Consider the following 72,089-nt stretch of genomic DNA (forward strand, 5'->3'; position numbering starts at 1 on the left):
TAGAGCCACCTGTTACAAACGAACTTACTATTACGCATTTACTTTCTGTGAACTCGCTCAACTAGTTTGTTGATCATTCTGTTACATGCCTTGCAGATCGTTAGGTACTTGGAGCTTGCACTGGTGAAGCGGGTCGTTGTGGACAAGGATCGTGACTTTTCCGTTAAACTATTATGACACTTAAAACTGTTAACTACTACTGGTTTATTTACTATGCTTCCGCTACATTTTGAAACGATGATTTGTTTGATCACCTTTTGTATTGAATGGATGGTTTTCATTAATATTAAATGCATGTTCAATATGATTGGTGGCTTGATCCTGGTCAGTCACGCTCTCAAGCGGTGATACTCCGCAGGTGGATTTTGGGGGTGTGACAATTATCGGCACAAAATGGATGTGAATGAGTTGTTGGATTATCTAAGTGAAAATAATGAATGTTACGAGGTTCAAAGCATTGAAAAATTATGGCGGATATTGTTCAAAATCCGGTTGATGATTCAGTGCATTTGGAACCAGTCACTCGGAAAGAAGCATTGCAAGCGGCAACAACTCTTCCCAACTTTTTATTGCAATATGAGAATATAGTGTCTCAACTCTTAAGTGCAATGGGGAGATTTAAAGATGAATTCAATATAGATTTGAAGCTTACAAAAAACAAGTGACTATAGATTCATTTTTACTATACAATCCTAGAATTTTGGAATATTTTAGTAATTATTATTTTATTATTTTCCCAAAAGAGTTCCACAAATCATCTTGTATAAAGATATGTCGTGGGTGGATTGGTGTAAATTTGTGTAACTCCGTGTAGTTGGTTTGGTCGCCCATCGGTCTTTTTTCCTCGTCGGGTTGGCCGTGTTTTAATGAAGTTATCCTTAAAGAAAAAGATTTTTCGATTAGGATAGCACTAACAGCCACGTGTCAGGATTTGATTGGCCTGAAGTTAGGCACATTAAGCTTGACCATTCATTTAACCACTAGCCCACTACACAAACCAACTACCAATAAAAAATAAATAGATAAATTAAACATAACTAACCGCCTTAACAATTTGACTCTTTCCGCGTTTAGCCTACGCGTCAAACAAGTCCCCACCGGCCACCGACTTACACATGCTTATATATACACCCTTCAATCGCACATTCAACAAATCATTCCGTTCATCATCTTCAACAGGTGGTTGGTTACCTTCTGGTATCTTCTATATTCTATTCTCATCCTTTTGATTTTAAAGCTTCATCGATAGTTTTGATTTCAAATATGTTGCGCCAGATCAGATCTTCTTCCACGTTCTTTCTCAATTATCATCTGCCTTCGTTGATTCGGATTCGAAATCCGTTTGCAACAACGCCATAGAAACGATGCGTTAGATTTTAAATTCTGTTCGCCGGTCATTCATTGATCATTATGGCTGTTAATCTGGTTGTTGGACCAGATCTGTATAATATCCTTATCGGTTATCGGTTTTCAGGTGTCAATCTTCTAGTTTCTTCTATGCGAATATCGTTTTGCAAGCACCTGTTACGGTGGATCCGGTTGCTTGTTATGGTTCACAGGTGCGAAAAGTTATGATTTACTTATTGAGCTCATTATAACCGGCTTTAGTATTAGGTGATAAGTTAAATTTTGACTCCGTGGCTATATTTTATGGCAGATAGATAGGGTTTTTTTCCGGTAGAAGGTGCGAGAAATTAGGTTTAGGCCTCATCTGAGCTGTTCATGACGATAATTCCAGGTGTTGTTGTAGTATATTCTACCTTGCTCATCTGTTGTGCGTTAAGTTGATCGCTCTCTGTTAGACAATTTTGAATGATTTCTCCTTTTGCCTGTTGGATTGGTTCTTGTGTAAGTAGTAGATTTTGTATCACGCTTCTCTTTTCATGAGTTTGTCCTTTTTAACACCCTTACTTTCGTGCTTGAGGTTACTGTTGCAACAAGTACATGCTCTGTGCAATTTATAGATTAGGCAATGCAAGATTGGATCATGTTTTCTGGCTAGTTGGGAACTCTTGGAAATTCATGTCTACTTCAAAAGATATTTGGCTATCGGTTTGTGTTACGATCTATCTGTGCTGTGCTCTGTTAGCTTTATGATAACTGCCTTGCAGCTTTACTGTGTTATTGTCTGGCTGTCGGTTTGTGTTATGTCACTATGGTTACAGGCCGCTGCTAGGTTTGTGGCTTTGCCTGCAGTTGGATGATTAGCACAGCATTCTCTGACAAGTGATCTTTCTTCTTAGATTTTGAAGCTTTTTACTTCGGGTTCTTGATTCAGTTTCATTTATAACCTAATTTACACACTGATATGATCGTGGGCAGTCATAAGTTCTATCCGCTGTTGTATTATTATCGTATCTTTTAACGGTATGTATGGATCACTGAGTCGGTGTTATTATTTTAGTCTGTTTTGGTGGTAGGTTTTGAAGTATGATCAATGATTCCATCTGGTACTATCTGATCTGGTTTGATCTTCTTACCTTAGCTCCTGTTATATTACTTGATGTCTTATTACTTGACTTCAGATGCCATTTGGACATGTTTGGTTTTTGTTATGGGTGGATGGTCATTTGAGGTTAGTTTGGTGGGTGAAGTTTGGGCCAGGGGCCTTTGGGTTGACTATAATGATGTTTATTATTAGCTTAGATTTTATTGACTTTTTAAGAGATAGCAGTCTTGTCATCTTCTTGATAAATGCTAGAATGCTCAAGGGGATAGCTGATGCTGTATAGGGTTATCCTGATTCACCTGGTCACTGGTGACGATTTTAAGCAACTGTTTTTGTTCATATTGTTTACCTTTACGTGGTAATACAATGGTTGTTCATGATTCAGTTTACTCTTAGTGGTGTTGGAGGCATTATAGACCTGATGGAGAGCACAAGCTACCTATTTTCTTGTCTATGCAGGTTCTTTTTTATTATGAATTTATTATGGGGTCAACGCCACTGTATATATTTGTGTTTCTTCTGCTATTATAGTGCCTTTTTAACATCCAAACACTCAATGGCTTTCATCGCTCGTCACTGCCAGCTTCTGTAATATCTTTTAAGATTTGCTTAAAACATATTTTTTTATTAGGAGTTTTTTCCCAAACTAGTGTAGATACAAAAAGTATTTACCTATTTGGGTACTTTGAAAAATATTTACATATTTGGGTACTTTTCTATATCTCTTTAGTTTTTACCTAATTTATACATTTCTTTTTATTTTTCTACCCAAAGTAAAATTAGATTACTCACAGAATTAGAATCAGCAAAAATATGAGTAATTATTTTTTGTAAAAAAATAAAAAAATCTGCAAATATTCAAAAAAAAAAAAATCTGCAAAAATTCAAAAAAAAATCTGTGAAAAATCCACAAAAAATCTGCAAAATATATTAAAAAATTCTACAATAATTCTGCAAAGTTAAAAAAAATCTGCAAAAAATATTATAAAAAAAAACCATATAATCTATAGGGTAATAGTTGGTGGATTTGATGGTTCACATTGTGTAGTTCATTTGAGGTTAATATCTATAAAAAAAAACAAACTACTTATACGTACAGAATATTGGAGAAATAATCACTATTAATAAAATTGAAATAATTAAAATACTTGGGATCTTTTCTCAAAACTCAAATTTCAAGAAATTCGAAATTGATAACTTCATTTTACAAATTGCTTGAGTTTAAATAAACTTGTTTGAAATATCAAACTTTCCACCAGATTACTATTACTTAATCGAAATAACTTAGGGGAGTAAATTTGTGAATTTATTGTTTTATTGTTTTTATGAGCTTAGTTTAAACGGGGCCTAGACAATTTCAGGTTATAAAAAGAAAATAAAACGGAAAAAGAAATCGAGTTTTTTCCCAAACTAGTGTAGATTACATGGTTTTTTTTATAATATTTTTTGCAGATTTTTTTAACTTTGCAGAATTATTGTAGAATTTTTTAATATATTTTTGCAGATTTTTTTGTGGATTTTTTGCAGGTTTTTTTGTAGAATTTTTGCAGATTTTTTTTGAATATTTGCAGAATTATTTATTTTTTTACAAAAAAAAATTACTCATATTTTTGCTGATTCTAATTCTGTGAGTAATCTAATTTTACTTTGGGTAGAAAAACAAAAAGAAATGTATAAATTAGGTAAAAAATTAAAGAGATATAGAAAAGTACCCAAACAGGTAAATATTTTTCAAAGTACCCAAATAAGTAAATAATTTTTGTATCTACACTAGTTTGGGACTTAGCAAGTGTGGATAGGAGTGTAGGACTCATTTCTTTTGTTGCTTGTAAATCCAGATAGAATATTGGACAACAAGGTTATGTTCTACTGATTTGTCTTCAGTCTTCTCTGATTCTCTCTACTGGGTCTTGTTCTCAGTGTACCATATCTGCTACTTTGGTCCATGGTTCTGTAAGTTCAGATTTTCATTGTGTGTATTTCGGCATGCAACAGCCATGCGTTTTTTTGTTGATATGTGGTCATCTTCTCTGTTTCCTTTTTAAAAAACTTGCTTAAGTGGGCTCTGGGCTGTGCTAGTTCTTTCGTCTCACAGATAACTGTTGCACATTGGTTTAAATATTATTCACTTTGTAAACTATGACCTTTTTGTTCCCCTTAAAACTGGGTGTCTTAGTGGGCTTAATAAAAGATGGTGCTATAGGTTCTGGATACAGATTCTGCAGAATAAACACGGATGGCTGGACCCTTGTTTGTTTAGTATCATGCAGTGTTCTTCTAGAACTTCTTTTCTTTGCTTTCAGTTTCTATGATGATCAGCATTGTTTTTAGATTCTTGAAGTAAGACCACCATGTTCAGTTTGCAGGTTGATTTGGTAAACACCGGTTCTGGTGTCTTGTTTACCATCTGCTGGTTTTCCCTCCTTAGCATTATTTGTTTTTTTTCCTGGTTCATCCTTGGTTATTTTTTCTTTATCTTGATCTCTTGTGCATAGATCTTTGGGAGCCTCATTTCTTTGTTGGACCATTAGTTGCATGATTCTTTGCTGCTTTTCTATCTTCTATAATTATAGATTTTTATTCTCTCTTGCTGGGATGACTAAAAGATATACTACCAGTACATGTTTTTTTTTTTTTTTTTTTTTTTTTTTTTTTTTTTTGTAATTGGAGGTGACTGGATCGTCGTGCTTGCTCATGGATTGCCACCACACATCTATTAATTCGTTCCCACTATTCTCTTTTTCCTTCGATTTTCTTTTTACTCTTGTGAATTCGTGTGCATGATGGGATTATATTTTTTGTGGCGCAGAAAGAACAAAGTTGATTGGGCCTAGTTCAGTTTTCATACGTTTTGCGCGTCGGTAATTGTGGACGCCTTTTATATGATTCTTTTAGCTTTTATGTTGCAATCAATTATTGCTTTCCTATCTTTCCAATATCATTAATAACTTACACAAGGAGCGTCGAGTTAGTGTTGCAATGTATTTGTTTTGCAGAAAGCTAAAGCAACATATGATTGGATCTACATTTTTCTATTAGTACAATATCTTGTTCTAGAACCCTCTTTTTCTTTGTTTGTCGCTCCATGATGACGAACTTTCTTTCTAGGTACCTTAAAAGATAATGTAAATTGTTTGTAGGTTCGTTGGGTGTTCGATCAGGCATCATGATGAGATTGCGTTCTTTTCTTTGCATTGCCTGTTCTCATCCTTTTCCATCATCATACAAGTATTTAAATCTTGCTTACTTGCTGAGAAGCATCTAAAACTTGTGTGCAGTTGTGCTTTGTTTGGACCTTTTCTCTCTGGCTTGTTGCCATATTTGGTGTGAATCTTCTTGACATGGGGCTTGCTTATGGAAAGTGAAAAATAAGAGCATCAAATCAGTTTGTGTTATTTTTTTTTTATCATAATAGTTTTACGAATTATTTTCTTTTTTTCGTATCATTGGTTTTTTGTGGGATGTATATTTTTGACAACCAGAGGTTGAAGATGACTAGATTGATGTGCTTGTCCGAGTATCATCAGCTCCCCTCTTTATCAATTTCTTCTCATCGTTTTGTTCTTTCTTTTAATTTAATACCCAATTTCTGTTTATGCTTGCATGACAAGATTATGTTCTGTGTTGTAGGTTAGTGTGGTGCCGAACATTATTGTCCAATCACCACCTATAGGTTCTTCTGTAGTTTATTTTGGGGCTTGCTTATGGGAAGTGAAAAATAAGAGCATTATATAGTTCGTGCTTTTAATTTTTTTTTTAATTGTGGAGCTCTGCTAATTATTTTCTATTTAAATCATCATTGGTCTTTATATTTCATCAACATATGTTATTTTATGGGATGCCTAAAAGGGTAATATTATTGACCACCATAGGTTGAAGATGATTGGATTGTGCTTGAGGATCATCAGCAGCCCTCTGTTTATTCTGACTTACACATGCTTTTATATACACCCTTCAATCATACATTCAACAAATCAATCCGTTCATCATCTTCAACAGGTGGTTACCTTCTGGTATCTTCTATATTCTATTCTCATCCTTTTGATTTTAAAGCTTCATCAATAGTTTTGATTTCAAATATGTTGCGCCAGATCAGATCTTCTTCCACGTTCTTTCTCAATTATCATCTGCCTTCGTTGATTTGGATTCGAAATCCGTTTGTAAAAACGCCATAGAAACGATGCGTTTGATTTTAAATTCTGTTCGCCGTGTCATTCATTGATCATTATGGCTGTTAATCTGGTTGTTGGACCAGATCTGTATAATATCCTTATCGGTTATCGGTTTTCAGGTGCAATCTTCTAGTTTCTTGTATGCGAATATTGTTTTGCAAGCACCTGTTACGGTCGATCCGGTTGCTTGTTATTGTTCTCAGGTGCGGAAAGTTATGATTTACTTATTGAACTCATGATAACCGGCTTTAGTATTAGATGATAAGTTAAATTTTGACTCCGTGGCTATATTTTATGGCAGATAGATAGGGTTTTTTCGGTAGAAGGTGCGAGAAATTAGGTTTAGGCCTCATCTGAGCTGTTCATGACATTAACCGGCTCATCTGTTGTGCGTTAAGTTGATCGCTCTCTGTTAGACAATTTTGAATGATTTCTCCTTTTGCCTGTTGGATTGGTTCTTGTGTAAGTAGTAGATTTTGTATCACGCTTCTCTTTTCATGAGTTTGTCCTTTTTAACACCCTTACTTTCGTGCTTGAGGTTACTTTTGCAACAAGTACATGCTCTGTGCAATTTATAGATTAGGCTATGCAAGATTGGATCATGTTTTCTGGCTAGTTGGGAACTCTTGGAAATTCATGTCTACTTCAAAAGATATTTGCCTATCGGTTTGTGTTACGATCTATCTGTGCCGTGCTCTGTTAGCTTTATGATAACTGCCTTGCAGCTTTACTGTGTTATTGTCTGGCTGTCGGTTTGTGTTATGTCACTATGGTTACAGGCCGCTGCTAGGTTTGTGGTTTTGCTTGCAGTTGGATGCTTGTACGATTAGCACAGACTTCCCCAACGACTAATCTTTCTTCTTGGATTTTGAAGCTTTTTTTACTTCGGGTTCCTGTTTCGGTTTCATTTGTAGCCCAAATTACATACTGATCGACATGATCGTGAGCAGACACAAGTTCTATCCGCTGTTGTAATATTATGGTATCTTTTAACGTTATGTATGAGTCAGTGTTATGTTGTCTGTTTTGGTGGTAGGTGGTGGTAGGTTGTGGAGTATGATCTTTGATTCCATCTGGTACTATCTGATCTGGTTTGATCTTCATACCTTATTAGCTCCTGTTTATTACTTAAGTCTTATAGCTTGACTTCAGATGCCATTTGGACATGTTCGGAATTTGTGTGGGTGGATGGTCTTTTGAGGTTAGTTTGGTGGGTGTAGTTCGGGCCAGGGGCCTTTAAATATAATGATGTTTATGATTAGCTTAGATTTTATTCACGTTTTATTCTGGTTTAAGAGAGAAGGAGAGCCATCCTGGTTCCTTTTTGGTAGATGCTAGAATGCTAAAGGGGCGTGATGATTATCGCTGATGCTGTATACGGTTTTCCTGACTCATCTGGTTACTGGTGACAGTTTTAAGCTCACTTTTTTGTTTCTATTTTTTTACCTTTATGTGGCAATACAATTGTAGTTCGTGATTCAGTGTACTCTTAGTGGTATTGGAGGCATTATAGATCTGAGGGAGTCATGGAGAGCACAACCTACTTTTTTATGATTGTCTATGCAGGTTCGTTTTTAGAGTAAAATGCACGAATAGTCCCTATGGTTTGGTAAAATTTCACCTTGAGTCCTCAACTTTTTAAAATTACACTCTTAGTCCCTGTGGTTTGACAAGTTGTTACTCGAATAGTCCCCAAATCGGATGAAGGTTACTCGGATAGTCCCTGTGGTTTGACAAGTTACTCGGATAGTCCCTGTGGTTTGACAAGTTGTTACTCGGATAGTCCTTGTCATTTCACACCCACTTAACGTGAAAAACTAACCTCCATCCGCTTTGGGGACTATCCGAGTAACAACTTGTCAAACCACAGGGACTAAGAGTGTAATTTTGAAAAGTTGGGGACTAAAGGTGAAATTTCACCAAACCACAGGGACTATCCGTGCATTTTACTCTTCGTTTTTATAATGAATTGGGGTCAACGCCACTGAAAATATTTGTGTTCATTCTGCTATTATAGTGCCCTTTTAACATTAAATACTCAATTGCTTCATCACACGTCACTGCCAGCTTCTGTAATATATTTAAGATTTGCTTTCAACATAATTTCTGATTGGTCCCTTACTTAGCAAGTGTGGGTAGGAGTGTAGGACTCATTTCTTTTGTTGCTTGTAAAACCAAATAGAATATTGGACAACAAGGTTATGTTCTACTGATTTGTGGCTTCAGTCTTCTCTGATTCTCTCTACTGTGTCTTGTTCTCAGTGTACCATATCTGCTACTTTGGTCCATGGTTCTGTAAGTTCAGATTTTCATTGTGTGTATTGCGGCATGTAACAGCCTTGTGTTTTTGTAGATATGTGGTCATCTTCTCTATTTTTATTTTAAAAAACTTGCTTAAGTGGGCTGTTCTAGTTCTTTTGTCTCACACTCAACTGTTGCACTGTTGCACTGTTGCGCATTGGAATCAATGATTATTCACTTTGTACACCCTTTACCTTTTTCCCCTTAAAACTGGGTGTCTGAGTGGGCTCAATAAAAGATGGTGCTGTAGGTTCTGGATACAGATTTTTCAGAAAAACAACAGATGGCTGGACCCTTGTTTGTTTAGTATCATTCAGTGTTCTTGAACTTCTTTTCTTTGCTTTCAGTTTCTATGATTCTTGAAGTAAGACCACCATGTTCTGTTTGCAGGCTGATTCGGTAAACACTGGTTCTGGCGTTTTGTTAACCATCTGCTGCCTGCTGGTTTTTCCCTCCTTTTTTTTCCAGTCCATCATGGTTGTATTTTCTTTATCTTGATCTCTTGTGCATAGATCTATGGGAGCCTCATTCCTTTGTTGGACCATTGAGTTGTATAATTCTTTGCTGCTTTTCTATCTTCTATAATTATAGGTTATTTTTTTCTCTCTTGCTGAGATGACTAAAAGATATACTACTATTACTACTGCATGTTTTTTTGTAATTGGAGGTGACTGGATCGACGTGCTTGCTCATGGATTATCACCATACGTCTATTAATTCGTTCCCACTATTCTCTTTTTCCTCCGATTTTCTTTTTACTCTTGTGAATTCGTGTGCATGATGGGATTATACTTTTTGTGGTGCAGATAGAGCAAAGTTGATTCGGCCTAGTTCAGTTTTTGTATGTTTTGTGCGTCGGTAATTGTGGACTCTTTTATGATTCTTTTATGTTTCAATTATTGCTTTCCTATCTTTCCAATATCATTAATAACTTGCAAAAGGATCGTCGAGTTAGTATCACGATGTATTTGTTTTGCAGAAAGCTAAAGCAACATATGATTGGATCTACTTTGTTTTATTAGTACAATGTCTTGTTCTAGAACCCTCTTTGTTTATCATTCCATGATGATGAACTTTCTTTCCAGGTTCCTTAAAGATAATGTAAACCCTCTTTCTTTGTTTATTGCTCCATGATGACGAACTTTCTTTCTAGGTTCCTTAAAGATGGTGTAAATTGTTTGTAGGTTTGTTGGGTGTTTGTTCGATCAGGCATCATGATGAGATTGCGTTCTTTTCTTTGCATTACTTGTTCTCTTCCTTTTCCATCATCATACAAGTATTTAAATCTTTGCTTACTTGCTGAGAAGCATCTAAACTTGTGCGCAGTTGTGCTTTGTTTGGACCTTTTTCTCTTGCCATTTTGGTGTGAATCTTCTTGACATGGGGCTTTCTAATGGAAAGTGAAAAGTAATGAGTGTATCAAATCAGTCTGTGTTATTTTTCTATCATAATAGTTCACGAATTATTTTCTTTCTGTATCATTGGTTTTTTTCTGGGATGTATATTTTTGACAGCCATAGGTTGAAGATGACAAGATTGCTGTGCTTGTCTGAGGATCATCAGCACCCCTCTTATCAATTCCTTCCCATTGTTCTTTCTTTTAATTTTAATTCCCGATTTCTGTTTATGCTTGCATGACGAGATTATGTTCTGTTTGTAGGTAGTGTGGTGCCGCATGTTGTCCAATCACCACCTGTAGGTTCTTCTGTAGTTTCTGTTGCCTAAAGGGTAACATTATTGACCACCATAGGTTGAAGATGATTTGATCATTGTGCTTGCTTGAGGATCATCAGCAGTCCTCTGTTTCATTCCTTCCCACTGTTCTCTTCTTTCTTAGAGTTTACGGTTTCTCTTGTGTTCATGCTGAGATTATGTTTTGTATGTAGGTTAGCATGGCATCGATCATCGCTGTCCAATCACCACCTACTGGTTTTTCTGTCATTCTTGAGATTTTACTTATGTTACCATTATTGTTTTTTTATCTTCCCATCATTACGAGGAACTTGTAGGAAATGTTACCTTGTATGTGTTTTGCAGAAAGAGCAACGAATGGTTAGAGCAATGAATGGTTAGACCTATTATTCTCTGTCCCATAACGACCAACTTTCTTTCTAGGTTTCCCGAAACAAGAGAACTGATATTATTCTTCGTCCCATCATCACAAGGAACTTGTGGATAGTTGTGCTTGTGGATCATAACACCTATCTATGCTTTACTTCCCACTATTCTCTAATTTCTCTTTTTCTCGTGTGTACGGTGCATGACAAGATTATGTTTTGTGTGTAGGTTAGTGAGGTGCTAAACATTATTGTCCAATAACCAACTCCGGGTTCTTCTCTAATTCCTAATAATAACTTTTTGGTTACCAGTATTATTTTTGTCATGTCATCATGAGGAACTTGCAGAAGGAACTTTATGGTACTGTGTATATGTTCTGTAGAACGAGAATCAGGGAACGCCTTATTTTGATTAGTTTCATCTCATTAGTTACTGTCCTTTTATCTGCCTTTGGAGGCGTTTAATTCATTTGTTATGTTTCCGGGTCTATAACTGCAGTTCTCTATGGGCTTGTTAACATTTATTGTGCCTGGATGATCATTTCAGGTTAGTTTAATGGGTGAAGTTTGTGCCTGTGTCCTTTCAGATGATTATATGATATCTTTTTTCTTTTGGGTAAAACGAGTTTTTGGTGTTGACACAGGAAAAGGTCATCTTGTATTCTTTGTAGAAATTAATAGAATGCTCAAGTTCTTTATGATTGTTGTGATGCTGTGTGTGGGTTCTTCTAATTCGTTTAGTGGCGTTTCAATCACTACTTTATGTTCTTTTCATCTACTGTTAGGTGGCCAACGTGGATTAATGATGCACTACTTTATGTTATTTCAATCACTACTTTATTCATGATTCAGTTAACCAATGTGGTAGTTGGAGGCATTGTATATTTGATGTATTACACAATCTACTTTTGCTTAATTTTTGTGGCTTTTTTTTTTGTTTTGGTAATGGATTTGTCCTTAAAGTAGTCACATGCACCTTTGTTGATTTGAGTTTTAAGTGTCCACTCTGCAATTGGCCTGATAGTCTGATACAAGTGGGTAATTATCTTTACTTCTGGTGAGTTTAAATGACCTTTCCTATTTTCTTCTCATTTGACAATTAAACTCTCGTTGTGAATTACATGTGATTTGTCAATCGTTCTTGTATTATGATCGGTTAATCTCATGATTCATATTCTACCTTTTTCCTGATTGTGGTGCTGTTTTTTCTGATCTAATTATGATTACAAAATGTTTCTTGCCACCATTGTAGTAAAAATTTGTGTTTCTTATGTTGCTTTGGTTCCATTTAACTTTCAATTATGCAATGGCTACATCACTTGTCACTGCTAATTTCTGCATTATTCACATTTTATCGTGCTTTAATGATCATTTAAGGTTAGTTTAACTAATGGGTGAAGTTTGTGCCTGTGTCCGTTCAAGCTGATTATCTAGGATCTCTTTTTTTTTTTTTTGTAGATACTACCGAGTTTTGTGTGAAGGGTCATTTTGTTTTCTTTGTTGATAGACAGAATGCTCAAGTTCTTTATGATTGTCGTGATGCTGTGTGGGGTTCTCCTAATTCATTTAGTGACATGTTAACAACTACTATATGTTCTTTTCAGTTAACCTTTGTGGTATTGGAGGCATTATACGTTTGATGTAGTCCACAATCACTTTTGCTTGGTATTTGCGAGGTTTTTGTTTTGGTAATGGATTTGTCCTCTGTTGATTGAGTTTTAAGTGTCCACTCAGCAATTGTTTAGTGACCTTTCCTGTTTCATATCGTTTGATGATTAAATTTTCTCGTTATGATTTACATGTGGTTTGTCATTTGCTGTTCTTGTAATTTTTTTTTTTTTTTTTTTTTGCAATGATCTGGTAATCTCATGATTCATGTTTTACCTTTTTTCTAATTTTGGTGGTTTTTGGACCTGTTCATGTCTTGACTTGGTCTCATATGACCTTCCCTTCACCGAGTTTTGTTCCCCAGTTTACCATACCTGTTACCTTGATTCCATGGTTCAGTATGTTCATATTATCATTGTATGTATGGTAGTGTCTGTTAGATATGTTCATATTACTTCTTTTCTGCAGATTGATAAAAAACTTGCATGAGTGGGCTGTTTTTGTTCTTCCGTCCCAGTAAAAAATTTATGTTGATGTTTAATCACTATCTTATCTCTGTCTTCAGATTGTATTTCTTTCTGTGCTTAAAAGCTGGGTGCCTGAATAGGCTAACTGATAGATGGCGCCATTGGTTCTACATTTAGATTTTTGCAGAATGAAAAACAAATGACTGGACCTTTGTTTTGATTGATATCGTTCCATGGGCCATGGTGTGTTATTTCCTTTCCTTTTAGATGCTAAAGTGGCCAGCTTCGTTTTAGGTTCCTGAAGAGCATGGTGTTTTCTTTGTAGGTTAGTTGGCTGCTAAACACTACAGTTCTGGCGTCTAGATGACCATCTGCTCTGGTCTTTTACCTCCTTTTTAGCATTATTTGTTTCTGGCCTTCGTGTCCTGATTAAAATTTCTTTAATTTTGCTCTCTTGATCGTAGGTTTACGAAAGCTTTTGCATTTTGATTGGACCATTGAGTATAGAATTGCCCGATACACACTCTTGCTCATAGATTCTTTAAAGCGTGTTCCTTGATTGAACCATTGGGTATTTGAGTTGCCTACATTTAAGATTGAAGACAATATATGTGAGACGAGTTCTAATGATTAAATCAGTATTTTTTTTAGTGTATTTTGCTACTTTTTCTGTTGATTCAAGAATTATTGGTTTTCTGTCTTCCTGTCTTCTGCAATCTGCTAGCAGCTGGTCTACAGTCGTGTGCTTTGATTGGAAATATTTCTTCGTGTGCTGATACCATCTGTGTTGGGGTTTGTTAGCACATTCTTCTTTTAAAAAAATACTTTGATTGTTCAAAATTACTGACTTGTGCAGAAGTGTTCGTTATTTTTGGCAAAATTGTTTTCAACATCTTTTATTTTTTCTGGTAGGTCGTAGCCTACGGCTAGGAATTACATACAAGAACGGGTCGACAATCTAGGAAAAGATATTTCTAGCTTTTTTTGTGCTATCTGTTGATAACTCTTTTCACTATTCTATCCTCTTTGACTCTTATTTTCTGGTGTGTATGTGTATGCTTGCGTGATGAGACTTCCTTTTCGTGTAGGTTATCGTGGCATCCAAACAGTGTTGTCCAATTACTACTAACAGGTTTTTGTATAATTCTTATGATTTTTATCTTACCATGTTGTTTTTCTGCCTTCCCATCATCGTGAGGAACTTGCAGAAAAGCACGGAGTTAATGTTGTTACGATGTACGTATTTTGCAGCAAGAGCAACTGATGAATGGACCTATGTGTTTCGATTAGTATCATTTCGTGACCTAAAATCGTTTTTCATTCCATAATGACGAACTTTCTTTCTAGGAATCTTAAACAAGAATTTTGTTTGTAGGCTAGTTGGGACTGGGGTGACAAGGCATCATGGTTGACCATCTGCGGGAGTTCTTTGAATCTTTTCAGTTTTTTTGCGTTGTTTATTCACTTCTTTATATCAACATGCAAGCCAGAAAGTCTTGCTTATTTTTGCTGATGCCTTATAGGATTATATTATTGACCTGCCACAGCTCTGCATGGTCGAAGATGACTGGATTGCTGTGTTTGCTCGTGGATCATCAGTACCTACTGACTTCTTTCGCTGGTTTCTCATTTTCTCTCATGTTTCATGTAGATTTATGTGGCACCAAAAATTGCTATCCCATTTAGTCCTGGTAGTTTATCTATGGTTATAATTTTTAAATGAATACCATCATTATTTTTCGGGCTTTTCATCGCTATGAGAACCTCGAGGAGAGTAGAGTTTGTGGTTCAACGTTTCTATGCATTTTGATTAGTATCATTTTGTGTCTTATAAGTTTTTTCACTTCTAAAGTGAATGGACCTATTTTAGCTTTGGTTATATGTTGCTATTATGGTTTTTTGGTGTATCATCTTCAACATGGTGGCTTGTTTTTCGGTGTAAATCAAAATTAAGCTTTGGTGATTCAAATAAAGGGTTTTCAAGATATCGAAAATGGTAGTCGGCTGGTTTTTTTTTTTTTCTTTTTGACAGCTGACATAAGCATATACGGATGATCCAATCTTTTTTATCGCTGTATTCTCTCTGGTTGCATTTAAGTCATCTTCTTCAGGGGCATTTGAGTACAGAGGAAGGCAACCTCATTAAACTTGGTTCTTCTTTAATCTCATTTTGTATCATTCTTTTTTAGGGATTTACAAAGCGTCATGATGACCATCTGCGGGTTCACTTTAAACCTTATTGCGACTTTCTTGTAGTCTTTATTTTCTTTTCTTTTTTATCAGCACGTGAATATTTGAATCTTGCTGATTTACTTGATAGGTCTGGAAAACTTATGCTTTGCTCGGACTCTTGCCCTTTATGGTTTGTTGCCATATATTGTTTTTTAAATCTCTCCCAACCTTATGGAAAGTGAATAATAGGAGCATCAAATCAGTTTGTCCCCCCTTATCTTTTAACAATACTGATTAATTATCGTTTTCTGTTTATGACATCATCCGTTTTCGGTCTTCTACCATCATATGTTTTTCTCTCTTTCCGTAGGGGTTTATTAAGGGATAATAATATGATGATCCACTTCAGGCTTAAGTGTAATTGAAGATGATTGGATGGTGCTTGCTCATGGATCATCACTGTCCATCTTTTCATTCCTTCTCATATTTCTATTCATCTCTGATTTCTATATTTTTTTTGTGCGTGTAAGCTAGCATGATATGAGATTTTGCTCTGTGTGGACAGGTTGGTGCAATGTAGAACATTGTTGTCTGTTCACTACCTACTGGTTTTTAGAAGGGCGGGTTGTATAATCTCACTTCTGCCCCATTAGTTGATACTACAAAAGCTTTTATCTGGAATGGAAAAAAAGTAAAATTTAGAAGATAAAATAACTAACGGGTTCATGCAAGGATGGACGTCTTGGCTAACACAGTAGTGCAGGAACTTGCTGTTCATGCATGGATAGCCATTTCAGCAGATGAGGTCCCTCTTTTCTGTCTTTTATTCTTTGCCTATATTATCTACCTTTTCTGATATTAACTTGGGGTGGTTTATAGATAGTGAACGATGAAACCTTGTTTAGTTTTCGCATGATACCTCATGATAACAATATAAAAACAAAAAAAATACCCGGTTTGCATCTGATCATGTGTTAATATAAGAACAAAAAAATACCCGGTTTTTACCCGACTCTGTGTTAGAATATGGATTTAAATTTTTTAAGTTACTTCCTGTGCTACAATATGGATTTGATTTTTTCGAGTTTTTTTTTTGACATTAATTCCAGGTTTTTTTGTAGTATATTGATTCTACCTTGCTCATCTGTTGTGCATTAAGTTGATTGCTCTCTGTTAGGCAATTTTGAATGATTTCTCCTTTTGCCTGTTGGATTGGTTCTTGTGTAAGTAGTAGATTTTGTATCAGGCTTCTCTTTTCATGAGTTTGTCCCTTTTAACACCCTTACTTTCGTGCTTGAGGTTACTGTTGCAAAAGTACATGCTCTGTGCAATTTATAGATTAGGCAATGCAAGATTGGATCATGTTTTCTGGCTAGTTGGGAACTCTTGGAAATTCATGTCTACTTCAAAAGATATTTGGCTATCGGTTTGTGTTACGATCTATCTGTGCTGTGCTCTCTTAGCTTTATGATAACTGCCTTGCAGCTTTACTGTGTTATTGTCTGGCTGTCGGTTTGTGTTATGTCACTATGGTTACAGGCCGCTGCTAGGTTTGTGGTTTTGCTTGCAGTTGGATGATTGGCACAGCATTCCCCGACAAGTGATCTTTCTTCTTATATTTGAAGCTTTTTACTTTGGGTTCTTGATTCAGTTTCATTTATAGCCTAATTTACACACTGATATGATCGTGGGCAGTCATAAGTTCTATCCGCTGTTGTATTATTATCGTATCTTTTAATGGTATGTATGAGTCACTGAGTCAGTGTTATTATTTTAGTCTGTTTTGGTGGTAGGTTTTGAAGTATGATCAATGATTCCATCTGGTACTATCTGATCTGGTTTGATCTTCTTACCTTAGCTCCTGTTATATTACTTGAAGTCTTATTACTTGACTTCAGATGCCATTTGGACAAGTTTGGTTTTTGTTATGGGTGGATGGCCATTTGAGGTTAGTTTGGTGGGTGAAGTTTGGGCCAGGGGACTTTGGGTTGACTATAATGATGTCCTATTATTAGCTTAGATTTTATTGACTTTTTAAGAGAGAGCAGTCTTGTCTTCTTCTTGATAAATGCTAGAATGCTCAAGGGAATCACTGATGCTGTATAGGGTTCTCCTGATTCATCTGGTCACTGGTGACAATTTTAAGCAAGCGTTTTTTGTTCATTTGTTTAACTTTACGTGGCAATACAATGGTTGTTCATGATTCAGTTTACTCTTAGTGGCACTGGAGGCATTATAGATCTGATGGAGAGCACAAGCTACCTATTTTCTTAATTGTCTATGCAGGTTCTTTTTTATTATGAATTTATTATGGGGTCAACGCCACTGTATATATTTGTGTTTCTTCTGCTATTATAGTGCCTTTTTAACATTCAAACTGTCACACCCCCAAAATCCACCCGCGGATAACACCCGCTTCGGGGGCGTGACCGACCAGGATCCAGCCACCAATTATACCGAATACTTAAGTTGATAACAAAAGTAATACTTACTATTCATAAGCTTAGCAAATATTAAGTTCAGAGTTTTAAAGTTTTAAGTTCCAAAACAGTATTAAGTAGCGGAAGCATAAGTACGGTAGGTTAAAACAAAGTTCATGTTTCAAAATATGGTAACACCCAAAACAAGGGTGAACAGACACTACACGTTCCCAAGCTGCAAGCTCCTTCGTCACTGGTTACCTGCAAAGCATGCAGTAAGGGGTCAACAATAATGCTGAGTGAGTTCACTAGTTGTCCAGTTTTAATTACCAAAAACTTTGTTTCACCGGTTAATTTATCCGTTTATACATGCCCTGGGGAGCTACCCCAAAAGTTAGCGACTAAACTGTTTTTCCAATACCGAACACTAGGTAACCGTTGCGTATCCGCAGGATGCCCCGATGTCAATGTTCTATCATCATTGACGGATTTCTGAGTACATTAGTTCACGCCCGTCCCAAACCAGGGCACAGTGTGAGGCTGGTAAACACCTAAATAGCGCTATCAACTAATAACCCGCTCGCCTAACCCGGCGACTAATCGGTATTTGTAGTAGGGACTTGAGTGATAGAGTTTCGTTTAGTGCCGTTAGTTGCAATCCGTATAAACAGTAATTAACCAAAAGGTTTCCCAATACCCGGGAAGGAAAAGTAAGTTTTGTTCCCAATGACTAGGGAAGGTATGTAAATGGTATCCCCTTTTACCAGGGGATAGGGTTGTTAGTCTCGTGTCCCAAACCACCGGGACGCATGCTTTTAAGTTGTGAACTCACCTTGGGTTGCTCGGTAGGTTTAGGTTACTTGTCAATCACGTTGGTCACCACGTCCTAACATGGTTACCGGTATAGGTCAGGTTCGGTGTACAAGCATTCACGTAAAAGCTTACACATAACTAGCACGTATCAAGCATATAAGTAAACAGTGGGTTACTGGGCCGGCCTAAGAAATTAAACAGTCAACAGCAACACATAATCCAGTCAACAGTAGCCCAAGTTAAACACAGAATGGCCCAATAACCAAAATGGACAGCCCACTCGCAACCAGCTGGTCTCGAGTCGCAACCAGGTGGTCTCGGCTTGTCATGCTGTGGTTGCGAGTCGCAACCGTGGTCTCGAGTCATCACGTTTTGGTTGCGAGTCGCAATCGGCGTGGTCTCGAGTCGCAATCTCGAGGTTTCGACTTGTCATGCTATGGTTGCGAGTCGCAACTGCGTGGTTTCGAGTCGGAATGCTGTCGTTGCGAGTCGTAATCTGTCACTTTCATGTACACGTGATGATGCAGATGCATCAGTCCATTTTGTACCAAGAATTCAGGCCCATTTTAGGAAACTACCAATAAGGTTTCACTAACACTTTGCCAAAGCTGAATACTAGTAAAGATAGATCAAACTTTGCCATTTTTACATCTTCAAGTCATATTCAAACAAGTTCATCCTATCTTCATATTTTTCTAGGGTTTTCACCATAACAAATCACACATTTATGAACCAAAATTTACATATTTACAACAAGATCATGATGCAAAATAAGAAATCATGCATTATATATCCGAAATCTCATATTTAACAACATCATTTTTGCAAGAACAATGAAGCATTCACTTTATAATCTTGAACATAGTTTTGGTTGGTATGAACATTCCTACACTACCATTTCTAAACATGTAACCACATAGTGTCAAACTTTTACAAATCAACCTAAAAGTCATACCAAAAACTACTAACCAAACATTTCTAGTTCATTTATCCCACATAAATCTTATACACAAAAGATAACACAAAAGATAGCACTAACCGGTTATGAAAGGAGGGGCCGAAAACAAAGAAAAGAGAACCGAGAAGATGGAATGTCCGAGTGATAGTCTTGACCGAGTTTCTTGTCCGGGATCTTTGCTTGAACCGAAAATAGGAAGAGATTGGGGTGTGTTGTTGAGGGTTTCTAGTTGAGAGAGTTTGAGGAGTGTTTGTGTGTGTAAAAATGGAAGAAGTGGGGAAAGGTGGGATATATATACAAGGGGATGTTTCGGGTTGGGCTTGGGGGTTTCGGCCCAAACCGGTTTCGGCTCAACGGCCCACTCGAGACCGAGTGGCCCACTCGCAACCGCCCGGTTGCGAGTCATGGTCTCGGGTCGTGGTCTCGGCTCTATTATATATCTATACTACATATATAATACATACAACACATAAAATGCACAAAGGATCACGTTTTCATTTAATAATAATCATATACACAAAATATTACAAGGTGATCGTTCGGAAAAACCTCGAGTGTCACATTATCCCCAAGTTTTAAGAACTTTCGTCCCGAAAGTTGAAGCAGCCACTGCCAAGCTAGTGTGTTTTAACGGGGTGTCACATCATCCCCCCGTTAGTTTGGAATTTCGTCCCGAAATTCGGTTGTAGATTCAGTGCTGGGGTTTTCGTTTGGGAACAGCTGGGGATACTTAGACTTCATCTGGTCCTCCCGCTCCCAGGTAAACTCTGGGCCGCGCCGTGAGTTCCAACGAACTCGCACAAGGGGTATCTGGCTACGTTTGAGGGTTTTGATTTCTCGATCCGTGATCTCAATCGGTTCCTCAGTAAAGTGTAGCTGTTCGTCAATCGTCAGTTCCTTAAAAGGAATCACAAGTGTTTCATCCGACAAACACTTCTTCAGGTTAGATACGTGAAAAACGTTGTGCACTGCACTCAGCTCTGCAGGCAGGTTTAATCTATAAGCAACCTTACCGATTTTCTCGGTAATTTCGAATGGTCCAACATACCGTGGATTCAGCTTGCCTCGTTTACCAAAACGAACCACACCCTTCCAGGGTGAGACTTTAAGTAGAACCCGGTCCCCGACCTGGAATTCTAATGGTCTCTTACGCTTGTCAGCGTAGCTTTTCTGACGGTCACGAGCTGCCGCCATGCGTTGCCTGATCTGGGAAATCTTTTCCGTTGTATCTACCACTAGTTCTGGGCCCGTGAGCTGACTGTCACCTATTTCTGCCCAGCAAAGAGGTGATCGGCATTTACGACCGTACAATGCCTCAAAAGGTGCCGCCTGAATGCTAGTGTGATAGCTGTTGTTGTAGGAGAATTCCACCAGCGGCAGATGCTTCTCCCAGTTCTTGCCAAAATCGATCACACATGCTCTAAGCATGTCTTCCAGGGTTTGGATGGTGCGTTCAGACTGCCCATCCGTTTGCGGATGATAAGCGGTGCTCATGTCCAAACGTGAGCCAAAGGATTTGTGCATAGCTTGCCACAACTCGGAAGTAAAACGAGCGTCTCGGTCAGAAATAATAGAAGTTGGCACCCCGTGCCTGGAGACTACTTCCTTTAAATAGATTTCTGCCAAGGTAGAAAACTTGTCTGTTTCCATAATGGCCAGAAAGTGTGCAGACTTAGTCAAACGATCTACTATCACCCAAATAGTATCATTCCCGCGTTGAGATCTAGGTAGCCCTGTAACAAAATCCATGGAAATCTGTTCCCATTTCCATTTCGGGATTTCGGGTTGCTGTAGTAGGCCTGCTGGTTTCTGATACTCGATCTTGACTCTTGCACAGGTCAAACATTTGCCAACATAGGCTGCTATGTGGGCTTTCATGCCAGGCCACCAGTATGTGGTTTTCAAGTCGTGGTACATCTTATCTGCACCAGGATGTACTGAATAACGGGACTTATGGGCTTCGTCCATCACAAGCTCTCGTAGATCTCCGTAAAGTGGGACCCAAATGCGCCCTGCCACATAGTAGGCGCCGTCCTCTTTCTGTTCTAGCTGCTGTCTCGATCCTCGCAGGGACTCAGCCCTGATGTTTTCCGGTTTCAGAGCTTCAACCTGAGCATTTCGAATCTGAGTAGGGAGACTAGACTGGATGGTAAGTTGTAATGCTCGCACGCGCTTTGGTACTGTGTCTTTCCGGCTGAGGGCGTCAGCCACAACATTGGCCTTGCCCGGATGGTACTTGATGGCGCATTCATAATCATTCAGGAGTTCGACCCATCTACGTTGACGCATGTTTAATTCCTTCTGCTTAAAGATATGCTCGAGACTCCTGTGATCGGTGTAAATGGTGCACTTGGTACCGTACAGGTAATGTCTCCATATCTTAAGCGCAAATATCACTGCTCCCAGTTCCAAGTCGTGTGTTGTGTAGTTCCTTTCATGTGTCTTAAGTTGTCGAGAGGCGTAAGCAATAACTTTCTCGCGTTGCATCAACACGCAACCGAGCCCATGAATAGACGCATCACAGTAAACCACAAAGTCGTCCGTTCCTTCAGGTAACGAGAGAATTGGAGCACTGCAGAGGTTATCCTTAAGCCTCTGAAAAGCAGATTCCTGTGCTTCATTCCACTTGTAGGTGACGCCTTTCTGAGTGAGTGTCGTGAGAGGTTGTGCAATCTTAGAGAATCCCTGAATAAATCTGCGGTAGTAACCTGCCAATCCTAAGAATTGGCGAACTTCAGTGGGAGTCTTAGGGGTAGGCCAATTCTTTATAGAGTCGATCTTAGCTGGGTCGACGTGGATTCCATCCTTGTTAACCACGTGCCCAAGGAAATGAACTTCTCGAAGCCAGAAGTCGCATTTCGAGAACTTGGCATACAGTTGCTCATTGCGAAGGAGTTCGAGGATAAGGCGTAGGTGTTGTTCATGCTCTTCCTGACTTTTCGAGTAGATCAAGATGTCGTCTATAAACACAATCACGAACTTGTCGAGGTAGGGTTTGCATACTCGGTTCATAAGATCCATGAACACTGCAGGGGCGTTGGTCATTCCGAAGGGCATAACGAGGAATTCATAATGACCATAACGAGTTCTGAATGCAGTTTTGGAGATGTCTTCGTTACGGACCCTTAACTGATGGTAGCCTGATCGCAGGTCAATCTTAGAGTAGTAGCTCGATCCTTGCAGTTGATCAAACAAATCGTCGATTCGAGGGAGAGGGTAACGATTCTTGATGGTAACCTTGTTCAACTCACGATAGTCTATGCACATTCGGAACGTGCCATCCTTCTTCTTAACAAAGAGTACCGGTGCTCCCCAGGGTGATGAACTAGGGCGGATAAATCCTTTATCCAATAGTTCTTGTAGTTGCGTCGAGAGTTCCTTCAATTCTGCGGGGGCTAGTCGATAAGGCGCACGAGCTATAGGCGCTGCTCCGGGAGCTAGCTCGATTTGGAATTCGACCTGACGATGGGGAGGGAGTCCAGGTAATTCCTCAGGAAATACCTCGGGATAGTCGCGTACTACTGGAAAGTCTTCAATCCTCTTTTCCTTTTCCTGCGTGTTGGTAACAAGTGCCAAGATAGCGGTGTGCCCTTTCCGTAAACACTTCTGGGCCTTCAAGAACGAGATAATGCCGGAGATTTCTCCACCCTTGCCACCTTGTACAATGAGGGGTTTGCCAGAACGGCGAGGAATACGAACTGCTTTCTCTTGACAGAGGATCTCAGCGCGATGCTTGGATAACCAATCCATACCAATAACGACGTCGAAGCTTCCAAGAGTAACAGGGAAAAGATCGATACTAAATGTCTGACCAGACAACTCTAGTTTGCAGCCTTTGACAACATGTGAGGCTTCGATGTTTCTTCCATTAGCTAACTCGACGATATGAGGAGAACTTAGTAACGAAAGCGGACGCTTAAGCTTCTTACTAATACGTAGGGATACATAACTAGCATCGGCACCGGAATCAAATAACACAGAAACATAACGATCATCGAGTAGGAACTTACCCGCCACGACATTGGGGTCATTCCTTGCTTCACCAGCTCCAATCACGAAAGCTCTTCCTCTAGCACCATTCCCAGCATTGTTGTTCTGATTGTTGTTCCCAGCTCCCTGATTATTGTTGCGATTCTGATTCAGTTCAGGGCAATCCTTCTTAAAGTGCCCCTCAGCTCCACACTTAAAACATGCCCGGTTGTTTCCCTGCTGCTGTTGCTGTTGGGGTTGCTGCTGGTTCTGTCTAGCTGGGAACTGACTTCTGCAATCCTTGGCCTCATGCCCCATTTTGTTACATCGCTGACACTGGCCCTTCACACACTGCCCGCTGTGATGTCGATTGCACTTGTTGCACTTGGGGTGGTTTCCACGATAGCCACCCTGTTGTTGAGCGCCCTTGTTGTTTTCGGTTTTCCTTTGTTGCGCTGGGGCCTGAGTGGGGTTAGCATCCTTGCTTTGACTTCCTTCCCACTTACGCTTGCTGTCACTAGAAGTTCCGACAGTAGCACTGATCCTTTTGGGCAACCTGCCCTCCTCTACGGCCTGATCAGTGAGTTTGTGAGCAAGTCGAACGATCGGCTGAATGGTAGTGTGGTTGGCTGAAGTGACATGGCTTCGAATCTCTGGAGCCAAACCTTTGATATACAGTTCGATCCTTCGGTACATTGGTCGAGACATGTTTGGGCAAAGAGCAGCGTAGTCATTTGACAGCTTGGTGTATGTTTCAATTTCCGACCCAACCATCTTGAGTTCATAGTACTCATTCTCAAGCTTGTGGATGTCATCCCGGTGACAGTATTCGTCCTTAATCATATCCTTGAAATCCTCCCATGCCGTAGCATTTGCAGTTTCCAAACCAAACATCTGAATCTGCGCCTTCCACCAAGAAAGCGCGCTTCCTTCAAGCGTAGCAGTAGCAAACTTCACCCAGTTCGCAGGGGGACACTCGCAAACAGCAAAAACAGCTTCAATTTTCTCAATCCAATGCAGAAGACCTATGGCACCCTCAGTGCCGTTGAAAGGGAGAGGCTTGCAATCCATGAAAGTTTTGAAAGTACACACTGGTGGTTGCGCAGGTGCATGCTGACCTATAGGGTGAGAAGCGAAACGTATAGGTTTAGAGGCGAAAAGTCGATGTGGCGGTAGGACCTAAACATCCTAAAACAACGAGCTTACCTAAAGGGTGAGCTGCAAAAGCCGCAGCCACTGTGTTGAGCAGGTTAGTGAACTGAGCCTGCGTCATGTTAATGTTTCCTCTTCCGCGTCCACTCATTGTCTTCATAACCAGAAAACACAGTATGAGTGTGATGCCGTAAGGTAGCGAGAATGAGATAGGAGAGAGAGGTGTATCTATCTAGTTTAGGCACACTAGTACGTATAGCATAACAGGAAACATAAAGCAAACAAGTAAACACTGGTCCGAGCTATGAGGTCAAAAGTGTCGAGCCTTGCACTTGGAGTGTAGTGTCGTTACGAGTCACGGGTTATAGTCTGGTTTTCTCCAAAAAGATTTTCCCCTTTTTTTTTTTTTAAAACCAAGTTCACTATAACCAATGGCTCTGATACCAATCTGTCACACCCCCAAAATCCACCCGCGGATAACACCCGCTTCGGGGGCGTGACCGACCAGGATCCAGCCACCAATTATACCGAATACTTAAGTTGATAACAAAAGTAATACTTACTATTCATAAGCTTAGCAAATATTAAGTTCAGAGTTTTAAAGTTTTAAGTTCCAAAACAGTATTAAGTAGCGGAAGCATAAGTACGGTAGGTTAAAACAAAGTTCATGTTTCAAAATATGGTAACACCCAAAACAAGGGTGAACAGACACTACACGTTCCCAAGCTGCAAGCTCCTTCGTCACTGGTTACCTGCAAAGCATGCAGTAAGGGGTCAACAATAATGCTGAGTGAGTTCACTAGTTGTCCAGTTTTAATTACCAAAAACTTTGTTTCACCGGTTAATTTATCCGTTTATACATGCCCTGGGGAGCTACCCCAAAAGTTAGCGACTAAACTGTTTTTCCAATACCGAACACTAGGTAACCGTTGCGTATCCGCAGGATGCCCCGATGTCAATGTTCTATCATCATTGACGGATTTCTGAGTACATTAGTTCACGCCCGTCCCAAACCAGGGCACGGTGTGAGGCTGGTAAACACCTAAATAGCGCTATCAACTAATAACCCGCTCGCCTAACCCGGCGACTAATCGGTATTTGTAGTAGGGACTTGAGTGATAGAGTTTCGTTTAGTGCCGTTAGTTGCAATCCGTATAAACAGTAATTAACCAAAAGGTTTCCCAATACCCGGGAAGGAAAAGTAAGTTTTGTTCCCAATGACTAGGGAAGGTATGTAAATGGTATCCCCTTTTACCAGGGGATAGGGTTGTTAGTCTCGTGTCCCAAACCACCGGGACGCATGCTTTTAAGTTGTGAACTCACCTTGGGTTGCTCGGTAGGTTTAGGTTACTTGTCAATCACGTTGGTCACCACGTCCTAACATGGTTACCGGTATAGGTCAGGTTCGGTGTACAAGCATTCACGTAAAAGCTTACACATAACTAGCACGTATCAAGCATATAAGTAAACAGTGGGTTACTGGGCCGGCCTAAGAAATTAAACAGTCAACAGCAACACATAATCCAGTCAACAGTAGCCCAAGTTAAACACAGAATGGCCCAATAACCAAAATGGACAGCCCACTCGCAACCAGCTGGTCTCGAGTCGCAACCAGGTGGTCTCGGCTTGTCATGCTGTGGTTGCGAGTCGCAACCGTGGTCTCGAGTCATCACGTTTTGGTTGCGAGTCGCAATCGGCGTGGTCTCGAGTCGCAATCTCGAGGTTTCGACTTGTCATGCTATGGTTGCGAGTCGCAACTGCGTGGTTTCGAGTCGGAATGCTGTCGTTGCGAGTCGTAATCTGTCACTTTCATGTACACGTGATGATGCAGATGCATCAGTCCATTTTGTACCAAGAATTCAGGCCCATTTTAGGAAACTACCAATAAGGTTTCACTAACACTTTGCCAAAGCTGAATACTAGTAAAGATAGATCAAACTTTGCCATTTTTACATCTTCAAGTCATATTCAAACAAGTTCATCCTATCTTCATATTTTTCTAGGGTTTTCACCATAACAAATCACACATTTATGAACCAAAATTTACATATTTACAACAAGATCATGATGCAAAATAAGAAATCATGCATTATATATCCGAAATCTCATATTTAACAACATCATTTTTGCAAGAACAATGAAGCATTCACTTTATAATCTTGAACATAGTTTTGGTTGGTATGAACATTCCTACACTACCATTTCTAAACATGTAACCACATAGTGTCAAACTTTTACAAATCAACCTAAAAGTCATACCAAAAACTACTAACCAAACATTTCTAGTTCATTTATCCCACATAAATCTTATACACAAAAGATAACACAAAAGATAGCACTAACCGGTTATGAAAGGAGGGGCCGAAAACAAAGAAAAGAGAACCGAGAAGATGGAATGTCCGAGTGATAGTCTTGACCGAGTTTCTTGTCCGGGATCTTTGCTTGAACCGAAAATAGGAAGAGATTGGGGTGTGTTGTTGAGGGTTTCTAGTTGAGAGAGTTTGAGGAGTGTTTGTGTGTGTAAAAATGGAAGAAGTGGGGAAAGGTGGGATATATATACAAGGGGATGTTTCGGGTTGGGCTTGGGGGTTTCGGCCCAAACCGGTTTCGGCTCAACGGCCCACTCGAGACCGAGTGGCCCACTCGCAACCGCCCGGTTGCGAGTCATGGTCTCGGGTCGTGGTCTCGGCTCTATTATATATCTATACTACATATATAATACATACAACACATAAAATGCACAAAGGATCACGTTTTCATTTAATAATAATCATATACACAAAATATTACAAGGTGATCGTTCGGAAAAACCTCGAGTGTCACACAAACACTCAATGGCTTCATCGCTCATCACTGCAAGCTTCAGTAATATCTTTTAAGATTTGCTTTTAACATATTTTTTTTATTAGTCTCTTACTTAGCAAGTGTGGATAGGAGTGTAGGCTCATTTCTTTTGTTGCTTGTAAAACCAGATAGAATATTGGACAACAAGGTTATGTTCTACTGATTTGTCTTCAGTCTTCTCTGATTCTCTCTACTGGGTCTTGTTCTCAGTGTACCATATCTGCTACTTTGGTCCATGGTTCTGTAAGTTCAGATTTTCATTGTGTGTATTGCGGCTTGTAACAGCCATGCATTTTTTTGTAGATATGTGGTCATTCTCTCTGTTTCCTTTTTAAAAAACTTGCTTAAGTGGGCTGTGCCAGTTCTTTCGTCTCACACATAACTGTTGTACATTGGTTTAAATATTATTCACTTTGTAAACTATGACCTTTTTGTTCCCCTTGAAACTGGGTGTCTTAGTGGGCTTAATAAAAGATGGTGCTATAGGTTCTGGATACAGATTCTGCAGAATAAACACGGATGGCTGGACCCTTGTTTGTTTAGTATCATGCAGTGTTCTTCGAGAACTTCTTTTCTTTGCTTTCAGTTTCTATGATAATCAGCATCGATTTTAGATTCTTGAAGTAAGACCACCATGTTCTGTTTACAGGTTGATTCGGTAAACACCGGTTCTGGTGTCTTGTTTACCATCTGCTGGTTTTCCCTCCTTAGCATTATTTGTTTTTTTTTCCTGGTTCATCCTTGGTTATATTTTCTTTATCTTGATCTCTTGTGCATAGATCTTTGGGAGCCTCATTTCTTTGTTGGACCATTAGTTGCATGATTCTTTGCTGCTTTTCTATCTTCTATAATTATAGATTTTTATTCTCTTTTGCTGGGATGACTAAAAGATATACTACCACTACATGTTTTTTTTTTTTTTTGTAATTGGAGGTGACTGGATCGTCGTGCTTGCTCATAAATTGCCACCACACATCTATTAATTCGTTCCCACTATTCTCTTTTTCCTTCGATTTTCTTTTTACTCTTGTGAATTCGTGTGCATGATGGGATTATATTTTTTGTGGCGCAGAAAGAACAAAGTTGATTGGGCCTAGTTCAGTTTTCATACGTTTTGCGCGTCGGTAATTGTGGACACTTTTTATATGCTTCTTTCAGCTTTTATGTTGCAATCAATTATTGCTTTCCTATCTTTCCAATATCATTAATAACTTACACAAGGAGCATCGAGTTAGTTTTACAATGTATTTGTTTTGCAGAAAGCTAAAGCAACGTATGATTGGATCTACATTTTTCTATTAGTACAATATCTTGTTCTAGAACCCTCTTTCTTTGTTTATCGCTCCATGATGACGAACTTCTTGCTAGGTACCTTAAAAGATAATGTAAATTGTTTGTAGGTTTGTTGGGTGTTCGATCAGGCATCATGATGAGATTGCGTTCTTTTCTTTGCATTACCTGTTCTCTTCCTTTTCCATCATCATACAAGTATTTAAATTTTGCTTACTTGCTGAGAAGCATCTAAAACTTGTGTGCAGTTGTGCTTTGTTTGGACCTTTTCTCTCTGGTTTGTTGCCGTATTTGGTGTGAATCTTCTTGACATGGGGCTTGCTTATGGAAAGTGAAAAATAAGAGCATCAAATCAGTTTGTGTTGTTTTTTTTATCATAATAGTTTTACGAATTATTTTCTTTTTCGTATCATTAGTTTTTTGTGGGATGTATATTTTTGACAACCAGAGGTTGAAGATGACTAGATTGCTGTGCTTGTCTGAGGATCATCAGCACCTCTCTTCATCAATTTCTTCTCATCGTTTTGTTCTTTCTTTTAATTCCCAATTTCTGTTTATGCTTGCATGACAAGATTATGTTTTGTGTTGTAGGTTAGTGTGGTGCCGAACATTATTGTCCAATCACCACCTATAGGTTCTTCTGTGGTTTCTGTTGGGGCTTGCTTATGGAAAGTGAAAAATAAGAGCATTATATCAGTTCGTGCTTTTCATTTTTTCTAATTGTGGAGCTCTGCTATTATTTTCTATTTAAATCATCATTGGTCTTTTATCTTTCATCATCATATGTTATTTTATGGTATGCCTAAAAGGGTAATTTTATTGACCACCATTGGTTGAAGATGATTGGATCATTGTGCTTGCTTGAGGATCATCAGCAGCCCTCTGTTTATTCCTTCCCACTGTTCTCTTCTTTCTCAGAGTCTTCGGTTTCTTTTGTGTTCACGCTGAGATTATGTTCTGTATGTAGGTTAGCATGGCGTCGATCATCGCTGTCTAATCACCACCTACTGGTTTTTCTGTAGTTCTTGAGATTTTCCTTATGTTACCATTATTATTGTTTTTCTATCTTCCCATCATCATAAGGAACTTGTAGGAAATGTTACCTTGTATGTGTTTTGCAGAAAGAGCAACAAATGGTTAGACCTATTATTCTTCGTTCCATACCTACTTCTTTCTAGGTTTCCCGAAACAAGAGAACTTTTTGTGCCGTCCCGTCATCACAAGGAACTTGTTACTTGTGGATCATAACACCTATCTATGCTTTACTTCCCACTATTCTCTAATTTCTCTTTTTCTTGTGTGCGCCTGCATGACAAGATTATGTTTTGTGTGTAGGTTAGTGAGGTGCTAAACATTGTTGTCCAATAACCAACTCCGGGTTCTTCTCTAATTCCTAATAGTAACTTTTTGGTTACCAGTATTATTTTTGTCCTATCATTATGAGGAACTTGCAGAAGGAATTTTATGGTACTGTGTATATGTTCTGCAGAACGAGAATCAGGGAAAGCCTTATTTTGATCAGTTTCATCTCGTTAGTTACTGTCCTTTTATCTGCCTTTGGAGGCGTTTAATTCATTTGTTATGTTTCCGGGTCTATAACTGCAGTTCTCTATGGGCTTGTCAACATTTATTGTGCCTGGATGATCATTTCAGGTTAGTTTAACAGGTGAAGTTTGTGCCTGTGTCCTTTCAGATGATTATATGATATCTTTTTTCTTTTGGGTAAAACGAGTTTTTGGTGTTGACACAGGAAAAGGTCATCTTGTTTTCTTTGTCGATATTAATAGAATGCTCAAGTTCTTTATGATTGTTGTGATGCTGTGTGTGGGTTCTTCTAATTCATTTAGTGGCGTTTCAATCACTGCTTTATGTTCTTTTCATTTACTCTTAGGTGGCCAATGTGGATTAACGATGCACTACTTTATGTTATTTCAATCACTACTTTATTCATGATTCAGTTAACCAATGTGGTAATTGGAGGCAATGTACATTTGATGTATTACACAATCTACTTTTGCTTAATTTTGTGGTTTTTTTTTGTTTTGGTAATGGATTTGTCCTTTCAGTAGTGACATGCACCTTTGTTGATTTGAGTTTTAAGTGTCCACTCAGCAATTGGCCTGATAGTCTGATACAAGTGGGTTATTATCTTTACTTCTGGTAAGTTTAAATGACCTTTCCTATTTTCTTCTCATTTGACAATTAAACTCTCGTTGTGATTTACATGTGATTATCAATCGTTCTTGTATAATGATCGGTTAATCTCATGATTCATGTTCCACCTTTTTCCTAATTGTGGTGCTGTTTTTTTTTTCTGATCTACTTATGATTACAAAATGTTTCTTGCCACCATTGTAGTAAAAATTTGTGTTTCTTGTGTTGCTTTGGTTCCATTTAACTTTCAACTGCACAATGGCTACATCACTTGTCACTGCTAATTTCTGCATTATTCACATTTTATCATGCTTTAATGATCATTTAAGGTTAGTTTAATTAATGGGTGAAGTTTGTGCCTGTGTCCGTTCAAGCTGATTATATAGGATCTCTTTTTTTGTAGATACTACCGAGTTTTTGTGCCAAGGGTCATTTTGTTTTCTTTGTTGATAGACAGAATGCTCAAGTTCTTTATGATTGTCGTGATGCTGCGTGGGGTTCTCCTAATTCATTTAGTGACATGTTAATAACTACTTTATGTTCTTTTCAGTTAACCTTTGTGGTATTGGAGGCATTATACGTTTGATGTAGTCCACAATCACTTTTGCTTGGTATTTTCGAGTTTTTTGTTTTGGTAATGGATTTGTCCTCTGTTGATTGAGTTTTAAGTGTCCACTCAGCAATTGTTTAATGACCTTTCCTGTTTTCATATCATTTGATGATTAAATTTTCTCGTTATGATTAGTGTCCACTCAGCAATTGTTACCTTGATTTCATGGTTCAGCATGTTCATATTATCATTGTATGTATGGTAGTGTCTATTAGATATGGTGTTTTCATATTTTATGTGGGCAGCTTCTTTACTTTCTTTCTTGCAGATTGTTAAAAACTTGCATGAGTGGGCTGTTTTTGTTCTTCCGTCTTAGTAAAAAATATATGTTGATGTTTAATCACTATCTTATCTCTGTCTTCAGATTGTATTTCTTTCTGTGCTTAAAAGCTGGGTGCCTGAATAGGATAACTGATAGATGGCGCCATTGGTTCTACATTTAGATTTTTGCAGAATGAAAAGTAAATGACTGGACCTTTGTTTTGATTGATATCGTTCCATGGGCCATGGTGTGTTATTTCATTTGCTTTTAGATGCTAAAGTGGCCAGCTTTGTTTTAGGTTCCTGAAGAGCATGGTGTTTTCTTTGTAGGTTAGTTGGCTACTAAACACTACAGTTCTGGCGTCTAGATGACCATCTGCTCTGGTCTTTTACCTCCTTTTTAGCATTATTTGTTTCTGGCCTTCGCGTCCTGATTAAAATTTCTTTAATTTTGCTCTCTTGATCATAGGTTTATGAAAGCTTGTATTTTGATTGGACCATTGAGTATTGAATTGCCTGAAACACTCTTTTGCTCATAGTTCCTTGAGTTGCCTGCATTTGAGATTGAAGACAATAAATGTGAGAGGAGTTCTAATGATTAAATCAGTAATTTTTTAGTGTATTTTGATACATTTTCTTTTATGGTTCCGTTACATATCTGCCTAGACATGTTGAGCACAAGCAAAATTAATGCTTCATTTTAAATATTGTAAATTTGTAAGTAGTAATCTGGAAATGGTTGAAGAATCATAAAGGTGTCGAGGGTGTATTGTTTTGCTTTAGATTCACTTGTACTCAAATAATTTTGCCTTACAACAGTTCCCTTGTAGTTGCGTGGGGCTTATTTTCGTTCCGGTTGCTGTATGTTACTGATTCTGCAACTTGTGTTCTTCAGTAGCTCTTGCCTGTTATTTCAAGAATTATTGGTTTTCTGTCTTCTGCAATCTGCTAGCCGCAGGTCTTCAGTCATGTGCTTTGGTTGGAAATATTTTTTTGTGTGCTGATGCCATTGGTGTTGGGGTTTGTTAGCAAGTTCTTTTTAAAAAAATACTTTGATTGATCAAAATTACTGACTTGTGCAGAAGTGTTTTTTTTTTTTTTTTTTTTTTCTTTTGGCAAAATTGTTTTCAACATATTTTAATTTTTCTGGTAGGTTTATGAAAGCACGGAGTTAATGTTGTTACGATGTACGTATTTTGCAGCAAGAGCAACTGATGAATGGACCTATGTGTTTCGTTTAGTATCATTTCGTGACCTAAATCGTTTTTCATTCCATAATGACGGACTTTCTTTCTAGGAATCTTAAACAAGAATTTTGTTTGTAGGCTAGTTGGGTGACAAGGCATCATGGTTGACCATCTGCGGGAGTTCTTTGAATCTATTCAATTTTTTTGCATTGTTTATTCACTTCTTTATATCAACATGCAAGCCAGAAAGTCTTGCTTATTTTTGCTGATGCCTTATAGGATTATATTATTGACCTGCCACAGCTCTGCATAGTTGAAGATGACTGGATTGCTGTGTTTGCTTGTGGATCATCAGCACCTACTGTCTTCTTTGCTGGTTTCTCGTTTTCTCTCGTGTTTCATGTAGATTTGTGTGGCACCAAAAATTGCTATCCATTTAGTCCTGGTAGTTTGTCTATGGTTACAATTTTAGATGAATACCATCATTATTTTTCTGTCTTTTCATCACCATGAGAACCTTGCAGGAGAGTAGAGTTTGTGGTTCAATGTTTTTGTTTTGCAGAAAAAAACAACATATGATCGGACCTATGCATTTTGATCAGTACCATTTTGTGTCTTGAAAGTTCTTTCACTTCTAAAGCGAATGGACCCTTTTTTAGCTTTGGTTACATGTTGCTATTATGGTTTTTCGGTGAATCCATCTTCAACATGGTGGCTTGTTTTTCGGTGTAAATCAAAATTAAGCTTTTGTGATTCAAATAAAGGGTTTTCAAGATATCGAAAATGGTAATCGGATGTTCTTTTTTCTTTTTGACAGCTGACATAAGCATATACGGATAATCCAATCTTTTTTATCGCTGTATTCTCTCTGGTTGCATTTAAGTCATCTTCTTAAGAGGCATTTGAGTACAGAGGAAGGCAACCTCATTAAACTTGGTTCTGTTTTAATCTCATTTTGTATCATTCTTTTTTAGGGATTTACAAAGCGTCATGATGTTCATCTGCGGGTTCGCTTTAAACCTTATTGCGACTTTCCTGCAGTCTTTATTTTCTTTTCTTTTTTTATCAGCACGCGAATATTTGAATCTTGCTGATTTACTTTATAGGTCTGGAAAACTAATGCTTTGCTTGGACTCTTTGCCCTCTCTGGTTCGTTGCCATATATTGTTTTTTAAATCTCTCTCAACCTTGGTCTTGCTTATGGAAAGTGAATAACAGGAGCATCCATTCAGTTTGTCCCCCTTATTTCTTAAGAATACTGATTAATTATCGTTTTCTGTTTATATGACATCATTCGTTTTCTGTCTTCTACCATCCACTTCAGGCTTAAGTGTAATGAAGATGATTGGATAGTGCTTGCTCATGGATTATCATCGTCCATCTTTTTCTATTTCTCATTATTCTATTCATTATCTGATTTCTATATTTTTTTGTGCATGTAAGCTAGCATTATATGAGATTTTGCTTTGCATGTAGGTTGGTGTGATGTAGAACATCGTTGTCTGTTCACTATCTACTGGTTTAGAAGGGCGGGTTTTATAATCTCACTTCTGCCCCATTAGTTGACACTACAAAAGCTTTTATCTGGAATGGAAAAAAGTAAAATTTAGAAGATAAAATAATTAACTGGTTCATGTAAGGATGGACGTCTTGGTTAACGCAATAGTGCAGGCAGCAGGAACTTGCTGTTCGTGCATGGATAGCCATGTCAGCAGATGAGGTCCCTCTTTTCTGTCTTTTATTCTTTGCCTATATTATCTACATTTTCTGATATTAACTTGGGGTGGTTTATTGATAGTGAATGATGAAACCTTGTTTAGTTTTCACATGATACCTCATGATAACAATATAAAAAAAAAAATACCCGGTTTGCATCTGATCCTGTGTTAATATAAGAACAAAAACAAGACCCGGTTTGTATCCGACCCTGTGTTGAATATGGATTTAAATTTTTTAAGTTACTTCCTGTGTTGCAATATGCACAAAATGTTATCTTAGAATCCGAGTTAGGGTATGAACCAACTAGCAGTATTTTTTTATTCAACTTCACCTAATAGATGTTTAATTTTGGATTTTATGTTTTTACGTAATTGTTCTCAAGTTCTTTTTTTTTTTTGTAAATAGGGTTATCTAGGATTTTTATATCTCGGTTTAACAACGCATTTGAGATTGATATAGGTTTATGACACTTTTGCTTACTTGATAAAAAGAGGTTATTGTGTTCACAACTTGGAGCATGTTTGTCTGCTGCATATGCTTTGATTGTTTTTTTTATATATATATTTATACAAGTTTTAACTCTGCCTGGGTTTCAAGTTAAACTCGGCCGGTCCCAAGCCCGGGTAAAACGAGGAGGGTTGAAGTTTGCTAAAAACTTGTATTCATACCTTTTAAGTTTTGGTGTATGTTTTCCATTGTAATCTGTGTGTTTTTCTGTTGTCACATTTTGAAAATTTGATCAAAAGCCAAGTTTTAGATTCCATACTTGACATATCACAAGTTCATCTTTGTATTATGTGGGTCCCATTTCATTTTTTATGTGGGTCCCATATTCTTAAAGCGTTCTTGCTCATAAATTAGGTGTGTTATTCTCTCATCTGATAATGCATGACCAGACATAGTTTGACTTCCTAGGTCAAAACCACTAAACTGCAACTTTGAATAGATTTGAATCTCGTAATAGTTGGGGGAATTTTGTTTAAATTTAGTTAAGTTAATTGACCCTGTAATAATAAGAGGTTTAAAGGGAAGCTGTTTGTTAAAATCCGTGTTTATGTAAAACTAATGGTAAGTTTGACCACAAAAGTCAAACTGCAATCTTTGTGTATTGTATTTATCATTCAGGTTCCTGGTGTATGTTAACAGAATTCCTGTTTATCTCTCTTGTTTCTTGCTTCAATTTACAAAAGTTTCTACAAAATCACATAAGCTGTAAAACCTCCAATACAGCAAATGTAGAGAAAAAACTCAATAAAATGTGTAGGAGGTTATGTTTCATCATCTCTTCTGTATAAACATAAACACCTCAATTAACAATTATTATTAATAATAAATATAGTTATTTTCATGTTTGGTTTGCTAATATGAAAAAAGCAACCCATAACATATCTTGAATATAAGGGGGTGGTGGTTTATGGCCAAAGACAAAGTCTTTAAACACCTTAGGAGGGGGAGGTCTTGGGTTCAAGTCTCACAGATGACGGGAATAAAGACATCTGCCATACAAAAAAAGTATCATACTAGATGATACTAGATGAGAATACCCGGATAAGTAATAAAAGTATTATACATGATTTGAGATCATGTTGGAATTAAATTTATAGTCAGATAGCCAGATTAATAGATTAAAAAATATATATTAATTTTGATACTTGTTTATTACACGTAGGGCTGTAAATGAACCGAACGTTCAGCGAACAGTTCGTGAACCGTTCGGCGGGAAGTTCGTTTATGTTCATTCGTTTAAATTAAACGAACGAACATGAACAAGAAATTTCGGTTCGCTTAGTTAAATGAACGAACATGAACAAAGGTCTCGTTTGTTCAGTTGTGTTCGTGAACGTTCGTTAAGGTGTTCGTGAACATTCGTTCATTTGCGTTCGTTTATGTTGTATGTTCGTGTTTTAATTAAATATTTTTATACTTTCATATATTTTATCTATACTTTTTATACTATTAAACTTTTATTTATATCATTACCCTAACAATTAAACTAGGAAACCCTATTTCACCTTGTTTATGCACCATTTCCCTTTCTTTTCTCATTATTTACATCAACGAATATGATCTACCTCTGTTTCACAACAAGGGATTCAAGCTCTAGTGCTACTCTCTGGGCCATCCACCTTTATCCTTCATCGCGTTCGCCAAATTTATTTGTGTTCGCTTGTGTTCGTGAACCGTTCGTGAACACGCTCATTTCCTTAATGAACGAACACGAACATAAAATCTCGTTCAGTAAGTGTTCATGAACCGTTCGTGAACACATTTATTTCCTTAACGAACGAACACGAACAAGGCCTCGTTCGTGTTCGTTAGGTTCGTTTACAGCCCCAATTACACGTGTGTTAGATTTTACTCTTACTAAACTCATAGTCAGTATGATAACACATGTATTGATATTTTAAAGAATTGACGGATGGCAGCGGATGTCTGTCGTCTTGCCAGTCTACTATTGCGTCGGACTTGGGAACCAAATGGCGTTAGCTGTTAGTTCGATGGTTGAACCTTATAAACTTTAAATGAGAGGTCATTGGTTCGAATCTTATAATTATTGAAAAAAATTTCTAATATAATTTTAACTAATAATCTTTTTGACTTTATAATTTTTATGTTCCACATCCGTCGTAACAGAGAAGGTGATTTTATTCACTCTATAAAATGAAAATTGAGAAGTAAAAAATAAAATAAAATCTGGCCAAATAGTAACCGGGTTACTGATCCACCCGCTCGCTTGAGTCAGCTGGCCAAATAGGAACGGTTCAAACGCACCGAACTGGAAAAAGGGTTGCAGACGATCCGGTTTTCAGTACACTAACACATCTTAAATGGTCTTTTAATTTTCTTGTTCTCTCATTACAATTTACATGTTTACCTTAGATTTTACCATGTAAAGGTCCAACTAACAAACGCCAATCGTGATCAAATGAGCCAAGGAAACTGAACTAAATTCCGAAACTTCATAATTGCTCAACAAATGTTTATTGGGTTGGAATCAAACGAATCAGAAAGTGGAATTGAAAGGGAACCATTTCTAAATAGATAGGAACAATGCACCAGCTATATATACCTAAAACCTATATCAAAACCGGTTTCGATGAAACCGGTCCCAGTCCGACCCGATCCGATCCACCAATCTAAAATCGGTGTGAGATATATCTGCTAAAACCATTTCGGACCAAACCGAACTGGATCATTTCCTTTTAAAACCAGTTTCAAAGGTAGCCCAAAAATGTATCGTATACAATCAAGGCCTTAAACTCCAGGTGTACGAAAAAACTGGCTTGGGTCGCCAAACCGATTTATAACCAGTACCACTTCACCAAAAAAACCCGGCTCGGGTTTCAACCCAACAGAACCCGTCAGCTCATATAGCAGTTCATAGTCTTGTTCCATAAAACCTGTTTGTTACCCAACCTGATTTGAAAAACATATAAAGAAACTGTGGTTTTTGTCCCAAACCTGTTTTGAACCTGATACAAATCAGATTGAGTGGGTTGGGGTTTTCAACCCTAAATCAGTTCTCAACTTGAACCGATTTGGGCCCAAACTACGTTTTGTACACTTATACCTTAAACTTTTCGTTTCACAGAACGGAATGCACATTTTGATGGGAGTGGAATGTTGATTTCATTTCTTTTGTTGGTTTCAACAAGAAAATGAATTAAAACTGAACAACATATAATTCCAATTCCATCCAAATTTCATTCCATTTTGCAAAACAAACACACCTATTGGTTTCAACAAGAAAACGAATTTGAAATGAACACTATAAGGAATGGAATCTAAAGTCTAATTGCATCCAAATTTCATTTCATTTTACAAAACAAACACACCTAAATTACAATTTGTCTTTTGATTTCCGCACGAATTACCATTACAATTCCTTTATAATCCATGAAACGAATACGTTGATGCGGATTCATCTAGTAGCCATATACAGCCCAAAAATTTAAAACCCAGCCCATGAACTTTAGTCAACAAAGCCATTTTTATACTCCCAGCACCTCACCATTTAGCACGTCTTCTTCCTCCACCAACCACGCTGTCAACAATGGCAACCACTGCTTCTCTTGCAAACCCTAACACGTTTTCCTCCACCATAACCCACCGTCAACAACCTCCAGCTTCCATCTCCACCTTCAACGCATTCACTTCCACCAAACAACCTTCATTCAAAACCCTAATTTCTCACAAAACTCCAACCGTAATCCGTCATGCATCCGTCATCGCTGCGGCGGCGGCTTCCGATTCACCGTCCTCAGCTCCGGCGACCTCATTTCACGGCGAGTGCTACGTCGTACGAGACAACATCGACACCGATCAAATCATTCCGGCTGAATACCTAACCCTAGTTCCGTCAAAACCTGACGAATACAAAAAGCTCGGATCGTACGCTCTTGTCGGTTTACCGGAATCGTACGAGACTCGATTCGTTGAGACTGGAGAATACCGAACAAAGTATCCGATTATTATCGCCGGAGATAACTTCGGATGCGGCTCGTCGCGTGAGCACGCGCCGGTGGCGTTGGGAGCAGCGGGAGCGGTGGCGGTGGTGGCGGAGTCGTACGCGAGGATATTTTTTAGGAATTCGGTTGCGACCGGAGAGATTTATCCGTTGGAGTCAGAAGTTAGGGTTTGTGATGAGTGTAAGACTGGAGATGTGGTGACAATTGAGCTTGAGAAGAGTGTTTTGATTAATCATACGACCGGGAAACAGTATGCGTTGAAGCCGATTGGTGATGCTGGGCCGGTGATTGAAGCCGGTGGGATTTTCGCTTATGCGCGAAAAGCTGGGATGATTCCTGCTTAGTAACTTAAGGTAGTGGTTAAATTTTGTTGTTAAAGAGAGTTTTGAGGTTTAATTTTGCTAATTGTGTATGTGCAGATCTATGTAGATAATATCGCCGTGATATATCGGTTATCGGTCCCTGGTTAGATATCTGTGCAAAATATCTGTCAGAATATCGGCATCGATATTATCGGCGATACTGACCGATATAGGACTGATGATATTGATACGCATTGTCTTTCTTCTTATTGCTGCTATTAGTGTTTTAAGTCTTAATTGTTAGTTGTTACTATTTTAAGTCTTAATGAGTTCCTAGTTGCTAAAATTGTTTGTTTTGCAAGTTGCAAAAGGTTAATTTGTTAATGGTAGGAGAGTATACTGAATTGTTAGTGTTAAATTGCTATATATATAAATTTTGCATGATACTAAAATTACTGGTATCCCACCGTGATAACCGATATCTCAAATATTGGTTCTTGACCGATATCCGATTTTTTACCACATTAACTGCATTGGTGCAGATACTTAGATTGGGGTGAATTTAGTTTATGTTGTGGGAATTTGAGCTGCATAAATGGAGAATACCATAACTTGATTAGTTAATTGCTGAAAGCCTGAAACTTTAGTTGATTAGTTTAAACACACATCCAAACACTCCTAAGAAGTTGCTATAGAAAGACCAGCTGTTGAGATAAATATAAATTTATACATCTGTTTCTTTTAGTCGCTATAATCACATTGAAATAGAATGCCCAAATACCCCTTAATTTATGTACAGAAAACAGAAAAAAAATCTTGAAGTTAAAATACATGATGTCTGTTTTTTCATCTATTGCATCTGCAACAAACAAATTTAAAATACATGAAGTTATGCATTGGTTCTAGACTTATTTCCAGCTTGAGTAATGGAAATGTGATTTTATTTTTCTAAATTTGAACGCAAATATATTGTGGATCATACATAAATAAGATTTTTGTTTTTTGTGCTCTGCAAGTTTTGCATATTTTATAAGTTGTTTATGTGAAGTGAAAGCTGATAATTGACATGATGCTACTATGTGATTTTGCTTGTTTAGAGTGAAATATGATTGGGTGATGCGGGTTCTTGATGTTATAAATAGGTTTATATATGTCACATGATTGAAATATTACATTTGAGATGATTTGGCTGATTTGAAATTAGTTTGTTTTCATAGTCTTGTTAAAGTGTGTTCTCTAAGCTGGAAATGATTTGGCTGAAAAATGAGATTTTGAATTGTGATTCTTTGGGTATGATCTCGAATTCAAATGAAATTCAAACTAATTACCACTTGTTAGGGGCATTTTCGTCATTTCATTCATCTAATGACACCAAACTGTTTTTTTTTTGCAGCTCATTCACCATCAGGCTTCTGTAGACGAGAAACATCTCAAAGCTACATATCCAGGCATGTTGCGTACACAAATCGAGTGCAAGTTTTTTTTTCCAGTGTTGATGGCTTTAGTAGTTCCATAAATAGCGACAGGTTTTGTGATTTGATAAATGTTTTTATCGTTTGTTTTTCTTCGTGTCGTACAACTAGTAAAACCGGACTCATTTTGAGAAATAATGTGTTGTGTGTGTTTCTGTAGGGTGGTAATCAAGCTGTTAAACTTATCATTTCAACAGTTGCAAAACTGATGTGGTTATTATTGTTAGATATTTTAGTGTAATCGGGATTGACTTGGTGATCAAAGCGAATAATAATACACATCAAGCAAGTTAGGAGGTGCGGGAGTGCACGCTTGTTTGAGTTATTATTATTCGAGGTGTACGGGCGGAGCCCGTACTCTACGGGGGTTCCAAGGGGGCAGCGCCCCCTTGGCGGGGGTCCGGGGGCAGCGCCCCTGGGAGCAGGGTCCAAGGGGCGGCAGCCCCTGGCGGGGTCCAAGGGGCAGAGCCCCTGGCTGGGGTCGAGCCTTAGAAAATAAAATTTATGATAAATTTTCAGACAAAATTTCAAGGCAGTTTTTTAATGCAATTTACTAAAATTCGAAAATAACTGCCAGAGGCAGTTATCTGCAAGAAACCCTAAAATTCGTTTCTAAGTTTTGGTCACAATTCTCTGGTTCATCAATTTCACTCAAAAACACATACTCAGGTTCAATTCTCGAAATCAGAGTTGTATCCGATTAAATTATTCGGGTGAACCATCGAAATAATTTGATCTGAGAGTGATTACACGCCTCTCTGATCGTCCGGAAAACCGAAATTCCCCAACAATTATGTGGTTTTACATCATGTTTGGTCATTATAGTTTTTTTAACTGATCCTGCCATTGTCACCTTAGTGATTCATGGTGGATTGCCACAAATGTTGGTTTGCCTTACGTATGCTCCTCTGAGTGTGTTTTGTTTTCTTTTTAATAGATTTAATCGAATACCTCTAAACAAGTCCTGTTTACTGTATTCACGTTATAGAGGTCGTTGCTAAGACCATACGGAGTGGGAGGGCATGAAGAGGGGGCATTAAGCGTCACGTGGCAGCCACGTCAGCAACAGGGTGGTGTTGGGTGTGAAAGTGGCGTTTTTATTAAAAATATATATATATATATATATATATATATATATATATAAATTAAACATCACCCAATTAAAACAACCCAAACAACACCCACTAATCAAAGCTTGCCACCTCACGCCCCACAACCCCTCTACGCTAGTGGAAACACCAATCAAAGCTTGTCACCTCACACCCCACAATCCCTCTACGCTAGTGGAAAATCTCCCTCTCCCTCCCACTTTTGGGTCGGTGTGCATGGTGTGGAAAGGCTTCCCCGCCACTTCTCCATGCCCATTCTATGTGGAAGACCATACGGAGTGGTACTGGTGGGTGTTGTGGTGACATGACAACACCTCCACGCCGGGAGTTTCAATTGGTTCTTGTTCAACTTTTACCGCAGTGGGCCTTCGGGTCAAATTGTGGTGGAATGAAGTTTAGAACTAGACTTCTCTGGAGGTGTCAGTTCGAAACCGAACCGGTCCGGGTTCTACTGCAGTGGGCCTTTGGGTGGGGGCGGGCGAGTTTTACCCGGAAGTGGTGGCCCGGGTATGTATCCAACTCTGACCGTTATGGAGGAGGGGATGTATTTACTCCATTGAGGGCATCTCAGGATGCTTATCCGGTGATTTAGTGGGTCGTTCATAAAGTGTAAATTACTGTTTTGGCCCCTGTGGTTTAGCCAATTTAACCCTTTCAGCCCAAAAAGAAACTTTTGACATATCCGACCCCAATTTCATAACGATTTTGGACACTGACACTAACTTTGTTATTTTTTTTTTCTGCAGTTAAGAGATTATTAATGCAATTATTCAACTTTTTTTTTTATTATTTAGTTATTTTCACGATTATTATTTAGCAAAATGCGTTTAAATATATAAATAAATATGTATTTTCATTAACTAGTTTGTTTTTTATAAACATCATTTTTAAAATAATTTGCTTTTTAACCTTTTCTTAAACCGTCTCTCATTTTTAAAATTGTTTCTTTTTAACTGTTTTTTATTAAAATCGTTCTTTTTAAATTTGTTTGTCTTTTAAAGTTTTTTGAACAATTCATTTTATACCGTTCTTTTTTAAAATCTTTTTTTTTAACTTTTTTAAACAAATCGTTTTTTTAAGTCGTTGATTTTTAAAAGCGTTTCGTTTTAAACCGTTACTTTTAGAACTGTTTTTGAACTTGTTCATTTTCTAAATTTTGAATTCAGTTTAGTTATTGCCGTTAGGGAAAAAGAACTTTAAAAAATGAACGATTTCAAAAATAAAAGTAATTTAAAAGCGACCGATTTTAAAAGAACGAATGGTCTAAAAATGACGTTTATAAAAAACAAAACCTTAAAAAAATAAGTTAACAAGTGTAAGATTTTAAAAAACGCACGAATTTAATAAACAAAAGGTTAAAAAATAAAGAATTATGAACAAACAAACAATACAAAGAAATTGAAGATTTGAAAAAAGAAAAATCATTTTAAAAAAAGTTTGAAAACGAACGATTTTTTTTGCAAACTTTTTATTAGAATGGTATGTCTTTTTTTTCAAATCAACCATTTTTTACACATCATTTTGTAAAATTTTAAAAACGAGCGACTTAAAAAAAATGAAATGTTTAAAAATGTTTAAAAAACAAAGGATTTTGAAAAGAATGGAATAAAATGAAGTGTTTAAAAATTATTAAAAGACAAATGACTTTAAAAAGAACGATTTTAAAAAACAAACAATTTGAAAAGGAACAATTCTAAAAATAAAAATGAAAGAGTGTTTTAAAAAAGGTTAAAAAATTATTTTTAAAACCACGTTTATAAAAACAAACGATTAATGAAAATACCACTAGTACAAAACCATTTTTTGGTGGTGTCATATTCAATTTTTGGTGGTGTTTTAGAATACAAAGCATAAAATAACAAGATTACCACACTAATAAATGAACACACCACCAAAAAATAGATTACAAAGCACCATTAAATTGATTTTTTGAGGGTGAAGTTGTTAATAGCACCAACAAAGTGAACCAATCAAAACATTTTGTTAGGCATCACATGAATCATAATCCTATGGTTTTCAATTGCTCTCATCCTATTCAATCAATGGATCAAATGAAGCCTCAAAAAACACAACCTTTATACTCACATATATACAGACACAATGTTAAAATCAAAATCTTTTTTAGAGAGAGAAAAATGTTAAGGAGGAGCAAAGCATCATCGGAAAGTTTTCCGGAACGGCTTCCACAGTACCAGGAAACCGATGATGTGGCGTAAAGCGTATCAATGGCCTTATCTACGAAGAGACACAAGATTTTTGAAGATCTTTCTTGATGATTTTATACGTGATACATCAAATACACCGAAGATACTCACCGGAAAACTATTACGGCAATGGACGTCATTTATGTTTTGAAGTGCCAAGGATGTACAATTATATACTATGTTGATTTGGTTTGATTGTGTGCGTTTACATTGTTATTTTAGGAAATGACTATAAAAATCATGTTTGTATCTCATTCTTTGTAGCTTTCCATTAACATGTAATTTTATTTCATTATGCTTGTAGATTTTATACATTTTTTGTTTGGTATAGTTTTTTTTGTTTTATTTGCCTTTGTATTAGATCTTGGATGTTTTATAAATAAAATAAAACTAAAAAACATTTGTTCAAATAATGTATATTTTTACGGACCAGTTCATAATAGAAAATCCATCGCCAATAACCTTTTTATATTTTATTTTTTAAAAATATAAAGCTAACCCAAGTGAACCAATCAAAGCAGTGTCAAAATTTTTTGATATTCTAGTAGTGGATTAAATGGTGGTAAATGCATATTGACACGTGTTAGAGACTTATGGTTTTTATCATTGATTTTTTGGTGTTGTGTTTAGAGATTTAATGGTAGACTAATTTGGTTTCTATCATTGATTTTTAGGTGTCTTATTGAGCAGCACCAACAAATCTCATTATTTTATGGTATATTTGTTGGTGCTCTCTCAAATAGCTCTCAAAAAGACATAAATCCTAGCACTAAAAAGCTGCTTTTGTACTAGTGTACATATTTGTTTGTATATTAAAAACGTATTTTGTTAAATAATATTCATGAAAATAATGAAATAATAATAAAAAAACTTGAGTAATTCCATTAATAATCTCTTAAATATTAAAAGAACTTTATAAAATTCTCAAAAACAGCCCCTGAGGTATATAATGATCTAAGAGTAAATTACTGTTTTGGCCCCTATGGTTTAGCCAGTTTAATCCTCTCAGTCCAAAAAGAAATACTTTAACGTATCGGACCTCTGGGTTGCATTTTATAACAGTTTTGGCCCCTAACACTAACTTTGTTACTTTTTTTTTGCATTTAAGTGTAAGGGTAATTAGGTAATTATATACCTTAGGGCTGTTTTTGATAATTACAAAGTTGTTTTGATATTTAAGAGAATATTAACGCAATTACTCGAGTTTTTTTTTATTTTTTTTTTGTTATTTTCACGATTATTATTTAACAAAATATGTTTTAAATATACAAATAAATATGTACTTTCATTAACGGTTTGTTTTATAAATATCGTTTTAAAAAATAATTTGTTTTTTAACATTTTGTTTAAATCATCTATCGTTTTCAAATTGTTTATTTTTAAATCGTTTGGTTTTCTTAAAATCGTTCTTTTTAAAGTCGTTTGTCTTTTAAAGTTTTTTTAAACACTTCATTTCATACCATTCTTTTTAAAATCATTTGTTTTTTAAACATTTTGAAACAACTCACTTTTTTAAGTCGTTCGTTTTTTTAAATTTTACAAAACGACGTGTATAAAAAACAAAAGAAATGTAATATTTGAAAAAAGATGAAACATTCTAATAAAAATTTTGCAAAAAATCGTTCATTTTCAAACTTTTTTTAGAATGGTTTATTTCTTTTTCAAATCTTCCATTTCTTTGAACCGTTTGTTTATTCAAAATCTTTTCTTTAACCTTTCGTTTATTAAATTCGTGTGTTTCTTTAAAACCTTACACTTGTTAACTTATTTTTTTAAGGTTTTGTTTTTTTATAAACGTCCTTTTTTTAATCTCCGTTTTTTTAAAATAGTCGTTTGTTTAAAATCGATCATTTTTAAATTCCTTCAATTTTTGAAATCGTTCATTTTCTGAAGTTCATTTTTCCTAACAGCTTTATGTAAACTGAATACAAAGTTTCAAAAATGAACGGTTTCAAAAATTGTTCTAAAAGGAACAGTTGAAAAAGAAACGCATTTAAAAATCAACAACTTAAAAAAAGTGAATTGTTTAAAAATGATTTTAAAAAGAACGGTGTTAAATGAATTGTTTAAAAAACTTTAACAGACCAACAACCTTAAAAAGAACAATTTTAATAAACAAACGGTTTAAAAAAGGAATAATTTAAAAAACGATATACGATTTAAAAAAAGGTTAAAAAACAAATGATTTTAAAAATGACGTTTAAAAAAACAAACGTTTAATGAAAATACATATTTATTCATATATACAAAACATATTTTATTAAATCATGATCGTCAAAATAACGAAATATGAAAAAACTTGATTAATGGCATTAATAGTCTCTTAAATATTAAAAGAACTTTATAATTATAAAAAACAACCCCTAAATTATATAATGACCTAATTACTCTTACACTTAACTACAAAAAATTAACAAAGTTAGTGTCAGGGACCAAAACTGTATAAAATGCAACCTCGAGGTCTGTTATGTTAAAATATTCCTTTTGGGTTGAAAGAGTTAAACTGGCTAAACCACAGGGGCCAAAACAGTAATTTACTCTTTAAAAATAAAATTAAAAAAACATACCTATGCTTGTTTTTCCCCTTCTTAGTCTTCGTGGATTGTGGTTGCGTTTTGGGTATAACATCGTCGTCATATACGTCTAAAGAAACGAAATTGTGCTAGGGTGTTGTTTGAGTCAACGATTGGAACTGTGGCATTTCTACTCCTTGTGATTGCATTTGCTTTTGCATAGCTTGTTGTTGTTGTTGGTATTGCATTAGCTAAGGGTTTGAGATTGACTAAAACTGCCAAACGAATACGGATCCATCAGTGCCGACATGCCGTGTGGTATACATGTGGGGGTTGGGTCGAGGGAGTAGCGGGTGTGTTGGGAAAGCGTGGACCCATGAGTTTTTTTTATGTTTAAAATGGATTTGAGATTGATTAAAGATATTGAAAATGGATTGTGATTTTTAAAGTTGAAAATGGAGTTTAAATAGGATTTTTTTTTTTAACTTATGACATTTTACAACGGTCTAATATTCAAACCATCAAAAAATCCAACGCAGAAAAGACGGGGAAGATTCCCCGATGTCACTGATATCTCGAAACGGGGGGGGGGGGGGGCGGGGTCCCCCACACGTCAGCCTCTGGATTGCATTTTCCAACCCACGCACACTAGTGTAATAAAAAGGTTAATGGTTTTTGGAAAAACACAACAATATTGTCGAGCATTTAAGTGTAAGTTATTTATCAAGGACACTTGAGAGATTACACTTAAGAGATTGGTTCACAAAAGTCCTCATTTGATTAATAACAGTTAATTACTTATGATCTCGTTTTCAAACAACTTGAGTCTACCTTAGGGTAAACAGGGCACTTAGCGGGGAGTGGTGCGGTGATTGAAGTCTCCGAGCGGAAACACCGTCGCCATCAATTCGGGGAGTGTAAGCGGGGTGGGGGAGCGGTGTGTGTTCACCGCACAAGAATTGATGATTTAAACGTTGGACAACGGTCAAATATTTAAAAAAAAAATAAATTCAATTTTAACCAATATAAATAACCAACTTAAATCTAATTTTTTACCACACCCATTCTCAATCTTACTCTAAAAATCTTTCAAATACAACACAAAGCCAAACCGAGCAATGGAGAACCAACCCCGCGAATCCAAGAAAAGTCCGTCGGCTCTAACACTAAGGGACGCGGCTCGCAACCGTCTCGTGGTGGTTCGAGCGGTGCAAGTGCATAACCACAACCCCCTTTCGGATATACTTCACAACCCCCGTTTTTTTACCAACAACCTTCACACCCCTCCTTTTACAACACCCAACCACAACCCCCTTTCGGCTATTTTCAAAATTTGTTATCAATGGATCCTCAATCCCCCGCCTTCGACCCGTATGGTTTTCGTTCCCCACAAGTTCCATCTCCACGAGAAAATGTTGAACGTCCTCTACCTATTAACGAGGACGAGGACGGCGAAGTAGTGCTCGAAACTCAAAATTTGGGCGACTATGAAGATGACACCGGCGACGATGAATACAATGTGAATGAAGACGCCGACAACGAAGTAGATGACGCTCGGGTTAAAAAGGCAAAAATGGAGCGCCAATCTTGGACAAAATACCAAGAAGAGGCGTTGGCGAAGGCGTGGGTACATTGCTCTACCAACAAAAAGAAGGGCAATCAACAAACCCGCGATGGTTTTTGGCGTAGGATTTTAGATCATTATAACGCCACCGTTGGCGGAAGTAACCGGACTGTGCATCAAGTACGGTCTAAATGAAACCCGATGATGACGAAAATAAACTTTTTCGACGGCCTATATCAACAAGCGGTAAAAATTATATTTTTTAACGTTGTATATTTTTTAACATTGTATATTTTTTTTAAATTATATTTTTAACGTTGTAAAAATTATTTTATAATATGTAGGATCGCATAAGAGAAAGCGGGTGTAGCGATCTCAACGTGATGAAAATGGCTTTAAAGGATTTTCAAGATAGATATCCGAGCGGTTTTCAACATGTCGAGGCATGGGAGGTCGTTCGAAAACACGACAAATGGGCCCAAGTCCCATTGTTGGGTAAGGAAGGGGAAGGTTCGGCACAAAAAAGAAAGCCCGTTGACGTGGACCCTTCCATACCCGATATGAACGAAGACCCCTCGCCACAAAGAACCCAACGGCGAGACAAGCGTCAAGCGACACCGTCCGAGGGCTCGGCCGAGTTGGCAACACAATTCAAAGAGTACACCGCCATGAAAGAAGCGAAACACGCGATTGAATTGGAGGCGATTGAATTGAGGAAGAAAAGAGAGTCGGAGGCTCGCGAGCTCATAACGGAACAACGCGAGACGATGAGAAACTACGCGTACGATCGAGATATGAAAACATTCCTCAAGTCGCACGACGATGCTCCGCCGGAAATGTTGCCGTTCATCCTCGCCCGAAAGCGCGAGATCGCTAACAAGTACGGGTGACCGTGCAATTTCTAAAATTTTTATGTAGTATTGCGATGTAATTTTTATTTTATTAAATGAAATGTAGGTTTTTATTTTATGAAATTATGTTTTACTTTTTATAAAAATATTTTCTTAATTAAAAAAATAAAAAAACAAGTCCCCAAGAGAGGAGTGCCGCCATCAAATTGAGGGTGTGAGAAGAGTTAAGAGGGGAGTTGACATGACGCGTGCTGATTGACCGTGAGTAAGAGAGGTCACTCCCCTAAGAGAGGAGTGCCCCTCTCACCCTTATGCCTTAACATCCTTATAAATAGCTGGCAGCTTTCAATATTAGCTAGCATCATACCAATCATATCCCTTAATTGTAAGCACGTACAAGAGCTCTTAATCTATATCAATATTGGCAATGAAATTTACCATCTTAGTCTCCATTTTGGTCGTTGTTTTAATAGCAGCACAAGCTGACGAAGCTCAAGGCCTCCCACCTATTACTGCTGTGTTTAACGTCAACGGCATCGTACCTTGTTCTGTGAATGGCAGTGTTAATGCCCCTCCCTTCCCAAGTAAGACCACCATTTCAAACTTCATTGTTCACACTCTCGTCATCCTTTAAAATCTTTAAAACCTAGCCTGTGTAACGGAAAATCAATTAATGAGAATTTTAAGTATCATGATTTAAAGTAATATATGTAAAGATTAAATACAAATGAGTCTTAGTATACAAAATATCCTTTCGTAATAAGTCTATTTAACTAAGAAGTGAATGAAGGAAACTTTTTTTTTTTTTGAATTTTTTCCCTACTACTTAAGAATGATGTGTAATTGTAAAATGTAAAAAAATTATGATTTTACAGTAGTAGAGTAATTATTGTAGGGTAATTATAATTGCTCTACAAAATTACATAATTACTCTACTAGTGTAAAATTACGATTTTTTTTATTCTTCGACTAAAATACGTGCTTAATGAGACGGGGAAAAACTCCTTCACTTCTTGCGTTAAGACCATGGGGTATGGTGGGGCTTGGGTTGGGCATTTGGTGACACGTGGATCTTGAATATTACAAACCCAAAGCCAAGTTTTCAAGGGGTATGGTTGGGGCTTGGGTTGGGCGTGGCTGGGCGGGTGGCATAGCCACATCAACAATTTTTTTTTAATATATATTTATATTTATAACTACATAAAAAATAAACATACATATTATTTTTTAAAAAAAAATACATAAACATACATAATAATTATCAAAATAAAAAACAGTCATTCTTTGTCGTCTTCGTCGGTTTCGAACCCAGGAATCATTGAAACATGTTCCACCAAATCAGCTCGAAGGTTCTGATGTATATCCCTTGACTTTATTAAAAATTCATTTGCCGCTTTATCTTCGTCTGTTACGTTACCTGGTTGGGGGTCATCATCATCATCATAGTAGGTTACGACCGCTGTACATCACGTTTCCAATTTGATCCTTGTCCAATAGTCGACAAGGCATTGCCAATATTCGCCACCTTTTCTTCAAAACACCGAATGCTCGCTCGACGTCTTTACGTGCAGCCATCTGGACCCTGTTAAACTTTAATCTCTTTGGATCTGAGGTACCGTGTCTTGTGAACGATTTTACGAAACCCCCCACTTTGGGTAAATCCCATCAACTAGGTAGTACCCGTACATGTACTCAACCCCGTTTACAAAGAAAGTTCCTTTGGGTCCTATACCATTTACCCGATCATTGAAAAGAGGCGAGTGGTTTATGATGGTAATATCATTATGTGAACCTGGCATACCGAAGAACGCATGCCATATCCAAAGATCTTGGGACGCAACCGCTTCAAGCATGATGGCTGGCACCCCGTGAAATCCACTTGTGTGAGCGCCTTGCCATTGGGTAGGACAAAGTTCCCAAGGCCATTTCATACAATCTAAACTACCTAGCATCCCGGGTAGCCCATGATAATCAGCGTGATGTTCCAATATTTGTTGCATGTCACTGAAGGAGGGCTTTCTCAAATATCTTTTCCTATAAAGTTCTAGAATACACGAACAAAAGTTGTGAAGAGTTTCTCTAGCTACACGTGCAGACATTTTTAAATAGTCATCCATAATGTCCGAACTATTGCCGTACGCTAACTGCCTAAGTGCGGCCGTGACCTTTTGCCACGTACTAAATTCTAATTGCCCGGTTACATCGGGTTTTTGTTGGAAATAATCATATTTCTCCTCAAGATCTCTAGATATTCTTAAAAATAAGTTTCTACTCATACGAAAACGACGCCTAAACATTTTTTCATCATACTTAAGTTCCGCTGAGAAGTAATCGCTTACCAACAAATCGTTAGCGGTGTGCCGTTCACGAGCGATGTACCTTCTCCTCCGTTTAGGTTGTTGAGTCTCTTCCTCATCGTCTTCGTCTTCCACGATAGCTTTCACCACCGCCGCGATCGTTTGTAGAAATATTTCCGCACCATCGTCAGATGATGATGACGATTCACTTTAACTTGAAGAACTCATGGTAATATTGTGTTTTATGTGTTTGATATTGTGTGAGAAAAATGTTAAATGTGGTAAGTATATATAAAGGAAAAAAGATTTTTTTAAAAAAAAAAAAAAACTAGCCCCCAACGGCTAGCCCAACGGCTACTTTGAATGGGCCACTCAGCAACCGCCATGTCACCTTGCTCCCCCGCCCACGCCCGGCTTGAAACCCAAGCCCCAAGGGCCATGCCCCAAACCCAAGCCCACCCGGGGTGGTGCCTTGGGCGTTTTCCCCCAACCCACGCCCAAAACCCCCGCCCCATACCCCATGGCCTAAGAGTATTTTGTATGTTAAGACCTACCATATTAATGATATTGATCTTTTTAATTAGTAGTTGCTCATAAAAATAGCTCTAATTAACAAAAGAAGCAACTTAATTACCGTTTTTTTAGTTCATATTTATCATCTTGTAGGATTATTGCTGCTCTGATAAACAAAAGAAACAACTTAATTACCTTTTTGAGTTAAATAAGCTTAGCCAAACACCCCCTTAGTCAGTTAATTGTGTCTGGTTTGGCTTGATGTAAATGCTTTGTACACTGAAGCCTTTGCATGAGGCTAGTTTCCTGAATTTATATACTATTAAATTAACTTATATAAAGGCTAATTTAAAAATGTAAAGTAGCGTATTTTTTTAGCCTCTAAAGGCTACCTGCTTTCTTTCTTTTTTATTCGACGTGGATCTTTCCCAAGTGACTTGCAAAAAACCTTAGAGCAACTAATTTATCTATTTTTGCTTTTGTTGAGTAAGTTGTTATTAGCATTTAAAACATATAATTAAGTTATTATCTTTGTTTACTTAAGACAATTAAAAATCCAAATGCATATATGTGATTTCTCTATTTCCATGTTGACAGATGCTCAAGTCCAATTATCTAATGGCGGAAATGTGATAGCCTCAGCCGAAACAAATGCGCAGGGAGCATTCAACATCACTGTCACTCCAGATCGAGTTACTCTCACCAACCTTTTATCATCTTGTAGGATTATTGTTGCTACACCACTCTCGAATTGTGACGGGACCCTACTTGTAGCTGGAACTCTTGCATCAGCGCTACAAGTCGAGGAGACCACCATTCGTGGGATACTCATCATTGTGGAGTTAGGCCCAATAAAATTTCAGCTTGTTGTTTGATTCCAAAATACTAATATGCAATGTTTGAATAAAGTTAGAAGTTGATCTCTATAGTACTATCAACTTTCTATACTACTGTATGAATAAAAAAGATATTGATCTCTATATATAGTACTCTCCAATTCCTAATGCTTGTAATGATGTGTTTAGTAACCTAATATACCTCTATATGATATGTCATTCGTGTTCGTTAAGAAAATGAATATGTTCGTGTTCCTTTATGTTTGGTCGGTAAAGTTCTAAACAAATAGTTCATGAACATAAATGAAAAAACACAAACAAACACAAATTAACAAATATAAATGAGTGTTTGTATTAAAAATATAAAATACAAAATACACGCACACAAGTACTTAAGACCCGCACGTTACGGCGGGACTATTAAACAAAAAAAAGTAGCCGTAAAAACGTTGAACCACAAAATTTATACCAAAATGTAAAACATCCTCGTAAAAAGGAACAACTAGGTCATATCGATTAAAAACCCACGTAAAACTGAAAATACAAAAACTGACCTTAACTCGGAAGTTTATTTTCGGGTCTGGTCTGGTCAGGTCGGAAAGTCAGAGAAAGTATTCATATTCAAGTAAAGATATTAATAAAAAAATCTCATATCAAGTTCTTTTAAAAAAAAACCCCAACAATCAAATATATAATTCTAATTCGGTTTGTACTTTTTGTACTTGTCCCACGTTTCCTGCGCTTCATGCCCCGCGCAACTTGGGTACATCCGTACAGTTGGCGCAAGTTCAAGGAAGCCAGGTCTTTTGTTAAAGGAACTAAGTGTCAGAAATAATTTTATCCTGGTCTTGACCTCGCGCGCGACTTGGAACACAGCCATGTAGTCGGCGCAAGGTCGGGAAAGTCATCATTTTGGCTTACTTTGGGTATGGTCTCGCACACGACCTGAAGTTAACTCATATGGCCGGCGCAAGAGTTGGGATCATACCCCTTCAAGTTCATATTTTGTCAGTTGATTGTGTCTAGTTTGGGTTGATGTAAATGCTTGTACACTGGCTCGCTTAAGATGTCTTTCAAGCCTTGGAACAATTTCATTATTGATCGGCTTACATTTAAAAGCTACTGTATGTGATTTATATACTTTACATGTATCCCACGAATCATAGATTTTTCTATTTCTATGCATGCACCACTTTAGCAAGTTGCAAATTTATCTATTTTTGCTTTTGTTGAGTAAGTTATTAGTTGATTAGCATTTAAACAGTTAAAAAACCAAAAGCATGGATGCGCTATGTGATTTTTGAATACCCATTTTCGCAGATGTTGTAGTCCAAGTATCATGTGGCGGAAATGTGATAGCCTCAGCCATAACAAATGCGCAGGGAGCTTTCAGCACCATTGTCACTCACTCCACTTTAAGCTACCTTCGCCAGCCTTTTATTATCTAATTGTAGGATTATTGTTGCTACACCACTCTAGAATTGTAACGCAACCCTACCTTTAACCGGAACTCTTCAAGTGCCACTACAACTCGTGGGGACCATCATTCGTGGGATTTTCACCATTACGAATTTAATCACAACACTATTTAGTGTTACTATAAGTTGATTCTAAATTGCTAATATACATTGTATGAATAAAATGTTGATTTCTATAGTACTTACTCTCAACTTTATATACTTAAATGAAGATATTGATCTCTATAGTTCTCTATCCAATTCCTAATGCTTGTTGTGATGTGATTAGTAACGTAATTAATATACCTCTATATATTGTATGAATAAAGTAAGATACATGTTGATGTGTCATTCGTGTTCGTTAAGATTTTGAATATGTTACTGTTCGTTTATGTAGCGTTCTAATTAACAACAAAGAGTTTATAAACACAAACGAATATAAATGAAAAAATAAAACACAAACGAACACAAATTAACAAATATAAATGAACGTTTGTATTAAAAATATAAAACACAAAACACACACACTAGTATTTAGGAACCGCGCTTTGCGGCGGGAATATTAATATGAATAAAAAGTAGACGTAAAAACATTGAACTGCAAAATTTATACCCACATGTAAAACATCATCGTAAAAAAGAACAACTAGCTAGGTCGAAATGATAAAAAAAACCCACGCAAAACTGAAAATACAAAAACTAAAATAAACTTAACTCGGAAGTTTATTACAACCGGACTGTAACGTTCCCAAAATTTTTAAATTTAAAATAAAGTTATTACACGAATAGATTATGGGTAAATTGACCGATAGAAATATAAAGTAACTAGACGGACCTAGGAACCATTTAATAATTAAATTATAAAAATACATTATATTTGAACTTAATCTGTTTTTAATAAAACTTGGTTCAAAATGTAGATAAAATTATTCTCGTTCTAATGACATATTTATTGTTTTATAGAACGTTATATTTTGAAAGTTATACGTGCCAAATAAATGTAGCAGCTGAATTAATTATAATATATAAATTAATAAAATAATAAATAATGTTAAGTAAGTAATGTGTACGTTTATATTGAAATGAAAAGAAAAACTAAGTTATGAGAAATTGAAAAACATGCCTATGCATTACATGGATGAAAGGAATTAAAAGACAGTATACCTGGCTCAATTTCAAAAGGACAAGACAATTCTTTGCGTGAACTCTAAGACTAACAATATTTAGTATATATAGGAGGCACTATCAAATTTCTAAGGTAGTGTTTGGTATGCAGGAATAGAAGGTGGAATGGAATGAATTATTGCGAGGGAATGAAAAAAGTGTGTTTGGTTGGTCAACGTAATGGAATCACCCATTACATAAGTCATTCCATTCCCTCAAATTCATTCCATCCACTCCCCTTGTTTTTTTCCATTTGATTCCCTCTCTCAGCCTACGTCACGAACACCGCCCATCACCACCACCATTTGCCACCACCACCACCTGTCGTCGTCACCACCCGCCACCAACCTCCGCCGACCACCACCACCACCGTCCTCCGCCGCCTGCCGCCACCGACGCCCGCCGCCACCGCCATCGACTACCACGTTGCCACCCGCCATCGTAAACCATCGCCACCCCGACCAATACCGCCACCCTCCGCCGACCTCCACCACCATCCTCCGCTGCCACCCCCGCTACCGTCGATGTAAGGTCCGCTTCTCTATAACTAATAAATTACTTATAAGAGTAATTTAAAGACATCAAAATACCAACTTTAATACATAGTAAAATTTTTACAAAAATTGGGCATGACCCGTTTGTAAAACGAACATGCCCCCTGTTTTTAACATAATTAACTAAACAACATTCTACGATCCATTTGACATTAAACTACCCAAAGCAAAGACAACAAGGTTTACAAATGTACGACTACTAACAAAGTTGAACAAAATAACAAGTCATGGACCAAAAGATGCAAATAAGCTAAGCGGAAGCGTTTGGTATAACAAGGCATGTACACGTGCTCGCTCCGATTCTCCAATACGCCTAAAGTGAGGATTTACCTACATTTAACAACAAAACTTAAAAGTTAGTTTTCATACTTGCTAAATCATAATCTCATCATTTTAGTTTCATCCGTAATATGAGCTTACATCTTTCTTACACTTTCGACTACCCAAGTAATTGGGTTTGGCATAAACACTCTCAATGAGAGTTAAGCATACACATTCGACCCGTTTAGTTGGGTTATTTGCTTTCAACATAAATTCTTCTTTCTATCCGTATAACGGATTAAGCTTCTAGCATTCATCATAGCATTCAAAACCACCCGTTCAAAACGGATGGTAGCTTATTCTTACTCGACTTGTTCACTAGAACCGGTCGACTTGCATAGCTTATTATAACTCTCATAACAACCAAATCCGCAAGGGATTAGCTAGTTACTTACTAATCACCATAGCCTTTTGACAAGGATTAATTATCATATTATAAACAAAATTATAAATAAAGTTTTGTATGCAACGGAACATACCTCGATCCAATGAGCCTTCCAACTTCTTAGAGCTTGAACCCTCTTCCTTTATGCCTATATCAACACATACATTCGTTCGTTTAGCACCCGAAATTTCTTTCTTTTTATTTTCTTAAATTACACATGGTTGGTCATTCAAGCATTTCATCAAACACATGGCGGGTTTCGCATTTTCAGGACATTTACTCATCTATCTATCATATATTTCTAAGCTAATTACTTTAATCATTCAACAACAATCAATTGAGTCTTACTCCATATCATGTTATCTAGTGATTTTACATCATAAATAAGGTTATTCTTCAACAACACACACATATACCAAAACTTGATCATTCTAACCCTAGTAACTTCTCATCAATTTGGGTCTTGGCTATTAACAACAAAATTGCTAGAAATCAGACATGATTCTAATACGGTATCATAATCTTCACCGAATTTCATAAATTTCATAACATGCAATCAGATTTGATCAAAACCCATTTCCTACAAGTTACTAAATCATAAAATTTAATTTACCAATTCGAAGAACAGATGTAGGAGCTTAGAATTCGTTGTTTATACTTTCAATTTCCTCAAGATTTCACTTGATTCTTGTGAATTTTGGTAAACTAGGTTTCATCCCCCTTGCTCCCCTTTGTTTGTTCGACCAGAACCCCCACACACGAATTGTGTGTGGGTTTTTGACTTATGTTTCTTTTAGTAACTTAGCTTTTTGACATTTACAACTTTGGCCCCTTGATTTCATTTACTTATTAATTTTAAATACTATCCCATTTACTTCTACATTTTATCCTAGGTGAAATAAACATTTTTGGGGTGTTACAGTCGACCACCACCACCCACTGTCGTTGTCGACACCACCACCATCAACCACCATCGCCGCCACCAGCCACCACCGACCACCGCCACCCTGATCACTACCGCCATCCTCCGAGCCACCTCCCGCTACCGTCGACCACCACCACCCACCGTCCTCGTCGCCACCACCATCGCCGCCACCCACCACTGCCAGCTTGACCACTACCATCACCGCCAGCGAACCACCATCACCATCCTCGACCACCACCCGCCACCGTCGACCACCACCACCCACCGTCGTCGCCACCACCATCGACCACCATCCCTACCACTGCCACCACAGACCACCGCCAACCTAGACCACCGCCAACCCCGACCATCGCCGCCACCACCGCCACCCACCACCGCTACCACCGACCACCGCCACCCATTGCTGCCACCGCCACTAGCCGCCACCGATCACCGCCACCACCCATCGCTGATTTAATTCATTCCTCTTTTCTTACCTACCAAACACCACAAGATAATGATTTATTCCTTTCCTGCATGGTAACCAAACAAGACTATGGAATGTAATGATCCATTTCATTCCTTTGTCCATTCCATTACCTCGTCCATTCCATTCCCTCGTCTATTCCATTACGCCATACCAAACAGACCCTAAATGCTAAGTCTCTATCTTTCCTTTCGATCTCTATGTCTTTTTAATAAATTCCTTTTTTTAGTAATTCACCCCTAAATAATAACAAAGCCCTGTCCTGTTTTAAGTGTTTTAACCCCTGATCACTAATACTCTGTTCGATTGATTTATGACCCACCAACGCATGTCAATGCTCTGCCCGACTAAGTACGTTGGGGTTCTGTCTCGTGACGTAGGGATAAAGTTGAATTAGGTTACTATACTTAACGTGAGTACATTATAAATTTTTATTAAATAACAACCTTCCTAAAACACCCCTGACACCCCTGCACGTCCTAAAATACACCCCGTAGATGAAAAACCGGTCCCAAATACCTTTAATTTTATAAAAATAAAATAAAAACAAAATTTAATGGTCCGTCGCGGGGCGCGACAGATACCCCGTGGGCCGTCGCGGGGCGCGACAGCTTGACTACAAGGCAGCACCCTATGCTGCCACGTGGCAGCCCCGTGTCGAACCTATACCGACGAATCAGCAAGCCTACGCCCTACACCCCTAGCTCGCGGGCCGCGTAAGAGCAGCCCTTGGTTTACGTGGGGCGGGAGAGATGGTCGATCAGATCCTATAAATTGGGAGCATCAGCCTTCAATCCAATTCGCTCATATCTTTCTCGATCTCTCTCAATTCTGAAGTAATAAAAATTATACACGGGCATTATACCCCCTAAATAGCGAAGCTCCGCCTCGATGTACGTATCATAACCCCCGGTTACGTATTAGATACGTTGCCCGATTGATCTAGTGCTACGTAACGGCTGTCGAGGTTCTGCCCGACGTAGTCGTTGGAGTTCTGTCTCGGGGAGGGTATAACTAATGTAAATATGGGTTATTATACTAACGCGTGTTCATTGTTTATTTAACTAGATTATAACCAGGAAGTCACAAGGCGATACCTAAATTAGCAATGTGAGTAATCTCCTTTTTGTAAACTATTTTTACAAAACCTTAAATATTTTACAATGTGATTAAGCAGTGATTGAGTCTTTGTAGTCTTCAATTACTGCCAGTATGTTGGGGTTTTGTATACAAAATGTGGAACACGTTACCATTGGACAAAGAGTTAGCCAATGTGTAATATGACCCACCAATCAGGATTGACAGTACTGAATGAGTAATTGTGTAGACATAAACATTGTAATCGCTCTCAATACTGTAAATGAAAAAACTCTTCTTGATTAAACTGGGATTCACTCACCAGTATTTCCCACTGACAAAATGTTTTTAAACGCGTTTCAGGTAACAAAATGTGAAAGCCAATTAGAAGCCAGCTGGAGAGCACCGAAGGCTTAGAAAAGTGGCTATAAAAGTTACCAAAATAAAAATGAGACTTCATTTTCAATAATTGGGGTTCATTCCTATAAATTGTATTGTAAATAAACCATGGGTTTTATCCCATTTGTTTATTATAAAAATATGTTGTTTTAAACTCTGATAAATATTTCCTATCTACGGTCCTGATGACGATACCATCTGACTGGTTCGCGGCTCCCGCTCCCAGGATGGGGTCGGGGGTTTTGACAGAAGGTGGTATCAGAGCCACTGGTTTAAGCCATTTAGGTGTTCTTTTAATACCTGAAACTTAAACCTTATGTTAGGAAATTAATGTGACAATTTATATGTTATTCTGCGTAGATAAATATTATGATTTTTATGTTTTGAATCCATTGTATGACTGACCGATATGATTAAATGTACCCGTAGACTACCTAGGCGGATTTATTATATTTTAACTAGATAGACACTTCTCTATTTAGAATTACATTTTATGGTCTATATCACTAGTTGTCTAAAAGGACATGGTAAACATGGGTTGCCAATTTGGGGTAGGCTAGGGTTAATAAAATATATATACACAATGTATCATACCATATGGTTTTAACCATGTGGAATCATCAATATTACTGATTTTTATTACCTAATTGGCTAATAAATGCATATTAAATGGCAACACTTTTTATTTAAACTCTCGTAACCTAATAAAACATCAAATAAAAAATATACTAATGAAAGAAAGAAATCTATAATGTTAATTGAAATAACTCAATTAAATTGTCTTTAAAAATTAAGGATATATCACTTATGCTATTCTTTTTATCTTACTTTATTTTTATATCACCAATATGATTCCACAAAATTATATATAATCTAAGCAATCAAGCTCATAGTCCAAATTAACATAATATAACAAACATGTGTGACACTATAGCTTGTAATCTTGTATTAAGTTAATATGCACTTTAAATATATATATATATATATATATATATATATCATATATATATATATATATATATATCATATAGAGTCATGATCATTTCAGAACTATAAATATTTACAGAACTCGCAGAACTCGTAATAAACAATCTTTTTATTTATATATTTTTATGTTTAGGATAATTCTATCATTTATTATGTGTATTTTTACGATTACATACATGTTACGAGTACTTTTATCATTTTTATATGTAATTTTATAATTACACATATGTAAACTAGTTTTTTTACATATATGTAATTAGTTATAACACATATATATATAATTTTGGCAATTAAACATATGTAAACTGCTTTTAACATGTATGTAATCAAAGAAATACATATAATAGATGATAAAAAGATCCTAAATACAAAAACTTATATATAAAATGATTGTTTATTAGGAGTTCTGAAGGTTCTGTAGTTATTTAGAGTTCTGAAATGAACTCAACCCTATATATATATATATATATATATATATATATATATATATATAGGGGGTTCATTTGAGAACAAAATTTAGTTGAGAAGAAAAAGAACAAAGGGTACAATTGTAAAATATTAAGTAGTTATTCTATAATCTCATTTATTACAATCTTTAAGTAATTAATTACTCATAAAGACTATTATTCTCTACACTAATTTTCATGGCCTACACACATAAAAAGTTATCCTACACATTTCGAAAATTATCCAACACATGCTTAAATTTATCCTACACAACCCGTAATTTATCCTACACACCTAGTAATTTATCCTACACTCTAAATTAATTTTTTTTAATTTTTGAAAAAATATATATTTTTTGAAAATAAGTTAAAAATTTAATATACTTAGCTATTAAAAAGGAAGACTAGATATTAATGATCTATGTAACTTTACAAATATACCCTTACATTAAAATTAAATGCAAATATTAAATGAAGTAAAATGAAACATTCTTATTGGTTGAAACTTATTTTTTTTTCTTCTTACAAAAAAGTTCTTCTCATTTGAACCTTCCACTATATATATATATATATATATATATATATATATATATATATATATAGGGGAGGGTTATCTTGAGAACATAGATTTTTGTGAGAACACTAAGAACAATTTTCAACCATAGATCATCCAAAATTGAGGGCTAAGATTAAAGTGGGTTTAAATGAGAAGGGAACATAAAATAAAAGAGTAGAAAAGGCACTATTGTAAAAGCACATTTAAAAAACCTCACATCTCATAAGTCATAAATCCCCAAATTACCTTTTTTTCCTGATTCACTCACAACCCCAAGGCCGACGCCAGACTGTAACACCCCGAAAACGGGTTTGGTAATCAAACCACGTTAATACTACAGGACGGGTAAAATACAGTTAGTGGTAAAACTTACCCGGTAAATTTTAGGATTTAAATAAATAAATCTAATATTTAATAAAAGGATGAGAAATACTTTGAGAAAGCAAAGTATGTAAAAGGCCCGAGATTTAACGGGACTTAAAGTAAAACGGGTTGTGAACAAGATAAAGTAACTAGGAAATAAATAACCTAGTACAAGTCTTGTAATTAAATGAAAGGAACAAAATATCAAGTTATAAACCAAACTAAAGTTGAGGGGCTGATTTTGTATAAATGGCCAAACTTGATTTTTATAAAAATAAAACAAATCAAACACGCACACACATCAGTGTGTGCGTGCGTGGGAGCGACCAGGAGAGGGGAAGAACCCCCCAAACCCTTATTTCATCTAATTTGATCAATTGAAGGGTGAATTGAGCATATAATCACTGCATGAATCAAAAATCTTGATCACCTACACTTGTCTAACACTAGGTAAGTTGCAATTTCAGATTTGGTGATGTTTGATTTTTGGGTAAAGTTTGATTAGTAAAAATTCTTGAATGATTAAGTAATGTTACGATTCAAGGACGCGTGATTAGAGTGTAGGATCATAAACCTAACTGAAATCATGTGAAAAGAGTAATAAATTGTGTGTTAATGTATCTATGTGCCATATCATGAAGTGGGTTTCTATCTAGAATGAGAAACCCCAACATATGGTATGAACTATGTGAGTAATAATCTAGGTTGATTGAACTAGTATGATGGTATGGGCTGTGATGAGCAATGAAGCTTGAATAAGAATGAAATTCTTGGATTTACCAAGGTTCAATCGAATAAAAAATGGCTAATTAAGTAGTATGCACATAAGGTGCTCGACAAAATGCCTAAAAGACGTTGATAGACACTAATTGTGGTGTTTGGCAAAGTAACAAGCTTTAGTTATGAGCCGGAAGGTTCTAATGATAATTGGCTTGTATATTTTAGGCAACATAAGCGAGGCGTCGGGAAGTCAAGCCGGTGCGGACGCTAGTTTGAAGGGAAAACTTTGAGGTAAGTGGCTTGTCACCCTCTTACATTTATATAGACAAGCTTAATCTAAATACGTGTAATGTTGATGTAACGAAAAGGGTTATGTGTGAAACGTTATTGAAGTGATGGAACTCACTCGACAACCAAATGGGTCAAATTGATAGTTAAAATAAAAGTGATTAAAATGAAGACACCATTTGGTAAAAGTTATAATGGGTCCAACAATTTAAAAATATTGTTTTTAAGTAATAAGAACCATGGCGCGATCCAGAATAGGTTCATGGGGCATGATGGTATAAATCTATCATCATACGTTGACGAATGGTCATGTCGACTAAACGGGTCAAATAGAGTACGAATACCATTTGACAATAATAAATGACGACTACTTGTTGAGTTTTGTGATAACAGGATATATCATGTGATTGCATTGCTTTAACTAGAAAATTTAAAGCAAAAGGGTATGTATATGGGTCGATGTTATGACCCGAGCCAGGTACGCATATTTAGAGTTTAGTCGAAGTGATACTCTAGTCAAATTTTAGGGAAAGTCCTTCGTTGTAAGGTTAGGGACTAAAGTTGACCAAAACACCCTTGAAGGGTATATTGGGCAAACGACCCATAGTGGTTGTTTAGGAACTTGCTTTAAGATTATGGAACCATTAAATAGGAATAAAAGTTATAGGAATATACATTTGTGGGTCAAATGCACAAAAAATGGTCAATTGCGTAAAATGACCAACCGATGGGTAAATCTGAGATAAGAGGTTAACTATGTTAAATCGACCACAAAAAATAATTGTGGTGGAACATCAGCAGAAATGTAGTTGTGGCATTACGAAGTATTGAAAAGAAAGGAGCTAGTTTTGGACCAAAATGCATAAAAGATCCCTTAAACGGGCCAAAATAAATTATGCGCGTAACTTGGGTGTTCGTTGCGTATTTCACAAAGGTTAGGAATCCAAGATAGAGATTTAAAGTTAGATATCTTAGTTTATGATTTATGACTAACTAGGAACAAGTTTAGAGGTCCTAGATACAAACGGGTCGAAATATTGATTTTGAACAATAAGCCGAATGCTTAAAGATTTAGAATTTCATTAGTTTAAATGTTGGATTTTACTCCACAAGATGGAGAATCAAATTACAATCATATTGGAAGAAACGGTAGGTCAAACGGACAAGCGGATTGAAAGATACAGAAGTTTTCGTGTCAAAAACGGCAAAAGGGAAAGGTATGATACAGGGACCGCCGTAACTTACGGTGTCCACCGTAAGTTACGGTGGAGGCCAGATGCAAGTATTTGTTTTTGGATCAAGATATCAATGTTGGATTTTCCTAATTTTCTTGTTGTATTAGTTATTTAATTATCAAAACTGACTTTTAAGTTGGTTTTGATCACAGGTGAATGTCGAGGGTCCCGGATGAAGATCAAGCATCGAGCAAGAACCGAACACACATTAAACAAAGCTTCCGCAATGTTATTTCGCCGTTATTCTAAAACGGCGAATTAAATCACACTATGTTGTTTGTTTCCAAGTTTAGAAAAGTTTTAACAAACCCGTATTTTCAGTGTAACTGTGACTGTATTTACACTGATTATGGATTTAATTATACGAAAAACGTAATATAATAACAAGGGTGTTACACAGACACAAGGTAGATGACGAAGATAACATACACAAATTCCAGATGATGAAGACAACATTAAAAACTGTGATGATGACGATTCGAATCGCCAGAAAAAAGTTTGAAGATGATGACGGCAACATTAAAAGTTGTGATTCCGACATGTACAACGGCAAACGTGGGGCGTCGTCATGACGGAATTAAATTGGAGGAAGAGGAGGCAAAGACGGAGAAGCAAAATAGATTAGCGGAGGCATATTTGGAAAAGTTGGGAGAGGCGTTGATGAGAGAGGAGGAGGATGGTGATGGTGATGAGATTGATGAGAGGGGAGGTAAAAAGGATAAAGATATGGATTCTCTGGTTGCACGATTTGTGCAAGCACAACAGGTTGAAGAGAGGTGACGTGTTTATAAACTGATTGCTTAAGGTAAATGTTAGATCTGAAGTTTTATATTAGTTGTTCTGGTTGTGGTGATTGATCCATATAGTATTTTTTAGAGAAGAAATGCTTGAATTTGATAGTTTGTTTCAACCAAGCAATGATTATTTAGACGTAAAGTATCAATAGATTATTGTTGTCAAAATTTTGAAATGCATTGTTGCATTTTGATTTACAATCAATTTCTAGTTTACACATGAAATAATTATTACAATATTAACATGTGTAAATCATTCGGTTGTGGTAATTGATCCATAGTTGTAGCCATTGATGCGATTAATTTGGGAATTCCGATGGGACTGCATTTAGTGATAAGGGGAATTGTGTTTGTATCGCGTTTCGGTACCAGGATTTCCATATGTTATAACATATGTGTAAATCATATATACGAAAGTTTACACATTTGTAAATCATAATACTTTTAGAAATAAACATAAATATAAAGATTTACACATGTGTAAATCATGATATTTAAAAAAAATTAGCATATATATGAAGGTTTACACATGTGTAAATTATAATACTTTAAAAAAATAAGCATAAATATGAAGGTTTACACATATGTAATTCATCTATATGAAGGTTTACACATGTGTAATTCATATATACGAAGGTTTACACATGTGTAAATCATAATACTTTAAAAATATAAGCATACATATGAAGGTTTACACGTGTGTAAATCATAATACTTAAAAAAAAATAAGCATAATTATTAAGATTTACACATGTGTAAATACTTTTAAAAAATAAGCATAATTATGAAGGTTTACACATGTGTAAATACTTAAAAAAATAAACATAATTATGAAGGTTTACACAGGTGTAAATCATACATACGAAGGTTTACACATATGTAAATCGTATTACTTTAAAAATATAAGCATAAATACGAAGGTTTACACATATGTAAATCGTATATATGAAGGTTTACGCATGTGCAAATCATACATACGAAAGTTTACACATGAGTAAATCATAATACTTTTAAAAATATAAGCATAAATATGAAGGTTTACACATGTGCAAATCTTAATACTTTAAGAAAATAAGCATAGATATGACGGTTTACACATGTGTAAATCATATATATGAAGGTTTACATATGTGTAAATCATATATAGAAGTTTCACTACAAGAAATAACAGCATTAGGGGCGACACTTTTAACGACGACATGTAAGAAGTCGTCGCTAAAAGTCTGATCCGTGTTTTGGCATCTTAGATGAGAGTCTAGCCATTGATCAACAAAACGATCCAACGGCTGGTGTTATATCTTGATATATCGCCCCTAAGCATCAACAAACCCCTTAGGCGACTTTGTTTCCCACTTTCCCCCCAAATCGCACGAGCTTGAGAAGACCACCACCGTTTCCTACGTTTGAGACGACCACCACCACCTGAGACGGACACCACCACCGGAGCACTAGGCACCCACCACTCGAGAGCCCCAACTAACCGCCGTATCTCACCATTCGCGTCTGCGGTGTCTAAGACCCACCATTCACCACCGCCGAAATACACCGCACCACCACCGGTTTTAAGGAACTCACCACCGTATCTCAACAATTTGATGACTTTGGTAATTTGTACCGGTTTGTGTCAATTTACAAGGTTGTGTTTAACCATAATCTCTAAGAATGGTGATGGTAGCTTATTTATATGGTTTGCAATTTCTTTGTTGAACGAATTTGAATGTTTGTTTTGTTCCCATTTTAGTTAGATTATACGAATATAATGTGAAGGTTAAATTTAAACGAATGTTAATAATATTATGGATTAATTTTGTTGTGTACTGAATCTAGTTTTGGTTTCACTGTTTTGTATGAAGAATTGGTGCCTTAGTTTCTAACTTGCTTGTTTTTTTTAAATTAGGGGTTTTTACATTGTAGAAATCTAAATTGATTATGTTTTGTCTTTAGAGGTGATATCTACTAAATATTTTTGTCTTAAGTGGTATGTTTTGGTTTTTTGTTATGTTTTTTGGTTTGCTGATGTGTTATGGTGCTCTATTGCAGACATTTGGAGAATCTTCAAGGTATAAAGGTGGTGGTAGGGGTGGACGTGGGACCTACCGAGGGGGCGGTCTTGTGGTGGTGGTTATTATGGAAGAGGAAGATGTGGTTACGTAGGAAGGGGCGGTGGAGGGAGAAATTACTGAATTGCCTTTCTCTTGTAACTGAAATGACTAAGCACATTCGAGTCCGAGTTTCGGGTGGGAAGACCACTACTTCTGAGCTTGGACAGTTCTCTCCTATCTTTGTCTAGCTTTTAAGGGTACATTCACGTTTTTCTATTTTTATTGATATGTGGACTCTGGAGTTGGTAATTTGTTCTGGGTCGAAACATGCATATTGTTGCGAGTTGAAATGAGTTAGGTTAATTGGGTTGAAGCAAGAGATGTTTCAGCCAAAAATAAGGTTATTCGTTCAGCTTAGTTTCCACTTATTTAGATTATAAATGTGTGTTTACTTTTATTATTTTATATTACTGAACAATTGATAATTTACAAATTTGAGAATCCATTAGCGCTCTCTTTTTTTAGCGTTGCATCTCTTGAATCTGCATCGTGTGGCTTATTGCCATAAGATGCGGGTCTAGAATCACATCTCACAGCCAATATAACCCTATCATTTGATCACTTCTATACTAGTGCAGACAATCTTTAATATCAAAGGGATTATTGGTATGTTTACGTTGACTTAACTTCTGCAAATTCTATTATAAAACTTACAAATTTTTAATGTTTATTCTCTGAACACGTGAACATCACTCCTGGTGTAAAATGTGAAGATAGGAAATGCATGTATTGATGATGAAACAAATTTGCTTGACGCCTACGCTCAGAAATACCTCAGCCATTCCTGGTTCTGTAAGTTCTATATAAATTCCATCACCGATGATAATAACTTGGACGGGTAAAAAAAAATCATAATTTGATTTCTTTCTTTCAGACTAGCAATTTTGATCCATGTTGGCAATCAATCTTTGAGTTCAATCTCAATGAATCCACGGTGCAAAAAGCCTTGCATGCAAAACCTACTGAAAAAACTGATTAAAGAATGTTTGTGAAAAAAAGCATTAACTATGTCATGTCGCTTATGCGACTGCCTCTGAAGTAAAAGGCGTCTACCTGAAAGAAGATGAGTGTGAGGCAAGTAACCCATGTTTAAATAAGGCCGCTTTGTTCGAATCTTCATCGAGGTTGGTTCAACAGCTCTATTAGTTATACACGGTGTAAAAAAGTTGAGTCACACTTTTAATATATATACTTCTAACCATTTAGTTATTTGTGTTTTGTTTTCTACTTGAACATGTGATGGTGTTATCGTATTAGTATTCATCAACTAGGTAGGTTACAATTGTCGTCGCTAAAGCTCTGTTTTCCTGTAGTGTTTACACAAGTGTAAATCAAAGTACTTTAGAAAATAAGCATAGATATAAAGGTTTACACAAGTGTAAATCATATATATATATATATATATATATATATATATATGAAGGTCAACCACTATTATCTTATCTGATTATTCCATTTCTGTATGTTTCAGATCTGCATGCTTGTGTACTACTTGAGAAGTGTTTAACCATCATAAGTACAAAGACGTTAGAGCGACAACACCTGTAAAGGTTAAAATATCAATCAGCCAACAAAGGATAGTACTACAAGTTGTGAGGTTTTTTTGTTGCGACATCTGTAACTGTTCTTGGGGAGTTGCACAAGAAAATTTAGTTGCGGTTTTAGAGAACATATAGATAAAAAGCGATGGAAGTCAAATTCAATTAGATAAACATATGTTGCAAGAATACTTCTTCCTGGCGCAAACAAATTCAAAGAAAAGTTGTTACAGAAAGCTTGGGAACTTGATTGAATGAGCAACAAATAGACCTAATATTTTGTATTTTTGTTACCTAGAACATCAATGTTTTTTTATTATTATGTATTACTAATGGCTTTAAGAAGACAAAACACTTGATAATGCACATTACCAGCAATGTTTGCAATAGCATATTTGCATCTTGTTTGACAACTTATTTTTGGTGTTTTAAATGTTCAGATTTACATAATTTTTGGCTTTAAAATTTACATGCTTTCATATTACATGTGTATATTAAACGTATTGTATATATGTGTAATATTACACATGTGTAATATGACAAATTACATACATGTAAAACATACATAGATTTGTGATAATGAACAATTTACACGTGTAAATCAACTACACATATGTAAAACAAACACAAATATGTAACAGTGGACACTTTACATGTGTAATTTAGCTGCACTATGTAAAATAGCCACAAATATGTAACAGAGCACAATTTACACACTTGTAATTTAGCTACTCATATGTAAAACATACACAGATATGTGATAGTGAACATTTTACACGTGTGTAAATCAGCTGCACAAACGTGAATATAAATTGACATGATTTAGTACAAGCTCATACATATAAAATATAAAAAGATGTGGAATCCACCAACAGATCAAATGTAAGATGTAAGTAGTAATTACATCGATATAATAATGTGTACAAACTATTTTGTTTTCCTGTTTTTTAAAAGACCACCAAGATGCATATCGATTTCTAATTTTCTATATCATTATGACTAGTTGCTTAGTTGGCGGCCCTGTTAGGCTTTCATCATCTTTGTTATCATTGTCGAACCATTAGTACTAAAGAGTTGACCCATAGAAGTCACCACTTGACATTTGTTACTAGTGTTAATACTACAGCCACTTGAATTCAACTTTTTTCCTTCTATTTTCGACGATATGGGGAACAGGAACACTATTGGTTATCTTAAAGTTGGTCTTGGATTTTGACCATCTTAATCGCATTGCCCAAGCATCATAAGCACACATCACCTCCTTTGCAGTATCAAACGTCCCCTAGCCAGCGATTGCACCGCCTTATCCTGTCAAGGGTCTGATCAACTTTTCAGGGGGCTAAAGTAAATTAGAAAATCGATGCTTTTTTCATAAATAAAGTTTTATATATGAAGAAGTTGCCTAACATGTCAAAAAATATTGCAATTATAAAACAAATAGTATGAAGATTATTTGAATGCAACTGAGAAGCTATGGAAGTTGATTAGAAAGGCCATGAAAATATGCAGAGAGGATCTCGACATACATACTAAATCTTTTAAATTTCTATCTAAATCACACAGTCCAATCTTAGAAATCGATCAAACATGTAATCTCTTGACAACTAATTTGACTGTAAACCAAATGTTGAAACCATAACTTTTTAACTTAATGACCCACCAAAATCAAACAAAATTTGCTTACATACCAACTAACCACCTGACCATCCTATTTTCTACTTCAAATTTGCGGGTCAAAATCAATGACCCAAGAGCTAGTTCCTTCGAGAGGATCAAAACAAAAAATTCTTTCTTACAGCAAGCAAGACTAGAGATCAAAACAATTCATCCAGTTGTGAACTTTATGTAAAAACTAAATATTAGGGTTTACTTTTATAATGTCACGCAATAATAAAATCAAAATTCAACAAAGAAAAATCAGAACAATTCATTACGTTCAAAGACATTTTCGACAGATACATGAAAATTAATACCAAATGCTTCAAATGCTCAATTTGTTAACAACATCAATACGTATCATATACCAATTTTCAGTTGAAGCTATCAATCAGAGAACTTTTAAAATACCTTTTAGTTGTGACCAGTGTTTGTAGTAGCCGATGTGAGGAAGGTATTCTTCTTGCTTACGCCAAGTTCGTTTCACCACTTTGATGAGTGTTACGGGCTGTTTTGGGGTTTAGAAACCCTAAATCGGTGCACAAAGTTTTTTTTCTGTTTGACTTCAAGTGTTAAATCGAGTTGCTTTGAGGCATAACTCTGGTTTATCGATCGAATGGGTGATGCGTGTGTAGTGTAATATATTTTAGATGTATATTTAAGCCCCTTTTTACACTTTTAGCCAAGTTTTAAATTTATAAAACACGATATTTACTAACACTAAACACACATATGGGCAAGTGCACCCATCGTGGACGTAGTATAGTGTTGGTAAGATACCGAGGTCATCCAAGGACACAAGAGCTTTTAATACCGGTTTATCCTCAACGTCTAATCAAATCAAAAAGTGAGAAAAATGTTTTAAACTAAGAAAAATAAAAACTAACTAAATGCTGAAAAATAAAATAAAAACAGATAGACAAGATGAATCACTTGGATCCGACACGTGTGTTAGTATAACCTTTGATTATTTTCGCACTTTTGCACTTGTTTAAGAGATTATCTTAGTTATTGTAGTAGGCCCCTCTTTTGAAGGCGACGTTACCCTCAACCCAGTAGTTTGAGTCAGCAAGGATACAATCCTAAAGGGTCGGATTATTGAAAAATAATGAATTAAGTTATTAATGCAAATTGTGGTAGGCCCCGCTTTCGGCGGTGACGTTACCCTCGGCTAAGTAGTCTGAGTCAGCAGGGATACAGTCCTAAATAGCCGGGTTATAGTATTAATAGTAGTTAACTTATGAGGGGGTCAAAGAGTTTGGATCCCCGCCATCCAATACCTATGGGCATTGAAGGAGATCCTACTAAATTTGACCCAGGTCCCAAGCAGGACCTCTAAACGCTGAACAAGGGCAAGACCCTTACCAAACCGTTCCCTTAACCCCCGACCAGGTAGCCAACATACCTCCATATAGACCGTGGAGATATGAATGGTGAAAATCTTTTATTATATATAGACAGTAAAATAATGCCAAGACACCACGGACAAACGATAAGGAAAGATCACCTTCAACATAAGTAACTAGTTATTAAAGTCATTAATACAAAACCAAATAAAAAGTGCAAAAGATTAAAAATAAAAAGTATTATACTAAACACTTGTCTTCACCAAATGATGTAAGAGACTTAGGCAACCATGGCCTTGATTGTCAAGAACTCTTACGATCAATCTTGGATCCCGAGATGACTCACACACTCTATGATGGACAATGGATGATGGTGGTGGATGATGGTGTTATGGTGGTGGTGGGTGGTGGATGAAGTGTGAGAGAGGTGGTGTGCCAAGGGATGAGATGGAATGAAACCAAGGACCCCTATTTATAGGCTGAACAGAAGGCTGGGCACGGCCCCGTGTCCGCTGGACACGCCCCCGTGCCCGTCTGACATTCTCTCTCTTCATTAATTGTAATTCGCAATTACAAT

At 36.7% G+C, this 72,089-nt stretch overlaps 2 protein-coding genes and 2 long non-coding RNA genes across 21 annotated transcripts; 3 read left to right on the forward strand and 1 right to left on the reverse strand.

Moving 5' to 3' along the window:
* Positions 1–1,100: 1,100 nt before the first annotated feature.
* Positions 1,101–35,366, forward strand: LOC110930653. 17 transcript variants are annotated; one of them, XR_004888913.1, is made up of 9 exons: positions 1,101–6,824; positions 6,923–8,187; positions 9,313–10,023; positions 10,107–13,297; positions 13,380–13,433; positions 13,519–13,665; positions 13,782–17,512; positions 28,455–28,506; positions 28,642–35,366. It is a non-coding gene; the product is annotated as an uncharacterized LOC110930653 (long non-coding RNA). The 17 variants fall into 17 exon arrangements; XR_004888918.1 differs by having other exon boundaries at positions 1,101–8,187; positions 9,313–9,513; positions 9,729–9,780; positions 9,902–10,023; positions 13,380–17,512; XR_004888916.1 differs by having other exon boundaries at positions 13,380–17,512; positions 28,642–28,750; positions 28,921–35,366.
* A 3,156-nt stretch (positions 35,367–38,522) lies between these two features.
* On the forward strand, positions 38,523–41,051 carry LOC110930663 (3-isopropylmalate dehydratase small subunit 1). Of its 2 annotated transcripts, XR_004888927.1 has the most exons (3): positions 38,523–39,425; positions 40,592–40,664; positions 40,768–41,051. XR_004888927.1 is itself a non-coding variant. In XM_022174011.2 (2 exons), exon 1 carries the CDS (start codon positions 38,658–38,660, stop codon positions 39,414–39,416), a length of 759 nt encoding a protein of 252 aa, XP_022029703.1. In that variant the 5' UTR covers positions 38,532–38,657; the 3' UTR covers positions 39,417–39,425; positions 40,768–41,051. The 2 variants fall into 2 exon arrangements, 1 of the variants encoding a protein (XP_022029703.1); XM_022174011.2 differs by lacking the exon at positions 40,592–40,664 and having other exon boundaries at positions 38,532–39,425.
* Positions 41,052–49,438: 8,387 nt separating this feature from the next.
* On the forward strand, positions 49,439–52,906 carry LOC118479234 (phylloplanin-like). Its single transcript, XM_022174014.2, has 2 exons — positions 49,439–49,671; positions 52,495–52,906. Exons 1-2 carry the CDS (start codon positions 49,515–49,517, stop codon positions 52,770–52,772), a joined length of 435 nt encoding a protein of 144 aa, XP_022029706.1. The 5' UTR covers positions 49,439–49,514; the 3' UTR covers positions 52,773–52,906.
* A 3,025-nt stretch (positions 52,907–55,931) lies between these two features.
* Positions 55,932–57,353, reverse strand: LOC110930666. Its single transcript, XR_002588042.2, has 3 exons — positions 57,228–57,353; positions 56,709–56,762; positions 55,932–56,238 (listed from the first exon to the last, which is right to left on the reverse strand). It is a non-coding gene; the product is annotated as an uncharacterized LOC110930666 (long non-coding RNA).
* Between the last annotated feature and the right edge of the window lie 14,736 nt (positions 57,354–72,089).

This window comes from Helianthus annuus, chromosome 3, assembly GCF_002127325.2.
Source record: "Helianthus annuus cultivar XRQ/B chromosome 3, HanXRQr2.0-SUNRISE, whole genome shotgun sequence".
Lineage (NCBI taxonomy): Eukaryota > Viridiplantae > Streptophyta > Magnoliopsida > Asterales > Asteraceae > Helianthus > Helianthus annuus.

Bases quoted from the DNA above. Each gene is read 5' to 3' on its own strand.
- LOC110930663 (XM_022174011.2), top strand. From the start codon at position 38,658: ATGGCAACCACTGCTTCTCTTGCAAACCCTAACACGTTTTCCTCCACC.
- LOC118479234 (XM_022174014.2), top strand. From the start codon at position 49,515: ATGAAATTTACCATCTTAGTCTCCATTTTGGTCGTTGTTTTAATAGCA. The intron at 49,672-52,494 runs GTAAGACCACCA...CCATGTTGACAG, and splicing joins TAATGCCCCTCCCTTCCCAA to ATGCTCAAGTCCAATTATCT.